Raw genomic sequence first — 72,089 nt, 5'->3', positions numbered from 1 at the left:
CCGAAAATCGCAAAGGAGTTATGAGTCGTGAGCCATGCGTACTTGTTAAAAGGTAGCGAAGTATTCTGCATGACATAGTTCCAACTTCACAATAAATACATGACTAACTCACTTCGACCTCATTCACCGCAAAGTCGAGAGCGCAATTGGAGAGAATAACTAGCAGAGATGGCATTGTAGCTCATAAATTGCAAGTTTCGTGATGCGCTGAATAAAAGTCTGCAGAGTTTCACTATAGTAAGCATAAGTTCGCAGTTGCCACGGGTGAATCACAGCTATATGGAATGTCTCATGAAAGGTGATGGCGGATTTGACAATTTGGACTGGGTATGAAAGGAGGCGCAAGATTGACTACCTTGGGAAATGCAGAGGTTGGAGTGATCCTGCAGCGAGTGCACTTGGGTTGAAACCCACTAGCCCCTGCTGCAGGACACGCAAAGCAATACAATCCGGAAGCACATGCGGAGTCTGAAAAACAGGGAGTTCCTAGCCCCCCCTCGCCACGAAGTTTTAGCATATTGTCTGGGTTGTCTGTCGGCGACAAAATCGCTAAATTCTGTACATTGAGTCAATTGAATAGAAAGACTGACACAGGTGAGTTTTGATAGTACTCACGTGTAGGCAAAATAACACCATCTTTGTACTCCCAGTTATTCAAATTTATGATGGCTATCATTTACAGTTGTCAGTATTCCAGCTCATCTCAAATAAATTGTTCACCGACATATTGCACTTCCCGTCAGAGTCAGAGATGGGTAATACGAATTGTTCTCCAGTTTTACAAGGGAACACTTCCAGACATGCTCAAGAATTGGGGATTTCACACGATGAATCCCATCAGTCTGGACTTTTTGAACCGTTGGAACTTCGACAGAAACATGCACGAAGGGAGCAGATTCATGTAACCTACACTGAAATCTTCATCACTAGCAGCGTGCCCGTTGTTGAAGAACGTCAGGAAAACAAGCAACAACGCTGTTCTCCTCACCATTGTTGATGGAGCTAACATACACTGTGATTAAAATCAGCCTTGGGGTGCGGGTCTAAGGTTTGAGAGGGACACTAGATCAGGCATTCGGAGCGAGTGGATAAAGAAGTCGAATTCATCTCACCCACAGACTGTTCGGATCATGAGGACGAAACATCAACAATAAACATTACTCAATACCTTGGCCTGCTTCGTCTATATCAAAATATCATATACTTAGCAGATTTTACTAACAGCAGCGGAATCACACCAATCCATATTCGTCGAAAGGGTTTCTAAAATACAAATTGGCAGCAGACATGTTATGACTCTGAAGTAACCCACATCTGCAGCTACCGTAATTGTTTTCTCTCAAGATCTTGAATTGGTATGAAAGCATCTCCCTAGAGTGCGTTTCCAGTCTCAACCTCGGCAGCATGCACGTGAAACTGCATTAGAATATAACATGAGCTTGTTGCTCTTGTGGGCAACCTCTGCGATGAGACGGATATCCCTCTTTGCAGATTCCATGATTCGATGAGCATTGGCTCGCATGGGGATTGCAGGGAGTTGCAGAAATGAGAACTCGAAGAACGTTGTGCAACAACAACTTCCAACATTATAGCAGGAACTTGGCCCCACTCACCACAAAGCAGCTATCCAAGGATTGGCATCCAGATCGACACCTTGTTCATAAATCATTTGACGTAATTGATTCGGCATATATGAAATAATTAGAGTAATAGAAAATTATACTCTAAATAGGGAAAGAAGGGGAAGGCTTGCGGGAATCAGTAGAAGTCTTCCCAGGAAAGTCACAATTAGCTGGTTGCGTGTGAATACCAGCAAGACATGCACCCTGGTGACTTCTGGTTCACTTAATGTTTAGGGTTAAGTGTGTCTCAGAAGAACCTCATGACCTCAGGTCAATCCTGTGAATACTTTTTGATCGAAATGAACATTGCAAACCTGATTCTCTGCGACGACAATCTTATGTCTGCAATAATCGTTTGCCGAAATTAAAATCATCTCCTTAGTGTGTGTTGTAAAGTACAAGCAATGCCTGGGTTGTTGCATGATGCGTGAGAAGTGAGCTCACTACCTGGCCACGGAGTTAATAGAAACCTTGAAGTATAGGGATGGTCCTGGTTGAATAGCTCCTGCATGAGCTCAACACTTCCTTCAGAGAGAAGCAATTTGGACTGATGAAGATTATCGATATCTCTACGTGTCTGTCCGGAACGCCGCTACCTTTGCCAGAAGCATACAGTAATGGCGATCTGATCTATCCACATCACTTTAGCCACTGAAACTTGGAACTGTGCAGATTGATGATGCACAGTTCGGAAGGGCAGCGAAGGATGTCTGCCACCTGTCCGGGAAAGAGGTCGCAACCTTGCCAAGCTCATTGTGGAAACAAGGACAGAGATGCAACTGATCTGATATTCGAATGTGAAAGTTCACGCGTACACGTGAAAGAGCCTGTAGATGTCATATTCATATCAAGATCCTCTTCATGTGCAGAAGGGTACCAAAATTGTCTCAGTCAAGGCCTTGCACAAAATACGCTAGACAAACCTGGTATATCGATATTTGATGTGGATTCATGAAACCGAGCGATTACGTGCACTTGGGTTTGTGGGCGTTAAACCAGATCTTCTGAGAAAGTTAGTGAGGGCTCTAAACGTCGGTGTTACGTGCTATAGATCGAAAACAAGCGTTCATGTCGACGAATATGCGTGCACCCAGATGAAGATTCTGCGGAATCGAAGATGAACGGATTATTGGAGATACATCAGAATTGTAGGGTGTGGACTCGCAGATTTTCATGATCGTAGATGATGACTCGGAACCATCTACCGAATCAGAGACTTTACCTGGTGACATCAAGGGAATGTGATTCACTTCTCCGTCATAGACTGCAATAATCAACGAGGTTGCTATCAAGCACATGGCCAAGCTGACCCAGATACCATTTGGTCGAAACCTTGTGATACTCCACCATACATCCGTTCGACAGCATCATCTCCAACTCGCGAGGCTGGGATCATGTGAGAAATGCTTGTACAGACAAGTACCCATCGACTGAAAGAAAGGCAATATCGTGCCCAATCTGAGCCCCACGTCGTATTGCCTCGGCAGATGGAATGTGGAGCTATGAACCTCAGCAATCAAAACCAGGTACAGCGATGGATATGGTGACGGTTGGAGCTGTTTTTTGAAAATTTCGTGAAGCCGTTGGGTTCATGAAGGGTGACAACAATAATTCCCCGTGCTGGTAACATCGTTCTCACCCGCATTTGCCTGTCGATCCATCGGTGCCGAAACGGCTCCGAGGATTTGTCCCAATCCCCACGTGCTTCGGTTCCGATGTATCACGGCCTCCACTGGTGACCACGCCCGATTGGCAAGCCACCTTATTTTCAGAAAAGGTTGCAAAAAAACAAAGAAAATATAGTCTAATTTTCATCCAAAAATGAGAGTACGTTGAAAAAACGTAGTTATCTTCACCATTTTCATCTTTCATTTACATTCTTTTTTATTTTTTATCTTTATCTTTTTAATTTTTGTTATCTAATACTATATTATATGGATTTTTCTTTTCTTTGGTAGTACATTTTATTGCCATTTTGTGTGTTCTTAGTGAAAATGTGACATTTTGTGTAATTGATCAAATGATTGGTTTATAAAGAGTATAACTTTACTAGCCTATGCCATTTAATTTAGACAAATCTTAACACCATGCCTTCTTAAATAGCAAAATAAAAAAGAGAATTTATGATTTTGTGTCTTTGTTCTTGTATCTTTGCTATTTGTTGTACAAACATCATTTTGCAAGATAATTACCTTGAATATAATAAATAAATCAAAGATGTTGCTACAAAAATATAACACATTACTTTGCTTAGAATCATTCAAATTTAATGCAATATATATTAGCTAGATTTGGTCATGTAATGCTCTTTTATTAATGCTCAAGACAAGTAATTCTTAAATAACTTGATTATTTAAATTGAATATTTTAGTAGTTGCAACTTTTTGTCTTTCAAATAAAATTATATATCTAAATGTGGCTACGACTTGATGATTATCTATGGAAGTAGTTACTAAATAGTTTAAGCTTTATTAGGTTGTCATGAAAGAATATCTAAAATAAATAAATAAATAACATGCATGTGCATAATTATTGATGTAGTGGATCTTTTTATTTTGAAATTAAAGCTATCTACAAGAATCAAATATTATTCTTTATACTTTTTAAGGATTAAATAAGTTCTTAGTACAAAAATACAAGCAAATGAAACTTTTGATTACAATGTATTCTTAAATAGCCAATATAAAGGGATCTTTGGAATTGCATGAACTTACATTGCTATTATTTAATAATTTTATTATTGATGCCAAATATGTATTCTTTAAATAATATATAAAATTATATGAAAGAAATTTGATATCTACATATATAATAGATAGTCATATTCACTAATATATTCATTTGGATAAGTAGAACTAGATAAAAGTAAGTAGTAGCATCTAAAATTATTGTTATCTTATTAAAAAGCTTTTTAGAAACTTTATAGATTTTTTATGTCTTTAGAAGTGATTGTTAGTTGAACAATTTGGTCAGCAAGTTAGCCATATAGTATATACATTGGAAACTTGCTCCACAAATTAGATACATGTCTCATAAGTTTGACATGTAATTTATGGCCAATATGATATTTTCATATAGTTATCTCAAAAATAGTATATATAGAGACAAGAATGATATCTTCTTTATTCTTAATATATTTCTTAAGATCTATCTTAATTCAAGACTTTGTAGTCTTTTTGCATTTAATAATAGTATTTCTACTTTTAATTTTATTTCTATCTTTTAGTTATCTTTTTTTTTTTTCTTTTGATAATGTAAGAATATATTATAATTTTTAGAATTTTATTGCAATTTATGTAGTTGATAGTATATCAAAAGTCTTAATTTGCTATATTATTTTTGTTTCAAAAGTGAGTAGATTATTCCATTTTTTTTTTGTATTTTGTATTTTAAAGATTGTAGACTGTTTAATTTTATACTAAAGTATTTTTTTTTCTAACATTAATTTTTTTTATAAATAAAGTAGATTATTTTTCTTTGTAGATATTTGCATTTAATATTGGAGGTTGTGGATTACCTTCTTTTAATTTGATTTATAAATATTTTAAATTTGGTTATTTTAGAGATAGAAGGAAAATAAATTATAAATGTTGTACTTAATAGAAGTGAAAATAGATTTGTAGTTATTGTAGATCCCTACAAAATTTGTAACATTCTAAGAAAAAATATTTTACATATTATCAATGTCAATCATAGAAGTACTATTCTTATACCTATAGAGGATTTCAACAATAAAATCTAATTTTTATGCTAAAAAGGTATGAAGTTAATAGAAGCAAGTAGACCAATTTCATAAGTAAATCCAAAATTTCTTATTACTATGATTATATAGGAGACAAAGATTAGTATGTCAAAGAAGTTTGATGGAACAAAAATAAAATTTTATAGATTTTTACAATAAGTCAAGTTCTATTAAGATTACATTCTTCTAAATATTTTAATAGATTTATTTGAATTAGATTTTTAGAAGTAGACTTATTTATAATTATTTTTTTGTTGATATCTTTAATGTTAAAGGATTCATAATTCTTATATGATCTAAATTAATTCTTAGAAGTGTTTATGGCCATATTTAGAAAAATAAATTGAAATATGATAACAAAAACAAAACTCCAATTTTTACAAAAAGGGTCACAATTCACTACTATTTATGTTGCCAAATTTCAAAACCTTGCTTGCAACATGGATTGGAATTAAAAAAAAAAATCTTTATTAATCAATGTAGATATGAGATAAAAGATGATATCAAAGATTCATTATCATTAATTAAAAAAAAAAACTTATTAGAACAATTTATTCTTATAAGCCATTGCAAGAGAGAATCAATTCTTTAAAAGGCACCAAGAACAAAGATTTATTTGAAGAAGGATAAATCAAGTCATGAAAACCAGTCCAAATTTTCAAAAACTTATTCAACGAGGCCAAAATCTATACAAATTGATACAATTTAATTCATATAATATAATTGATATATATATATATATATATATATATATATACATAATATATTATTGAAATTTGTATTTATATTGTAAAAAAATAAGTCATTAGATATGAGACTATTGCATGAAATCAACTAGATCCAACAAGCTCCAATAGAAGTAATTGATGGACAACCACTTGTATCTAAAAACATCATAAAAAAAATCAAACTATTGAAAGTAATATTAACAAATTAAGTATCTAACATTGTCTTCAATGCCATTCAATATCCTTCAAATCTAGTAGTAGGTGGTCTCCTTTGGTTTAAATTACATAATCCTAATATTAATTAAAAATTACTAAAAGGGACTTGAAGATCTAATTCTAATGATAATATATCATTTCAATCTTCATTTATGGAAGCTAAGACATTTATGTAAGCTACAAAAGATAGAAACATATTTATTATTTTTGCAGCATTAAGTCTTTATTTAAATAAGAATTGCAATAGAATCTTGAATCAGTATAAAAATTACCAATATATATTTTTTAAAAAAATGCTAGCATATTGCCAAAACATCAACTATATGATTTTTAAGAAAGAGGTTAACCACTATTTGAACCAATTTACAATTTATTGTAGAATAAATTAGTTATTTTGAAGAAATATATAGATGAAATTTTACAAAGAATGTTATAAAAAATTCAAACTTTCTTGCAAATGCACCAATTTTTTTTGTAAAGAAAAAAGATAAATCTTTGTGAATAAATGTAGATTATTGGGGACTTAATAAATTGACTATCAATAATCAATATCCTTTGTCAATGATGTTAAGCTTCTTTGATGAAATAAATAAAATTAAGATCTATGTCAAAATAGATCTACCAAGAGCCTATAATTTGGTACGTATAAAAAAAGATATAAATATAAGATTTTATTTTGGATTTAATATGGCTATTTTGAATACAATATTATGATTTTTTAAACTTAAAAATGCTTCAATTTCATTTTAGTATTTGATGAACAATGTATATTGTGAATATTTACATAATTTTATTTTATATTATTTAAATAAATTACTTAATTATTCTAGAAATATTGAAGAGCAAAAACTATATGTTTGCCTTTGACTACAAAAATTAAAAATTTAAGATTATATGCAAAGATTTTAAAAAATAAAAATACAAAATACAAAATGTGACTTTTATATAACTCAAGTAGAATTTTTAGAGTACAAAATTTCAAATTATGATTAATAAACAGATTCTAAAAAATTACAAATTATTTTAGATTGTGAAACTCCAAAATTTTATGTGATGTATAATGTTTTTTATAATTTGCAAATTATTTTTTAATATTTATTAAGAACTTCTTTGAAGTTGTTGCTCCACTTATTTGATTAACTTCTAAAAACAATAGAATAAAGCAAAGATGCAAAAGCAACATTTTACAATTTAAAAATGGCTTTTGTTTCAATTCATATTTTATGTTGCCTAGATTTTTTATTATTTTTTGAAAAATGGCTTTGAAAAATTTGGATGACATAAAACATTATCAAAGCCAATTTTTGAAAATAATCTTTATAGAAACTTTCAAAAACATTATTTCAAAAAATCATCTTCTTTATTATAATTTTTTTATATTTTTTTTTAATAATAAAGTATAATATGACTTTCCAACGGCATGTCATTTTAGATATAATATAGACATTAAAAACTTATTTCAAGAGATTTTTGGTGGCATCAAATGTAAAAAGAAATAAAAGCATTTCTTCAATTATTTAACACTTGTTCTAGAGAAAAGACTCCACATCATCAATATTATAGACTTTTTCAATCCTTATCAATTTTTAAAGCAACTATAGTTATTTGTTTCAATGATTTCATTGCAGATCCTCCGATTTCAAATTCTCATGGCTCTATCTTTGTAATAATAGATTATTTTACCAAAATGGTATATTTTGTACCATGTTTAAAAACAACCATTAGTAATAAAACATCTAAATTCTTATTAGATAACTTTTATCAATATTATGGACTTCAAAGTGACATTACGTTTGATTGTAGGTCTCAATTTATATAAAGTTTTCAGATGATATTTTTTAACATATTACAAATTAATATTAAGTTATCTTTAGTTTTCTATCCTTAAATTAATAGAAAAATGGAACATGTAAATCAAGTATTGGAAAAAACTTTGCAATGCACCATCAACAATCATTAAGACAATTGAATAATTTTTTTTCCATCAGCCAACTTTATATACAATAATATGATATATTCTTTTGTTTAACAAAATTTATTTTTTACCAATTATAATTTTCATCTATAATTTGATCCTTTTAATTTTTTTAAACCTAAAAATCCAATGATAAAAGATTTAGCATGTAGAATATAAAAGTTCCATTCAACAATATAGATATAGTTAAAAGAGGCTCAAGAACAACAAAAAAAATCATGTGGATGTTGTTAAGAAAAAAGAACAAACTTCATTCAAAGTTGGTAATAAGATATAGTTACTTTGTCATAATATTACAAGTAATTGATCTTGCAACAAGTTGGATTTTCAAAGACTTTGTCTCTTTATTCTCAATACACAAATAAATTTAGTGGCACAACAATTGCAATTACTACTATCAATAAAGATTCATCTTATATTTCACATGTTTTTTAAAATCTTATATAATAATCAATATGTTTAAAAAAAAAAAAAGTAGTTGCTACTACCTCTTATTGAAATAGATAATAGTTAAGAATTTAAAGTAAAAGAGGTCTTGGATTTAAGGTAGCACCAAAATAAATTGGAATATTTCATACATTTTTACAAATATGACATTAGTAAACATACGTGAGAGTCATGTGAAAATCTATCAAATGCATCAAAACTTGTATTTGTTTTTTATTGACAATACATATCAAAATTAAATATTGATCATTGACAATAAGATGGTATAAATCAAGGAAAAATAATTTTAAAAAAATAATTTATAGGATTCTTTTGCAAACATTTAAAATTGACTATTAGCATATTCATCTCAAGAGTTGTCACTTATAAGATTACTAGATAAAGCTTTTAAAATGATCTCAATCTACACAACATTAAAATCATGATAAAGTTCCTTAAAAGACATGTGTTCTTCCTTGAATAGATGGCAAGATACAACATGTTTGCTACCAGGATTTTAGAATAGACTCTTAATGCTTAGTAATGTTATTAGAGGTAGATACTACACATGATGGAATATAGAGTGTATTATTTGAAGATAGATATGAATGCTTCAATAATAATCAAATAACTAGGTGGTCTTCTTGTCTTGGTATAGGACATTATTAATGTTTTAAAGAACTTATAAATCACCTTTTGTGTAGAACAAAGATCAAAGCTTGTTGGTAACACCATTCAACAAAATTTTGACTTCAACTTATGAAGCAATGACACAATTCTTTATGAAACTCTTGGCCTAGAAAGAGAAGTAATATAATTAATAACTATATTCACTAATATATTTATTAATTAGATGAGTTAGAATTTATTAGAAGTAAATAGAAATAGGCTAAATTGTTGATATCTTACAAGAAAGATTTATAGAAGCTTTGTAACTTTACATATATTTATCAATGATTGGTAGATTGATATCTTGATTAATAAATTAGCTATATATTACAAATTTAGCCACTTATATTACATGTTGGACTTATATATACACATATATACACATTTATTCATGATTTTAATTAATATTGTTCTATATATTTAGATTGCTATTATTTGGATTGGTATAATTTTAAATTGGAACATTGTTTATACATGTATATGTATATGTTTATTTTGTATTTCTTATGTTTGATAATTGTCTATTGAAAATCAATCTCTAAACTTATAACTGATCCATTAATAATTTTACATTCATTTTTATATTGGCAATATATATATATATATATATATAAAACAATGATTCAGATATTTGTATTAAGGAATGGTTTTTAGTTTTTGCTTGATTGATATTAGAATGATTTTTTTTGAAAATACAGTATCTGAACAAAACAAAACAAATAAAAAATAAAAATAAATAAAAATACAACATGTAATTCCATACACTCATCCGCTACAATTTCTCTTCATGATCGAGCACTCTATGTCTACCAAAATAGGCCAAACACAATCGCCACTCAAAATACTAGGGAAGTCTAGTTTTTAAGGTTTCCACAGGTTTAGGATCTGCCCTGACGCTCCCCTGTGCAGGGATGCCCAACCAGCATTCACGCCCACGAAGCCCTAAAACTGGAGCTGAAGAAGAACGCCGTTTTGAACCAGCCGCGGAGGAGGGTAGAGGCTGGACGGGAGTGCGGAGAAGCAGGCGCTTCATGGATTTAAACTCGGCAGCAACCCTGTGCGGTGAATCGAGTCATTGTGGTTCCCTCAGGAGTTGGATCTCCCGCCTGATTCTCCATTTGTCCAGGCGCAGTCTCTCTCTCGTCTGCTCCGGTGCATTTTCTATCGCTCTTACTACTGATACCGTTTGAAAACTAGGTTTGCAGGTTCAAACCCATCATGAATCCCAACTCCCGCCACCATGACGACGTTGCTCCCCGTGGAATTTTACTCGGAGGATGTTGCGCCTTTCACAATTGCAGCAAGGACGGGTTCTTGGTTTGGGTGTAGCGAGCAATGCTCGGGGTATGCTGAAACTCCAACTGTCAGGTGTGCATTTTAAAGTAGCAGCATCCGGAGGATTCACGGACGCGGCATCTTGAGCAAGAAGATGCAGTGTGGGATCTGAGCTTCTAGTGATGGAGATGCAGCACAGTGTGCTGCTGCACATTACTCTGGCTTCAGGGAATCCATGTTTATGAGGAGGTAGCGTCTTCGTTACAGTGATTGAAAACTGTTCACCAAATTTCTTGCACTGATTGTAGGCTAGTTGTGCAGAGGTCACCATTTTCAGTCTCTAAAGGACATATTTATCTTTGCCATGCATTTCTCATCTTCACCATAGTACGCAGTAACAGATGCTTACAACAAAAAGCTTTTAAAATTATAATAAATATGTTCATTTTTTTCAAACGTAATAGAATACAAGTAGGTCATATGTTTGTTTTGTTCTACAAACCAATGTAAGATTAGGTTTACAACAATATTGAGTGCTAGACAACGTTAATTCCAAGAGTGAGCATCTTTTGCATTACCTAGTGCTCAAATTGAATATATCTATTCAATAATAAATAAATAAATAAAACTGAATATTATGTTTTTTATTTTTAAAAAATTGCATATAAAAAATATTTAAAAAATAATAAATACTCAAGTCACATGACAAAATTAGAATTGTGTGAACCAAGATATGTTATTTGCAAAAAATACAAAATTCAGAAGCAATACTCTCATTCAGGAGGCTCATACTTTTACTTTGGTTAAAGTCGCTTTCACTCATTCAGCTTCTTTAAAAGTTCATGAAATTTTGCTCTTGTAAAAATAATAATGATAATAAATATAATTAATAAATAAATAATGCACAATTTTTTTCAAATAAAATAATTAAAATTTAATCAGATAACATTTTCTAAGTTATGTTAAGAAAGATAAATACTACTGTAAAAAAACCAATTTGAAATCTGAAACAAATTGACAGCTTGATGTTTAAAATATGACTTATGTTGACAGGAATCAAGGGTCTATATTTATTTATTTATCTATATACTTTTCAATTAAGAATATCTTATCTTCATTCTATTAACACAACTTTCTTATAGAGGTTTCTTAAATTGTTGTAGTTCCAAATAACAATTTCAATTGTAATCCATAATTTAAACAAAGTTTTTGCAAGTATTGTTTATATTTTAAAGGATGATCTTTAAAATTGAATAGAATTTTTGAAGTATAAATTTACTATATGTAGTTTTAAAAAAAGCAGCTGTGTGTGTACTGTGTGAATATATATATATATATATATATACTTTTACAAAAAATCGATAATGTTTTCGGTATAATATTTAAAGTTAAATTTTTAATCAAACTTTTGTGTTTCATATTATTTAATTACGAGAAGATTTGCAAAAAAACAAGTCTGAAAGGCATGTAATGTTTACATAATAAGTGCCCTTTTTCCATGGAGCTTTTGGATGAATTATATTGTGTTTCGTCATGTGAAACATGCATTACAGTACCCTCTTCCACCCCACAAATGCTAGCAATGTAGGAAATGCTTTGACTTTTACTTTTTGAGAACTTTACATCATAGGTTTGTTGTTGGACAACGCTGACTTGTGTGAAAACACTGAGAATTGGGGTTTGAGTTTTGTGTGAATAGATGTTTTCATCATTTTCTGTGGGTTGATTAACATTTAGTATGTTTATTTATAGTGAACATGTTAAAATAGCTACTAGTAAATAACAATAATGAGATGATTACAGCAAGATTTTGTAAAAAAAAGGTATTTTAGTTTTATATACTAATTATTTGTTTATTTATTGATACAAGTGTCCTTTTTTATTCTAAAAAAAACCAAACAAAAAACAAACTTAGAGAGTGAATTCTACCAAACTTCTACGTCTATAGAATTTGGTATTTTATGTATTTTTTGCGGCAGAACTACTTCAAACAAGTCCTGTTGCAATTTCTATTCCTGTTTTATATTTATCATTAAGTAAAAAAATGTGACTAAATATGTTGGTAGAAACACAATCATGTAGATCTTAAAATTGTTCTTTAAGCATATATATATATATATATATATATACATACATACATAAGGCTAGTTCAATTATCACTGAGAAAAGGAACACGAAAGTTTAAGGAGATTGTTGAATCAAAAGTAATTTAACAATGTGATTTAAGTTTCTGCAAAGCTGGCTTTTCAGAGCGTTTCCTAATATTAAACAACAAAGATCTTGTCATTTTTGAATCACTGAATATTCCAGAATTGTTAATAAAAACCCACTCGCAGCAAATTTGTGCTAATTAAAAACTAAAGTGAGCTGAGATCCCCCAGTTTCAGCCAATAGAAGTTAGTTGTGTGAAGACAATTTGTGAGTGGGTTGGCTTATCGTTTTTTTCATTCTGTAAAGACTGTCCTTCCCTAAAATTACGTGCAGTCCATGATTGTAACAGTTAAAGGACAGAATCCGATGGACGTAGGCAACAATCCTCATTTACAAAACAATGGATGATTTGGAAACTGAACCCACTTGCAAATCACCTAAAGGGCCCAACGAGAAGATGAAGGTAGAGGGGGGGAAAAAAAAACTATAAATAATGTGCCAGCTCCGTTCAATAAGGTTGTGACACATGCTATCATTGTTAAATCAGATTCTACAGTGGATTAGGAAGAAATAATAATTCCAGCAATCCAGCCCATGCATTTACCTAACTCACGTGTGATTATTTACAATTTGGCACTACAATCCCAAACATAAAATAAGACTGCATCTGTCTGACTTGTGGGTTCATGTCGGCCGTACTTATCATGCCCATATATATATATTTGTTTTTGTTATTTTTGTTTTTGTTATTTGTATTTGTTATTTTAAAAACTAATTGTGTCTTGCATTTTATCATTGTTGAAACAAAAAAAACACATGTATGTAGATATTTTCACACACACACACAATTTGTATGTGTCATTCAAATACTTCTTCGTATTTTTGTGGCAAGCACAATGCAATTCGTGCTGGAAGTAGTAAAGTGTAGATTTTGCAACAAAACAGTTGTGTTGACACCAACTGATAGATTGCAATGATTAACACTGCTATTGAAACATATAAAATTATGAGTAGAAAAATATACTGAACAATACAAATAACACAAGCATATTGAAACTACTCTATTCACTCAACAACACAGATCGTCATCATCAAAATAAATTTTAAGTAGTAGAAGCATGTTTTATGTTTATGCTGTGCTAGATTAACCACAAGATGATTTTATTTATTTATTTATTTTTCATTGGATGCAAAAATAGGTGTAAACATCCTGAATACATAAATATTTAGAAAACTGTTGTATATGAATATTTGAATTTTTTAAAACAAAATAATGCACAGAAATTTCAAAAGCATGACAGAATAATTTCAATCAACTTTATTTTCTAAATACAATTCAAAACTGATGGAATTAATACCAAAAAATTACAATATCAATCTTATTAACATGGTGTTGTTTTTTTTTAAATTTTATTATATATATATATATATATATATATATATATATTTTGTTTTTCTTAAACTCTTAGTTGCAATCCTATAAATTTAGTTTTAATCTTCTACCAACTTGCCATTCTGATTTCTAGAAGTTAAAAACAATTATTTAAGTAATGTTGTGAAACAGAATAATCAATATTTCATTGAAAATAAAATAAGACTTGTTCTTCAGTATATTGTTTTTTACTCTCTAAAGTATATTGAAAAATAATTCGAATGCCTTTTAAAAAAGTTAAAACATTTTGATGTGTTTAATTATTCAGTAACCATGAATTTATTGTATATTAATATCCATCAGTAACTTGCTTTATCATATCATTCATGTAACAAAGTGGAGCACCCAATTCCAATAAGTAGTTGTGTGTATAGAACATATTCTTTAATTTGGTAAGAATCTAAATAATACCACAGAGTATATTATATGATTTTGTGATATAACTATGGCATTTGAACTGTTTCAATGTTGTAGCTAATACCTTTTTGAAAACAATTTTCAGTATTCAAAATCAACATACTTAATCGAAAGATCATGTATATATATATGATAGTATGGCCAAATTACAGAAAACATGATTTGATGCTCTACACAAATTAGTGCCCAAAGGCACTCTTCAAACCGACCACTTCAAGTGAATCAGTGTTGGGTGGCACAGTGTTTGTGGTGGAAAGTGACCCAAATGCAAAGAGAGACTAAATTAGGAAACACAGACGACAGACAATCATTGAATAGGGTGGTGATAAACTGGCTACACTGGGTCACAGTAACTTTTGAACATGTCCCTGCTGAAACCAGGGGAAGATCTGGTATTATTATTCTAGCCTACTTCGTCTTCTCCTTCTTCTCCTTCTCCTTCTTACATTCGCTTTATCAAAAGTGAGAAGGCAACAGCCGAAAGTGCACTCACTTGTCAACCCAGCTTAGAATAGTAATTGGCCATGGGTGAGTAAGTGAGTGTGTGTGTGTGGAGAGCGGAATACTGGCTGCATCCCCATAGCTCGAAAGGACCGGGCGCCGAAGGGGAGCACCGGCCGGGTACGATAGAATGTGGGCACCAGGGATATCGCCAGCCACCCGGGCTCGGCGTCATCACCAGGCGCGAAACTTCCCTTCCCTTCCCGTCCTGCCCGTGCCCGTGCTCGTGCCCCCGCCCCGCCCTGCGGTGTCGCAAATTGCCATCGATGTCCGATTGCCTCGTTTCTCTTTTCTTTGTGCCTGGGCTCTGGCCCTCGTCGCTCCCGTTTCACCTCCCCGCTGCTGCTGATCCGCATTGAATGCTGCTACCACTGGCACTGGATTGCATGCGCAGTGGCGAGTTCGCTGTGCGTGTGGCTTCGGGGACTTGGATTCTCCCACAGCCGCCTTTTCTCGGAGGAAACAAAACGTGCTTTCTCGCCGTGTGGGTTGGAATGCTTAAGAGGAGAATTTTCGGCGCTTTGTGGCCTCACGACGATTTTGTAGGACGTGCTATATTGGAGATGGATGATTTGAAGCCTGGATCTTGTGATGTCGTGGTGTTCATTGCTGAGCGACAGTAAGCGGAGCCTGTTTCGATACGTAGTATTTGAAGTCGTGATGACGGTGTGGATGAGTTCCGTTGAGTGTGGACCGGGGTGGGAGATGCTGAAGTGGTGGATTCTTTTGCAATTGACCTTGGTTGCCAAGGGTGGTTTATGTGCTTTCAGATGTTGAGATGCTGGACTTTGAGGTCGGTTGTTGGAAAGAGCTTTGGCCGAAGCATAGGTTTGGCGGTGAAGCTATCACTCCATCCTCTTGTTTCAGAGCCATTCCCTCATGGACGTAATGCTGATAGCCTGCAACCTTTCCAGATTAGAGCGTTTCTTGGTCCCTCTTCATCTTTAGTAGATGCTGAAGCAGTGCCTTCACTGGCGCATCAAGCTTGGTGACTATCGAAGCTGTGGATCTAATTGTCGGATAGCTATAGTTTTGATAGCAGGGGATTAGTATGGACTGTTTTCAGGTTATTACCGTACCGATTGTGGAGTTAGGGAACTAGCTGTGCTTCTCCAGGAGTACAATCGGCAAGGTAAACAGCACAGGTTGATGCAGGAAAATGCACTTAAAATTCTCTTCTATCTAAGGCGGAGGGTTTACTTGATTTTAGTGTGCACATTTGAGCGAGCGAAGGATTTCAGCGTTTGAAGAATCGAATCCACTACCATGATTCAGGTTTCAAAAGGTGCATGAACCTGCGACTGGTTGGAGGCCTTTCAACTGGGGCGTAAATTTGATTTCGATGTCCAGTTTCCCGATCCTTGGGTCCAGAAGAAAGGCTTGGCTGTAACATACAAGTTGAAAACATTCAAAAATTTCTTCATTCACTCACTTTTTACGGTTGAGGATTAAAACAGTCTTGTCGATATACCACTAAATGAGGCTCCATCATCTTCTACACTTGGACCTTCATCGCTCTGGTGGCATCTGCAATCAGAGTGCGACTGTCTGGCCGTAATGCCAAACCTGCAAGCAATGTTAACGGAAATGAAGTTTTTGTCGTTAGCTATGACGGTGCGAAAAATGTGTACCATGGAGATATTTTTGGCGGCTGCAGTTTCTATCATCGTGGCTTCGATGTAATTCACCGTCGCTCGGAGAAGGAAGCAGCGAACAGGAAGAATTTTCTTTCATCTCAGGTAGTTTGAATGGCATTCGTTCCTTTCGTGACTTCTTCTTGTGTGTATCGATCGATCATTGAATCAATTCACAGTATCGGGAGATAGTATGTGATCGTTTCGAGCTTGGTTATGAATTCTCCTAATCATTTGGTGCTCGGGAGAACCTAGAATACGCGCTTCAGATGAACTCCTTGCCAGTGTCCGGTTCTTTGGATAGAATCCTCGTGTATGCGCAATGCTTTGATCGATAACTTTACGAACTACAAATAGTACCAGGCTTTTGGTTTCTGAACACTTTTCCCAAAATAAGGGTTCGTTTTAATCTGACACTGAAGTACGTAAAAGAAGAGGAGAATAACCTCACTGTAATATCCGCTGATGTAAGGTCGTGTTTGCATTCCTTTTATCCTCGCTTCATGCTTCAGGGTGTGCTATTTTATGAACATTGCGTATCTGATTGTTTGCTGGTACTGCAGACCCAAACGGATGTACAATTCTCTGGTGCGACCTACGCAGAGTAGAACATAGTATGGACTTAGTTTAGAAACGAGATCATTGATTGCTAAAGATCACAGGGCCGTTTACGCATCAAATCGGACTTGAAGTCCATGCCAGCAGTTGTATCCCTTGAGTTGACATATCCAGAGTGAAGCCATGACAGGACTGTTTCAAATTTTTGACCGCTACAGAGCCTTGGCTAGAAGTAAGAATGTTCCAAAGAAAGCAGGTCCAGTCAGTCATGGTGAGAGCTGGCCTTTCGATCAGAAAATTTTGATTTCGAATTTCCATTATCTGGCTTGCCTTCTCTTTTGCTGCCAGTGCAGTACCTTGGAGAAATGTCAAATTGCTATTGGAATTAATTATGATTGCTGTTGCTCAGGTCAAGCGCAACCAGGAGGTGAGCGTGACCCTAGCTGTATCAATCTTGCATATCACATGGTATGTTTCTTAACAATGTCATTATTATCATTATTGTATGGAATACGTCATTATTTTGATACGAGTTTGTTGATATGGGACGTAACTTATAGAACACAGGCCAATAGTCTTAGCATGCCCTCTACGAATGTATCGTAGATTGTGGCGTTGTAGACGGGCCAACATGCATGCCGCATCATTGTGCTCGGGGGCTTTCACAACTCGAATTGCACCCAACCCATGTTCACCTGAATGGATGATCGTATGTTCAAATCTGTTTACCTTTCGCATTCTGATCCGAGAGCGACAGTTTATTACGGAGGACATTCAGCACCTGTCAATGAAGTGATTGGATATTTTGATTCGCATGGCAGTTCCAAGATGAAACAGGACAAAGAAGAGTTACGCTGGCAGGTAACCATCACTTACCCCAATTGGAAGCGTCTCGAGATCCTCGAAGGTCATCCATTGACAACAGTGAAGTTATAGTGGCAAAGACTCTGGACACCCCCAAGGATATTCAACTTGCATCTGAACCTAAACCCCACCCACCTCGCACTTCATTAGACTCGAGACCCAAACCAAGGCTTTCATTGTACTTAAAGGACGAAGCTTCTGTTAATGATACTTCAGCACCATCATCTGCTAAGGATATATCCGTTTCTATTGAAACTCCTGGAGATCCTCTCAGCAGGGTACATTATCCGAGGTCTCATTCAACAGCAGCAACTCCCAGATCGTCGGTTGATGGTAAAGTGACAGGGAATGATGACAGGGAGAGGAAATTCAGAGACCTCAAGGGCATGCTTAAAGGGCCATTCAAGAGAAAAGTAACCAAGGTGAATAACCAGGAATCTCCTGGAACTTCGTTTGATTCGAAAGAATCGGATCAGGTTAAAACTGTACGAGAATTGCAGCCAGAGAACAAGGAGGATTTGAACGGTTTGCCTAAGTCCGGTCAAATTGCTCCGGGAGGGAATGAGTATAAAGATTGTGGCATATTTCCAGGGATCCATACTGGATGGTTTGAAGGTAGAGAGGCTTCTACACCTCGATTGACTGTGGAACTGAAAGATGGTCCAAAACTAACCCGAAAAGATGATCAGCGTGTGCTCAATGATGATAGGCTCAGGGTTTCTGAACAGAAAGGTTCTTCCGTATCCCTCAGATTCGAAGAAGCCCCCGATGTCGAAGGTTCTAAAGACTTGCGGAAGATGGGTTTGGGTCGGAATTCCATTGATGGCAGAGAGTCGTCTAGACCTCCGTTTGATGGTAAAACAGTGGGATCAAGACTATCTGTTGATGGGTCTCGTGGCTCTCATCAGCCTTCAGGTATGCCTCGTTTGTCATTGATATCTGTCGTCGGTAGAGAAGCCCATGGTCAAGTAACCGCAAACAATTGGTTTGCGCAAAATATCCACACGTCTTTGGAGGCATCTACACCCGTCTTTCGTAGAGAAGAGAACGCTTGGTGTGATTCACCTGGAAGATGGATTGCTAGTACCTGGGATGGCGACTTTGACGATTCCAAGTGGAAGGCATCAAGTGTGGTTGCTAGGTTGATGGGCCTTGAAGATCTGCCAAACTTTGATGTGGTGAGCAATGCCGAATCAGCGACAGAAATGTCTCCCGAGGAGCAGTGCTCCTCACCTCAAACAGGGCCCTATTATATGGAACCCGACGAATCGCCAAGTCGAGATGATGAAGACTCTTATCAGGTCTTCGGTACCGATGAGGTTGTTACTCCTCTTAGGAAGGATACGCCTAGTAAATTCATGCCTGGTGTCCCCTTAGTGCTGCCAGCACGGCAGCTAGCTATATCAGTATCAACCGCCCCTAGGTTGCAGCTTGGATATTGCAAGTCACCTGACAGCAGAGGTCAGCAAACTCCTGCTTCTCCGAAATACTCAGCTGTATCACCAAAGCACCACATGATTGAAAGTCTGCCTCAAGTTCTTAAGCATCAAGTTGAGCTAAAAATTTCCAGTGAAGGATTACTGTACAGCGACATGGATCAACGCTTGCGGCAACTGGGTCTCAAAAACACTATCCAGGAGCGTAAAACTCTGAAGCAGATTTTGGAAGCCATGCATCAGAAAGGTCTCTTACAGCCTCCCCCTCACGTGAACCCTGAGTGGAAGCGCAATCTTCCAAGACATAGTTCAAACAGTGGTGCTGCAAAATCTTCATTTCTCAACAGAAAGGATCGTTCTTCATCTCAAGCCCTTGATTCTTTCAACGACGACCTTTTCGGGTTGGATTACAAAGACATTCCAATGTACGTATCCGCTAAAATGGCCAAAGGTCCGGCAGAAGGTGGTCATGTCTCTGACAGTTGTAAGTCCCCCTTGAGGGGTAGGACTGGTGAGGCTTCGATAGTGGTGATGAAGCCTCTGAATTCAAATTCTGCCTCCAAGCTCATTCTTGCAAAACCTTCTCTAGAGGTGGATCTAGAAAAGGAACAAGAAACAGTTATCGCACGTGTGACAAATGCACCCACATCGTTGTCTACATTAGCTACTCCAGTTGCCACCCTTACAAAGGATGGTAGTTCAGTCATGAACATCAGGTGCTTTTCCAATCGTCAATACCATTATGAATGGACTTCTGAGTTTTCAGAGAGCTTTTCTTGTTCACGACTTTCTTGGTTTTTTTCAAGGATGTCCGAGTCTGCCAATAGATCCCGAATTTATTCTTTGTTAGTGTGAAGCAAGTATTCTGTGTTGGTTGTCATATTCTTTAAGAACAGTTTTATTTATTTATTTATTTAATTTTTTTGGTTGTTTTTGCATTTTTCCGAGTTGGAGTTACATTAAGTAAGGTGTTACATTGAATAAATCTGCAGAAAAGTTTCTTTGTTACATTGATGTAACAGTTTGCTTATTTGTTCAGATAGTTGTTGCTCGACACAAGTGTAGATTCTGCCGTACAACTCGTAAGCATTTTTCTAAACATGAATGTTTATTTTTCTTGCAGACACTCTTCCAAAAATGAGACATCTGCTGCTTCCAGAAAATTAAAGCTGAGCTCTAAATCAGATGACTCGAGGAGTCAAAGTGCTATGGAAGAGGTTTCAATCTCTGTGAAGCATCGGAGAGAACGCATTGCTGCTCAAACTGCAAAATTCAAATCCGAGAGTGGAGATCTTCAGCAGCATGACAGCCCCAAGTCGACAAGATCTTTATCCCCTAGTGGTAGGAAGTCTGCTAAGACGGGTTCTTCAATTCGAAGCGCATTCGGCTCTAGTTTAAGTCAATCAGGTAAAGCTAAGTCTCGAGCAAGACCTGTAGAAAAAAAGGATGTTAAAAGTACCACCCAGACAACAAGGAGGGCCAAGCATAGTCAGGAACAGTTGAAAGAGGGTTCTACAACTAAGCAAGAGCATCGAAGGGCACCCAGACGCATCACATCAGATCGGAAATGGGTTGCGGGTAATAATACCGAAAACATTCCAGCATTAGAGCAATTTCGCAATTCCAAGAGTGCAGGAGAAGTTGCAGTACTTCGTAGTAAGAGGACTGAGACCGGCGGTTCCAATGATCAATTCAGTTCAGCAACGCCTGCTGATGTGGATACGAAAGGACGCAGAGTAATGAACTTTGATAAATACCAGCTTGCACAGCTTTGCAGTGAATTTGTGGAGTCAACAGCTGATTCTTGTAGCGAAAGCCAAGATATTACGTTGGAGAGGTCACTGAATGGATCGCCCATTAATGTTACGTCACCTACTTTAACAGTTTTTGAAAGCCGTAGACTAAGTAGTAGAAGACATAGCTTAGAAAAGCTTCCGGATGACTTCTATGATGCGAAAGAAAGATATGAATCCAAATTGGAAGACTCCGAGCTGGAGACATACAGTGATGTGGCGCTTTACACAGATCTGGACAGCTCCGATGTGCCGATGAGTCGGGAAGCTCAAATACAAGAGGTAAGAAGCACACTAGTTTTTGCTGTATGTTTTCCTTCATTTTTTTTCGATTTGTTATCTCTTGATTGTACAATTTCAGCACGCAGGTGCTGCTTCCGAGGCAGTGCAATTTAAATTAACCTTCAGAATAAGATTTGAATCTATCGTTCAATAACTTCGGCTGTCTTCGTTGGACATTTTTGATATAATTGTTGACGCATGGCCTGACGCTTGCAATATCCACAATTTTCCCACAGCCTGAATCAAGTGCATTGGACTCTTTGGAACCATCATCACCTGGTTTTCAGGAGTGGAGAGAGGGTCGTGAGGGTGGAAATGGGCAGATGGCTAAATACATTGAGCAACCAAGCCCCATTTCCGTTCTGAAAAACATAAATTTTCAGAAAGAAGAATTTACGCCAAGTCCAAAATTTGAGAAATCGGGTTTTATTAGCGCTCGAGGTAATATTCTGTAATGAACATGATGTAAATGCTATATGGGGTTCGGCTTGTTTAGTAGTACCTTAGCATGGGTCTGACATTCTATAAGCGCAATGGTTTCCTATCATGCTTGAATTACGTTAGAAATCTTGGTTCAGATACGCGAACACTACTGCTATTGATTGTTAAGCTACTCTTATGCAGATTGCTGTGCGTTCGAGTCAGGAGAGGAGCAGGAGGACTTGAAGAAACCAATATGGCAACCCACGGATCTATCCACCCCAGCACACCAAATACCAGTATTCTCGGGTGATCCTTTGAAGGATTTGATGCATAAAGTTGCTCGGTCACTTAATCTTGATGATCAGAACTCGTTTCTTAACAAACCTACCCTAGAGATTCAGGTGCCCTATGTCTCTGACCTATTTTCACCTTCATCTCTGAACTCTGTCCCCCCATCATTCTTTTCAAAAGAAGATGAGAAGGCATATGTGAAACATATAATGGTGGCGTCTGGAGTTACGGAGGAATGTACCGCTCCAAAAGAGTGGTCTAAATACGGGTCTCTGATGAAGGCAGACTTATTTGACCAACTTGAAGAGCATCTTGAGCTTAGAGAGTCTGCTCGTAAGCAGAACGCCTATCTGTCAGGAGAAGAGAGAACGGAATATCTCAAGCAAGCTCTTGATAGGCGCCTCCTTTTCGACTGTGTTAATAGCATATTGGAGAGGAAATGGCATTCATACTTCCACCCCCATCCGTGGGGTGCACAAACTTTTCGTAAGAAACCTATCGGAGTGAAACTTGTGGAAGAGATTTGGGAGGAATTGGAATCGCTTCGTTCCTGTGCTTTGGATGATGACTCTTTATACGGCATTCTACAGATGGATTTTACCCAGCGAGCTGAAAAGTGGGTGGATTTTTCATTAGAAGTTGGAGAGATTAGTACAGAAATACAGGAAATGATATTAGATGAATTGGTGAATGCAGCTGTGCAGGAATGGTCTGACGAAAGCAAATTCCATTAGTCACTACCAGTAGCAATATAGTTGCATGTGCCCTTTCAAGCCCTACCGGCTTGGGTTGTAATATATGAACAAAGATTAGGTTGATAGATGATGCTTAAATTCAGATAATTGTGATATGTTCACTATGTTTTTACCAATGTGACGATCCATTGAATTTCTTGCGTCCCTTCGAAGACTTCAGTCTTTATATTCAACAAGACTTAGGGATTACGCATTCTTAGTTACTGTGAAACAACCTTACAGAACTCTTGCATTACAGAAACTACATTTGTACTTGTGAGGACAGGGATTCTCTCTTGTGACACTTCAAACTCTGGTCTAAGCTCACTGTGCGGTCACAGGCAGGACGCTTTCCAAACAACGTGCTAGGTCAAAGCTTGTAACTTATGCAAATTGTAAACCCTCAGTCTGTGCTGATCACTGAGTTCTGATTTTACGTGGTCTGCTAGATATCTTTGTCTAATCACTTTCATTGTACACAACTTCTACAGGAATAACTCTAAGTAGTGACTCTCTTTCATATTTTATGTAATAATTTTACTTACAAAGGTTTTCAATGAATGTCCCATTATCACATCTAAATAAAATACATAAAAAATTCTATTTCAATCTAACATTCCAATAATTTATGAATGTCAATTTAATTTTTAGAGTAAATAGCCATTTTTTTTTTTTTTTTTCTTTTTATAATTATTATTGATGTGCAACGGATTTGCAATCAATATACTTTTCACATTGACCCTCAAAAGGCAAATGAAAGGAAAACAAACGTGTGTAAAATGAACATTTTATTTAAAACTCTAAAAGACATGTACTACATTTTATCTACCTATATGCTTCCAAAACTATCAACTTATCAAGGATTATTTTTAATTATTTTTAATTTCTTAACAGTTAAAATATTTTCTATTTATTCTTTAAAGAATAAATAAACAATCATGGGATTGTGTAAGCTACACATGTATAATATAAACAGAAGTGTAAATATTTGATATATATATATATATATATATATATTTGCCTATGTTAGGATAAATATAGTGTACAAGTTAAATACTATTAAATATACATGTATTAAATGAGTGTGAATCTTTAGTACATTATTTTCTTCTATAAAAAGTAAAATTACTATAAATAATTAGAATATATATATATTCTAATTATTACATATATATATATATATATATATATATATGTAAATATTTTAAAATTCTTTTCATATGAAATTAGAAAATTTTAAAATATTTATATATATATATATATATATATAATCATAGATTACAATCTATTGTTAAATAAGATTTTTTGGCAATAATTTAATTTTAAAATAATAAGAACTTTTAATTTTATATATGTGTTATTAAATCCTACAATTTACAATCTGTGATTATTGATTTTTAATACACAATAATCACAGATTGTAACTTATAGATTGTAGTAATTAGATCAAATTCTGTACTTGTAGCATTGATTGCAACAAAGGTTGTTGCAAATCTTCTAGCACCTCCTATTAAAGACATAGATAGTGTGTATAATTAATTAAATAAATAATAATTGTATTAAACCATATTTTTGGATTTTGTTGATAATAATATTATTGTATATTCACAATTATATCAAATTTCTAATCAAACATAGGTTAAATCAGCAAAATTTATTGAAGCATGTGATTTTGTCACTAAAATTATGAAAATTATATACAATGATTAATTATATATATAATAAGAGTATTTAATTAATTTATTATAATTTTATATCCTAATTGAAGAAAATTTTGATTGTATAAGTTTATATTGTAAGAATTATATATAAAAAATAAATCAAAATAAAATAATAAAAATAAATAAAAGTATTGAATATCTTTTTGAAAATTTTAATATTTTTATGCCAAATAATGCCTACAATATGAAATAAGAATAACATGTATTTTAAAGCAAACTATAGTTGCTAAAAGAAAAAAAATCTGACAATATTATGAATAGTATTTACAATTCTTTTCTTTTGAAAACTATCAATAATATATATATATATATATATATATATATATATATATATTTTTATATTATATTATATTATATTATATATATTAGAAAAAGTTATTAAAAAAAAATTATCTTTATATAAAAGTCTAAAAATTCTAAATCCAAGAATAAAATGCCTTATTAATAGATATGTAATAGAATCTTAAAATTTCTTATATAAAAATATTTAAATTTCAGATCTATATTTTATTTTTTTTAAAAATAGAAATAAATTAACTTCTTGTGCTATTAAAGTTTTTTTTTCTTGAATACAATGAAAAAACCAATATATACAATTTCATTCAATTTCTAAAGCAAGTCCATTATTAAATATTTTGTTGTAAGAATAATATGTTTAACCACACCTTTTGTCAAAGGCATGAATTACAAAGTACCAAAGATTCAATACACTCTTGTATTATTAAAAAAGAATAGATAATCATTCAAATTTTGTATAATAATAAACAATAATGGCTATTGTCAAAGACAAGAAAACTATAGGCTCTTGGAATAAAACTAATGACAAAAAAAGTATTGACTTAAGTGAAGAAGGCTTCAATCTTATCTCCACATATACTATCTAACTATGAAGTATATGGCGACATTCTAAAGAACCTACAACACTTGTTCAACTTATGGAGACACATGTCTAATTTACAAGACAAGTTTTGTACATGTGTACCACATGGCCTACTTATACTAGAAGTTGCCAACATTTGCAACACATGACCAACTTATTGGCTAAGTTTCTAATCTACCAATTACCTACAAATAAGTGAAATTTGCATCTAAAATGCTTTTAAAGTACTATTCTATAAGATATTATCAAATCTATCTTGTTGTACTTATTACCTATTTCTTATTATCGAAGTAATTATATATCCATGAAATTACTCTCTATTTTTGAAACAAGTATCAAAAAGAAGAGTTATCACACTCTGATTTTTTATTTTAGTTTTGATGGATGTCTTTGATAGAAAAAATTAACCTTCTTCGCTATATTTATAAGGTTTTAAACTAGCTTTTGTGTGCATTTACTACAATCATATTCATGCCAATGTAAAAAATATTCGAATCTATTTCTACATTGTCTTAAATCTAAGACTTCTTCTATCTCAAATTCTTCATTATTGTTCATTTTTATAGGAGGTGGTGGTATTTATCTTCTTTCTAAAATATTCATAGTCTTCTATGGCTTAAAAAGAGATACATAGAATATGTCATAAATCATCATAGATTTTGGTAGTTGTAATTGATGAATAACTTGATTGAATTTTTTGCAAATAGGAAATGGTCAAAGTCTACAGTAATACAATTTGTCATAAGGACAATTAATCATAATATTACAAAAAATATCTATATCTTACAACTAATATAGAATTGTAGTTGTTTTTTGCATAAGGCATCTACATTGAACTTTTGTCATTCTTGAACTTTCTTTAATTATGCCTTCATTATTATATGTGCCATTAATAAACCATATGCCAAATCTTTTTTTGCAATATTATCAACTTTAAAAAAGTTAAAAATATCAAATTATTAATGATAATTATAAATAAAAAATAAATTTATTGAATAGAAGAACATATCATGTTATTGTAGGAAAATTTTGCCAATTGTAAAAGAATTGTCTAACCATTTTGATGGTAATTGATAGTATGTCTAAAATATAATTCTAAATCGTGATTCATTCTTATGTTTGTCCATCAATTTGAATATAAAAAATCAAAATAGTTTTATGTCTACCTTCAATTTTTTAAAAAGAGTTCTTTAAAGCTTTGATACAAATTGAGTCCTTCAATCTAACAATATCTCATAATAATCCATGATAGGAATAAATATTGTCAAGAAAAAATTTAACTCTTTCTTCAATTGAGATATTTTTTATACATAGTATAAAATTTGTGATCTTAGTAAAATAATCTAATATTGTAAATATAGACTCAGAAAAACTTGAAATTAAAAAATCTATGATTAAATCCATAGAAACAAAAGACCACAATTATTTTGATATATATATATATATATATATATATAATGGCTGAGAAAATCTATAAAATCAATGATGATAAGTTTTTGATTTTCAATAAATATCACATGATTTTATAAAGTTTTTAATTGCCTTATACATTTAAAGCCACCAAATATCTCTTAATATTAACTCAAAGGTCTTATTGTATCTAAAATATCCTAGAGTTAGAAAATTGTAATGAGCTTATAAAACATGTAGTTGTGCTTCACTTTTTGAAATATTTAAGAAACCACAAAAATAGAGTATTTTATTTTTTAATACGAATTTAGAAATATTATAAAATTAAAAATAATATATTATAAATAAGAAGATTTAAAGACATGCTTAATTAATTAAAAAATAATAATAAATTAATAGTTAATGTTTATTTCATTGCTTAAAGATGAAATTGATTTAATTTTGAAATATTTTTTTTTAATTAAAGAATATATTTCTTTCACTTTATTAAAGATAGAATTATCTTAAAATAGCATATATTAAACTTTATTATTATTTTAATTAGTAGATATTCTTGAATTTAAATCTTGACAAAGACATGATCTAATGGATTTGATAATAATTCAAAACATGTATTGACATAAAATAATTGATTTTCTTGTGGTTTATATAAATAGAAATCAGACTAAAAGTACCTTCTAAATTATAGTATTATTTGAGAAATAAATGCACAATTACAAGAAGCTCTTTGTCTTAGATCTTATAGTTGATCTTTATTATTGAAATTATTTTTGAATAAAAAATTATAAAATAAAGTTTATGATTTACTTTTGTTTGTAATTAAATTACATTCAAAGAAAATTCCAATATATTTTTTTCTATAAAAAATTATTATAAAAAATTCAACACAATATAAGATTGATAGAAAAATAAAAATTATCTTGAAAGCTTTAAATTCTACTTTAACTTCTTCATTCTATTCAAGATTGGCTTTATAAGTCAAATGTGTAAACAAAGGTGTGATTTTAGAATATTTTTTTACAAAAATTTAATAGTTATAAGTAAATTCTAAAAAATATTGAATATTTTTTAAATTATTTTTGAAATATTTTAATCTATGATAATTTAAATTTTCTTAGGATCCATTATAAAATCATCATTTAAAATGATGTATCTTAAGAAATCAACCTGAGTTGTATAAAATATGCACTTTTTTTTTAACTTGATGTGTTGTCTTATATCTCTAAATTTTTGTAATAAAAAATAAATATAAATTTCATATTTTTTTATATTTTTAGAATAGATTAAAATATTATCTAATAATAAAAAGGTATCTAAAAAATCTTAAAAAAATCATTTATTAGATGTTGAAAAGCATTTGGTACATTTATGAGTCCAAAAGGATGATATTATTCAGGTTGAAAATATAAACTGTATTTCCAAAAGGATGATAAAATTAAGGTTATAAAAAAATTAATTTATTTAATAATTATATATTTTTAGTTATAATAAATTTAAAATAACTAAATTAGAAGAAGATCTAATAACATTAATTGTAAAAAAGCTATTTCAATCTTTAGTTTTTAAATCTAAAGAAAATATTTTATAGATATCATCTCTTAAAGATAATAAATGATCATCTATGACTTCTACATGTATGTGCTTAGTTTTCTTGTTTTTCAACAAAGTCTTTATCTATAAAACAAGTTGAGACTCTTCAATTTAACAAGACAAAGGCATTTTAATTTTTTGGTTCTAAACAAACATCTATTTTAAAATAAGATGAAGGATCCGAGGAGAAAATATGATCTTTATAAGATGTTGTTTAAGATTTTAGTCACATAATTTCTATTGTAGTGTGATAAACGTTTTTTTCAATACATTATCATCTTTGGCAATCATACTCCTCAAATTTTAGTTGTGTTGCTACTTTGGACAATGTTGAGTATTATACTTAAATTCTCTACAATATAAATACACTTTTTTTTTTTTTATAATGTCATGTCTTTTCTTCATCAATGAGAAGGTTTAAAATATATTATATCAATTTACATAGGTTTTGGCTTAGTTAAATAAGTTTTTGAAAATCCAAAAAATGTGGTCAGGACTTTACTTATTCATCTCTAACTATTTTTTTTTAAAACAAAAGTTTATTTTTTAATCCTTATTGAAATTTATTGATAAAGGCTTTATCATTAAAATCCACAACATGAGCAAGGATTTGGAATTCATTAGCATGTATGGTGGCTAATTATGATTTTTGTTGTAAAAATAGGAATTTTGTCTCTATTACCTTTTAAAAATTATTTTCTATAAATGAAGCCATAAATATTTTAAAGAATGAATTTAAATCATATAAAAGTTGTAAATCATTTTTTTCTCAAAGGTGCAAACTAGAAGACAACACTTCTAAATAGAAGTGCATCTATGAATCCAATCTCAGTAAATCCATCATGATATTGTAAAAAGATGCAATCTAAGATAAAGTTTGACTTATTATAGTGTTGTATTGTAATATGGCTATTAGATAAAAGAAAAAGTGAAGGATTATATTATAGAAGAACTTAATTAAAAATACTATAATCATTTATCTTAAAGTATAAATAATAGTTAAGGAGGTAATAAAACTAATAAGTGCTAATAGTGCCTCTTATCAAAATGAACTTCTATTTACTTTATATGGCCATAAATAAAACAAAACAAAGTAAATAAGAAACATAACTAATATAGATATGTTTAAAAAGAAATTAAGAATAATTTGTAGAAAAAATTATCTTTGTAGTGTAGAATTCTATTTGTATTCTTTGAATATTTAGATCTAGTTTAAGCATAATTTTTACAAACTTCTTAAAAAATTTATTTAAAATAAGATCCGTGTTTATTAATCTATTTTTTTTTAACTCTAATCTTTTTTCTTTCAATCTTTCGTTCTTAATATGAAACTAAAATATTCTCGTGAAATTTTAATTTATTCTAAAATAAAATGCTGCATAAATATGATAAAAAATTGATACAATTCTTTTTCAAAATTTTCTTTTAATTTTTTTTAATTTTTTTTAAATACCTTTATATTCTATTTATAATATTGTATGGCTTTTTAATTTTTTTATGAAAAAGAAGCATTGTCATTTCTATCTACTATGTATTGTATTATTAATTTCATTATATTCCTTTCTTAGAACTTTAAGTTTAATTAATAGCTAGCTAAAGGTTATAAGAAAAGAGTGTCTTGAATGAATAAGTTCATTAGAAGATGATCAAAGAAGGTGATTATTTTTAATACAATATTCTAAAGTATTTTCAATATAAATAAATCTTGAGATTTCTTAGGCAATGTAATATATATATATATAAATCTTTTTTTATTATTTCATAAAAAATTAAATTAGATTTTGTGAAATGATCCTATGAGTCAAAATGGCATTTAAAATTATCCTTAGAATTTCGTTTCAAAAACAATATTGTCTAATTTTAGAAAGAATATTTATAATTTGGATTTTCTATTATATTTCAATTGCCTCCTATAATACAACCATTATTATTTTGAAAATATTATTGAATAATTTTTTATAAAATATATCTTTTAAAATATATATATATATATATATATATATATATATATATATATATAAAATAGATCTGTTAAAATAGAATATTTTTAATAGAAGTATTTTCAAGAATTTTCCATAGCACCATGTTATCAAAAAGAGAATCTATTAAAGAAGCTATGCACTTGAAAAAATAATGGATTATTATATATATCCTTCTTTTGCTACTTCCATCTTTTTCTTGTATGTATTTAAAGAGAACTTTAAAATATAATAATTCTCTTCTTTATATAATTTTTGACTAAATTCTTTGGTATTGATGCCATTTAGTTTGTATTCTAGAAAAAATAAAGCATAATATGGAGATTGTGGATCTTTCATATATATATTTTTTGAGCCCTCTTATATTAAAAAAATCAATTTAAAATAAAATTTCTAAAAAAAGAATAAATTTTACTTTATATACAATAAAAAAAAATTAGTGTATGAATTGAAATCAATGCTCTAATGTTGATGAAGGGAGCCTCTTGGAATAAGTTTTTATAAGCTCTATAACACCAAAAATATTTATTATACTAAAAACTATGATCTATACTATAATTCTTTTCATAAGAATTATAATAGAAAGGTGCAACTTGAAATAACAAGAATCCAACATTTAATAAGACCTTTACAAGAGGTGAATTTGAAACCTATTTCCTTGTGAAGTTTAACTTGCACTTTTCTAAAGAATTGAAGTATTTGACATTTTTGCTTAAGAGTTGAAAGAAGAACCTCATAAAGTTATGTATTATAAGAGATAATTGAAAGATGGGTAGAATTTTATTATTTATAGATTTTATAAATTAAATAATTTAGTCAAATAGTAGATGTTTTTATTGATGTTGCATTTGTAATAAGTTGGAGTTCATCCTGTGTTCTAAAGAAGTATAATTATGTAGTGAGGATCTACAAATATTTGTTATAAGTCTTGATATTGAACATGAAGTTGCTAAAGAGAGGCATGGATGAAAAAAACAATGTATTGTTGATCTTGTTATTAATTGGAGAAGTATAAGATGAAACTAATATTGATTTGTATTATAGTTTCTAACTTATGGTGCTAAAAGATATAAGTAAAAAATATCCTAGATTATTGGCATAGAAACTTGTTTTTGGTATAAGTGATGTTGAAGATTAATTTAATAATTTCAAATCTATTAGAATACTAATTTTGATTTTTTTAGTTATCTTAATTATAAAAAAGAAATTAGGCAAGGTCCAACCTCATTTTTAGAGGGTGCTCCATACTGCTTTGTAATTTTACAAATTATTGCTTAAAAATTGAATCTACAAATTTATTATCTATAAAACCAATAATTATTATAAATTATTTTAAATATTTTATTTCTTCTTTGATAACCTCTTTATTAAATTTATAAATGTGGTCAAAGTTACAAAATAACAAACCTCTAAAGATTTGAAAAAAATTAAAGAATACGTTTTTATTAAAATTGCAACTATAGGAATCCATGTTGAGGTCATTATGTTATGACATCTTGACTAAGTTATATCTTACATCTTTGATGTCATATATATGGTCATCTTTATAGATTTTTTGTACCTTTCTATTACTTTATTAGCACAAGAGACAACTTTTGTACATAAAATGATAATTATACAAGACAACATTATATTAATAAATTTAGAAACTTTGGTGCATTGGATGTAGCAAGTAGTATTGAGTGTTCAATAAATACTTCTATTAACTAATATAATTATATATAAAAAAACTTACAAAAACCTTATTAATTCACTAATATCATTGAATTTTTTTTTGTAGAAATCTGAGTGACTAAAAACCCTAATTTTTATCAAAATTAAATTTGTCTCATTTTTTGAGCCCAATGACTTCAATGATAAATTCCTAAAAATTTCCAACCAAAAAAACGTAGCTTAAAAAAGTAATCTAAGGTGATGAGAGTGCACATATAGAGAATTGTATTAAATCCTAAATTATGACAGCCATAGGTATTGGACCTCCATTCTACCTCCACCAAGTTGACCTTAAACATCTACCATCAATTCCAACTAGAATTTCCCCAAACTTTTTTTTTTTTTCCCCAAGCATTCTCTGAGTTTGGCACCTTACGTATAGTCTCTGTGAATGTATAGATTTTTTGTCGCACGGTTAGTGGAATCAAATAGTTCCGAGCTGTTTAAGATATTTTTCTAAGGTTTATTCGAGTTGAATGTTCAAATAATCATGTCCTGATCTCTATCAGGGTTGACGTCATTTAGGTTAAACTAAATATACCACATGAGACTCCTCAGAGCACCAATCATCTGTATGAGATTCCACATGGTAACACCAAGAGCTTCTGGTATTACTGAATCAATACAATACCATTTCAACATGGTATCAGAGCTATCTCTTGTGGGCCTCTACCTCTCCGAGCATCTCTCGGCATCAGGCCAGACTCAGAAGTCCCAGAGCCAGCCTTGCTCATCACCACCACAATCATTCCACCACCCGAGTCGACATTGCAAGATCCACTACATGTAATAGTCTACCCTCACTCATCCTTTCATTGCACCATGGCCAGCAATGCTAATCTTATCCCTGCTGAGCATAGACTCATAGGAGAAGAAAACTACAACATCTGGAGCTTTATCATAGAGTAGGTCCTGAGGAGGAAGGGCCTGTGGCATTACGTCAAAGAAGAACCACCTCCTGCCGAAAGGCAATCATCGGAAGAGAAGAGCAACCGACAAAATACTCTGGTAATTCTTACCCTTTCCTTGCATCTGAGCTTGTTTACCGAAATAAAATTGGAACAGGATCTCCACTCCCTGTGGAAAATGCTGCAATCACTCATAGTTTCTACTAACCAATTCTGTAAGACCGATCTTCTAAATCGACTATTCAATACATGATTATCTCCGAAGGGCAGCATGAAAGAGTTTCTTCGAAGCATCAAAGACCTGGTTGACAAGCTTACACAAGCCGAAGTGGACTGGACCGATTGCGTAGTAACCCTAGTTCTCAACGCACAACCACAGCAATACTCTAGGTACGTACGGTCGCTCATGACTCAAAAAAGACCTCTCATCCTCCGCGAGCTTGAACCCTTTCTCCTAGGCAAAGAATCTCGCCTCTGCATGGCACAATTTAATTGACACTCCGAGATTGTTCTTGCTATTTGCAGCAACCAATTCTTGCACGGATTCCAATGACGACCTCAACCTCTCTATCATCCTTGTACTCAATTGTCATTCCCATCCACTCAATGGTGAATCGACCCAAGTCATAGGATTATGGTAATCTGGACAGCAAAAATTGACTAATTTTAATCGCCATCGATCGGGTGACAACTGCCATCACTAAGGCGCCCACAACCATTGGACAGGAGAATGTCCGATCTACAAAACTAAACTAGGTTTATATGGAGCAGCCACCAGGGTTTTTACAAACTCTACAAAGCTTTAAGTAAATATGTATGTCCGGAACATTATTCCTTCTTTTAGGAACAAGTTCTACAAAGAGCTGTGATCACATATTCATGGAGTCTAAGATATTACAAATTGTACTGCAATGAAGGATAGAAAATAGAATGCAAACTCCATTGAATATTTTTTGTTTTATAGTAGGGAATTGCTTGATTCTTCATCTTAGTTTTGATAGATGTTGTTGATAAAAAGTTTTAACATTCTCTACTCTATTTATATGATTCTTTGCTAGCTCCCATGTACGTTCATTAATATCGTGTCTATGCCAATGAAGAAGACATTCCAACCTATTTCGACACTGCCTTCAATTTAAGTCTTATTCCACTTTAAACTTTTGATTATTATCTACTTTTATAAAAAGTGATCACATTTATCTTTTTCTTGAGATATTTATTGTCTTATATGGCTCAAGAAAAGACACATGAAATATAAGTTGGATCTTCATAGACTCTAATAGATATAATTGATAAAAAATTAGATTGATTTGTTTATATATTAAAAATTGTCGAAATCTATGATAATCCAATTTGTTACAAAGACAAATAGCCTTAATATTATGACAAAATAAATGTATCTTATTACCAATATAAAATTAAGATTGTTACTTGCAATATGCATCTATGTTGATCTTTTGTCGTTCTTGAGCTTCTTTTATAAGTGTTTTTATTGTTGTATATAGTTGAGATAAATGATTTGTTAAATCTTCAACTGCAAAATTATCAACTTTTGAAAGGTCAAAAGTATCAAGTTATAGATGGTAATCATAATTAACAAAGTAAGATGTTTATTGAGTAGAAGAATGTGCCATATTATTATAAGCAAACTCTACCAATGGCAAAATGATTGTTCAATCATCTTATTGATAGTTAATAGTATACCTCAAATATTGCTTTATATGCTTTATTTTTCCATTAATTTGATGATAGAAAGTCAAAGATAATTTTATGTTTACCTTTAGAATCTTAACAAAAAAATCTAAAATTTTGATACAAATTGAGTCTCCTTATTCAATCTAATATCTTTAAGTAATTTAAGATAGCTATAGATATTATTAAGGAAAAACTTAGCTATTTTTTTTACTTGTGATAGATTTTGTATATGGTGCAAAATATGCCATTTTGGTAAAATGATCTACTATCTCAAGTATAAAGTCATGAGAATTTGAAATTAGAGAATTTGTCATAAAATCCATAGAAACAGAAGATCATAATAATTATAAAATAGATAATGGTTGAAAAAGTTTATAAAGTTGATGACAAGGAATTTTTGATCTTAAGCAAACGTCATATGATTGTACGAAATCTTTGATTATCTTCCACATTCAAAACCATCAAAAAGCTTTAGATATTAATTGCAAAGTCTTATATCCAAAATATCTTATCATTAGAAAATTGTCACAAGCTTAGAAAATATGTATTTGTACTTAATTTTTTAGAACATATAAATGAACGTCAAAATGATATAGATTATTCTTAAATTCAAACTTGGAAGTGTCACAAGATTTTGAAGAATTTTCCTTAATATTACAAATAAGAAGATTAGAAGACATACTTGATTGAACTTGCTTAAAAAAAATTGAATCAACAATTAGTATTGATTTCATTATTCAAAGATGAAATTGCTATGAATTTAAGAAAATTGTCTATTTTTTATCAAAATTTGCACATTCACTCTTTTGGTATAAGATAAGATTGTTTAAAAAGAGCATCTAATAAATCTTATTATTTTTGGCTAAGAAGTGATCTTGAATTCAGATCTTGACAAAGATATGTTCTAATAAGCTTGATAATAATTGAAAATACATACTAACATTAAAAATTCAAGGTTCTTATAATTTGTATATACAATGATTGGACTAAAAGTACCTTCTAGATAATGGTACTATTTTTGAAATAAAGTCATAATTGCAAAAAGTTCTTTGTCATAGATCTTATAATTTATCTTGACTGCTCAATTTTTTTTTGAATGAAAAGCTAGTAGATGAAGTTTATTATCTGCTCCCATTTGTAATAAATAATATCTAAAACAAAGTTCAATGTATCTATTTCTATAAGAAATAACTTGAAAAAATTAATATAATATATCATTGATGCAAAAAAAAAGGTTATTTTCAAATATTTAGATGTTGCTTCTACTTCATGATTCTACTAAAGTTTGTCTTTACAAGTTAAATGTATGAGTAGAGTTACAACTTAAAAAAAGTTCTTGATGAAGATTCAATAGTAATTATCAAATCTCAAAAAACATTGAATATCTCTTATTTTTTTTGAAATCTTCCAATCTATAACAGTTTAAAATTTTTTGGGATCTATTGTGAGTCTATCATTTGAAATGATATATCTTAAGAAGTTAACTTGAGTATTTTGAAATATATATTTTTTTATCTTGGTATTTATTCCTACATCTTTTAATTTTTTAATACACAATAAAAATAAAATTCATATTTTTTGTATTTGTAGAATAGATTAAGTTGTTATTTAGACAATAAATAATATTATTAAAAAAAAATCTCAAATAATAACATTTATTAGATATTGAAAAGCTATTGGTATATTTATGAATCTAAAAGGCATGATATTGTATTTAAAATGTCCATATCTAGTTCGAAACATAGTCTTTTATTTATCTCTTTCTTTTATGCATATTAGATTGTACATTCATTGTAGATCTATTTTTTTTTTTATAGATCTAAGCTTGATTCAATAAATCAAAAAGTTCAAATATCAAAGGTAAAAGGTACATATTCTTGATGGTGATCTTATTAAGTCCTCAATAATTGACACACATTTAAAATGATTTATCTTTTTTCTTTACAAACAAGATTGGAGCTCCTATTAGAGATTTGGAATGGCATATGAAATATTTAGCTAGATTCTTTTGAATATACTTCTTAAATTCAGCCAATTCATTTTGTGATAAACTATAGATTGGTCCAAATGGCAATTGAGTTCTTCCTTGAAGGTCAATTGAGTAATCATAGGGACAATGTTTTGAAAGAATGTTTATATTTTTCTTCTCAAAAACATTTTATAAATCTTGATATTGACTTAAAATGCTACTTGAAGTCTTTTCATCATTAGAAACAGATGTGGTATAAATAACATAAGGTTATTCTTCTTTTACAACATACAAGTAAGCTCTTCCATCTACAAATATAAATTTTGTTGTATTAGAGTTATGACTTTTTATTTAATTAGCAATATTCTTAGTTATATTCTTAAAAAAATCAAGACTATGAAAATCTAATCTATGTAAGGATTATACTTTTTCAGCCATGATATACTAAAAATGATTAGATTAAAAGAAGATTTAACAATATTAAATATTACAAAGCTACTAGAACCATTAATTGTTACTTTTATAATAAATATTTCACAAATAATATGTCTAAAAGATAATGAATGACCATCTATGATTTTTACATGAATAAATTTAGTTTTCTTCACTAATGATATGCTATGTCTTTTAATAATTCTTTTATTTAAAAAACAAGCTAAGGCTCCTAAATCTAATAAGGTAGAGACTTTGTGATGTTTAGATCCTAAACTAACATCTATTATAAAACAAAGAGAGGATTCTAAAGAGAGAATAAGACTTGTACTATGTATTGTACAAGATTCTAGCTACATGATCTTTATTATAATTAAATAAACTTGTTTTATGACATAGTAGCTTCTTTAACAACCATACTCCTCATTTTGTGGTTGCGTTGCTTATTTGAACAATGTTGAAAAGTGTACTTAGATTCTCTACAATATAATGACATGTTTGAAATACATTGCATCAATTTGCATATCTTCTACTTTCAAATGTATGTATTAAAAAGATGTTGATAGTTTTATTAAATCAAAATAATATTGAATCTACTTATATAATTCTTAGATCAAATTTCAAAAAATTGATTGTTATACTTCTCTATAAAGTTAATTGCTTGAATTAATGTTTGAAGGTCATGTAAGTTAATCATCAATTTTTTTATTTCACATTGTAATTTTTAAAAAAATTGGCTAATGAGTGCATCATCATTTTGCTTGATATTAGTTATAAATTATTGAAACTAAGAAAAATATAATGTTACAAATCAATAACCTTGTCATAAAATATAAATTACATTATATTTTTTATATATGAAAAAAAAAAACTTCTAAATTATCTAATATTGAATCACATCATTCAAAAAAAGATGAAAACCATGATAATGCAGAACCTGAACGAAGTGTACCAATAAACTTAACTTGTGATTCTAGAATTAGATAGCTTTAAGATTGAAGTTCAATTGCCACTTATACTTCATTGATGAATCTTCAAAATTTTCATCTTGTGCCATTAAATTTCTTAAACAAGCAAATTTTTGGTTCTCTAATACTTGAAAGATGCTCTACTATAGAAAGAGTAGAATGATTTAGAGTAGATATTGAAGCAGCTTTAATCATCTCTATATCTTCACTATCTACTAATCTTATTGCTTTTTGTGGTCGTAAATTGAGTTGATTCATAGCAAGCATCAACCCCTTCAATTGTTCTTGTCTTTATGCCATTGCACTCTTCATTTTAGCAAGCTCTGCCATGATGATACAATAAAAAAGAAGATGACTAATATCTCTTAAAATAAGTAGAAGAGAGAACTAAGAAATAAAAGAAATTCTAAAAACAATAACAATTTAGAAGTGAATAATTCACAACTTCTAATACACTTATGTCTTATGATAAAAAAAAGGTAATCAATTCTTAATTAAGAAGAGAAAAAATTCTAATATTGTATATATATTCTTTTTAATTTATCAATGATGAGAACTCAATGAAGGCAAATAAACAAGTGAGACTTTTTTCAAAAAAAAGATGAAAAAATAAAAAATAAAAAATAGAATGGCTATTACTAAAAGACAAAAAAACTAGAGATCCTTGAAACTAGACTAGAAGTAAGAAAAGAGTTAACTAGAATGAAGAAGGCTTCACTCTTGCCTCTATATATATTATCTACCTAAGAACTATGTGGCGACATTCTATAAAACTTCTAATACATGTCCAATTTGCAAGACACATATCTTAACTTGTAAGGCAAATTTCCTATATGTATATTACATTGTTAGCTTGTACCACAAGCTACCAATACAAGCATTATATAGCTAACTTGTTGGCCAAGTTTTTGACTCACTAATCACCTATAGACATATACAAAGGTGAAACTACATCTATGGAGCTTCTAAGAAGCCTCTTTAAAAGATATTATGAAATTAAACTACTTTTACCTATTTCTATCTATTCATATTATTTAAATAATTATTAGAGTAAAAATGTATGTCTATAACAATTATCCAGTATGCACATCCTCAACAAAATCTAAATCCAGATCCCTAATGAAATGCATAAAAGAAGCAATCTAGCTATAGCAATTACTCACAGAATTGAGAATAATTAGCAATCTTTCTACTCTACTTCAGGTTGATAACATCAGCTGTCTCAAATGGAAGAGGAAATATCTGCTAAAGCAGAAGAAAGTGCTGACGGAAACAATGAGGTCGAGCTTGGTGGGCTTGGCAACGAGATGCTATTGGCCACACAGACCCTAGATGCAATGGCGACTCTACATCCAACAAAAAAGCTCCATGCCAACAGCTTTTCCTGCAATTGAAAGGTCAATCTAAATCCCTGCCAACCTGAGCGTGCTTGCTGAAAGAAAGAATTAAAACTTTTTCAACTGTAGATATGTCACCTGGTGCACATTAGAGCACACCCTGGGGAATTTAGACTGGATTAACCTAAGATCACATTAGACAATGTCATTGCGATGCTAATATGATCTTTATTCAAAACAGAATCTTTCGCAGTTGCTTGTCGTATTCCGAGTATCGAATCGTTTTGGAAGGGGCTCCAGTTTCGTCACGCGGAATACTCTTCGTGATCGGGGAAACAAGGAACCTTTTGCTTTGTTTGTCACCTTCTTCTTAACTGCCGTATTCAATCCATCTTTTATTCTCCTCCTCCCTCCGCTTGCAATTGTGTCAATCTGTTATCCCCCACATTAGCTTATCACATCCTTTGTACTGTTTGAGTTTCGTACTATGTTTGCCGGTTCTCGCTTCGATTGTGGGCAGGAACAGCAATGGCAGCTGCGATGCATGTTCAAACTGCAGGCGTGGCTGCTGAGTTCGTGGAGCTGAGGAAGAATGTGGCATCGTCTCCCAGCTCCCTGGCTGGTGTCCGGATGGTTGCGGCTCCTAAGGACCGTTTGAGGCAAACTCGAGCGTGGACCGTAAGTGCATCACTCTACTCCGATGCCAAGCATGACTCGAACAACTTCAAGTTCGACCCCATCAAGGAGTCCATTGTGGCCCGCTTGATGACCCGGCGCTAAATGACCGACATGATCACCGAAGCCGCCACCGACGTGGTGGTGGTTGACGCTGGCTCTGCCGGATTGCCTTGCTCGTACGAATTATCAAAGAACCCGAATGTGAAAGTGTCCATCGTCGAGCAGTCTGTCGTCCGGAGGAGGAGCATGGTTGGGAGGGCAATTGTTCTCAGCCATGGTTGTGCTCAAGTCATCGCACCAGTTTTTGGACGAGATTGAGATGCCCAATGAGCAGATGGAGAATTACGTGGCAATAAAGCACGCGGCTCTGTTCACGTCGACCATCATGAGCAAGCTGCTGGCTCGACCAATAGTGAAGCTGTTTAATGCTGTAGAACCGGAGGACCTAACCATTAAGGGCGACGGCGTGTTGGGTGTGGTGACGAACTGGGCTCTTGTGGCGCAGAACTACAACACACAGTCGTGTATTGACCCGATTGTGATGAAGGCGAAGGTGGTTGTGTCGTCATGCGGCCACGACGGGCCATTCGACGCCACGGGTGTGAAGAGTCTGTGAAGCATCGCCATGATTGAGAGCGTGCCGGGGATGAAGTGCTTGGACATGAATGCTGCAGAGGACGCGATCGTGTAGCACACTCGGGAGGTGGTGCCAGGTATGATCGTGACAGGAATGGAGGTGGCTGAAATTGACGGTTCACCTAGAATGGAACGTTTCTTCTTCTCCCGAATTTGTGCAGAGGTTGAATTGCCTTAAATCATGCAGACTAACTGCATTTCCCGTAGTGAAACGTATTGTTGTAGCTGGTCTCAAACTCTATTCTCCATGGTACTCCTCGCTCAATGTTTTCCAAGACCAATTCCTGGTATGCCGCTACGTATTTATGGTTCAGTTGTGGCTCGGGTACAATGCAGGGGCCGATATTTGGAGCCACAATGATCTCAGGGCAAAAGGCCGCCCACTTAGCTCTCAAGGCACTGGGACTTCCCAACGAGGTGGACGGATACTACAAGCCCAACGTTCACCCCGAGCTCATCCTGGCCTCCACGGATGAAAAGACCGCATCTGCCCAAGATCTTCTATAACCATCAATCCGTCGACTCACTCAGAGTTTGCCTTTTACTGAAAGACGAGATAAGATGTTGTGGTTGTTCTGTTGGGGGGACAACAGTAGATATTCGTAGAGTCGTGTACACTAATACTGTGCGAAAGAATTGGAAATGTGAAGGACGGTCACAAGCAGACGCTGTGTGCAGCAAGTGTGCCAGAGCCAGGATTTTCCTCACTCTCATCGTAGCATGTGTGAACTTGTGGAAACCTCATGGAAATGGTTAATGAAATGGCCATTACGACTCGAGGCTTTTCTCGACTAAAGAGCAGTTTGTATGAACATCCTAAGCACGAAGGGCGTGGCACTCAAGGCACACTTGGCCCTCCATGTTCACGTCAATGCAGAAAAGTGTTCCTAGAACATGGAACTGGTGTGTCTTACTCAGTCTGAGAGCATCATCTTTCCCTCCTGTGCAGCCGCTCTTTGTTGGATCCGAGCTTCTCACATGACTTTGCACAGTACTCTGCGATCTAGAAGCAGATTATGCTACACGCTGGTCAACATTGCTCTTGAGTTAGTTGTAATGCACAATCTCCATCAAACTCTGAGGCACTTACAAATCCTTCACACGCGCCTCGTCCAGTGGACTTAATTCCATTTGAAGCTAGAGCCCTCTCTACACATAATCATATGAAATACACACACACAGACATGCGGTTATGTAGAGCAGATTTCTGTGCAATGCCACTTGAAGCGCGACCAAGGCTTGCAGGTCTAGCAATGTAACAATGGCCACATGCTCACTCTATTCCGATATCTCCTTGGTTGATGTGACCTGCTATTTCCTTGCAGATTTCTAACATTCATGGCGATTCTTCATTCAAAGAAGAGATATGTGTGTATGGGTTAAAAGTTGGAGAAGTTGGTAGAATATTCATCTATGAACAAGTAAACAAATTCCATCTAAGTGTAGCAATAATTTTATAGGTTTTAATTAAATTTCTTTTTTTTTAAAAAAAAAATTGTTTTGTTTGTTGTTGTGTGGTTATTAATTAAATAAATTAGATAATAATTATTCATATATTTAGTCCAAATATTTACATTGATGTTAATAGATTTAAATGTGTATAATTTCGTAATGTAGATATATCTTGATTGTTTGATGTTTTTTAATTAATATTTTTTGCTTCTTTGATAATATTTGCTTAAATGGAGGTTGTTTCTATGTCATAAACTTATAACCTTTTTTTTTTTTTTTTTTTTTTTTTTTTTACATAATTAGTAAAAAAATTGAAAATTTTGGCAACCATGTCTTTATTTTGCACATGTAAAATTACTTCCTATAAGACTTCTCAATGAGGTTTTAATTGTAAAATTTAAATTGGTTATTTTTTTCTTATTTTTTAAATTGACCACTGTTTCAATTCTTATATCATTGATCCATTTTTGTTTATATTTAAGGTTGTTGTTTAATTAATTCTTAGAGATTAGTTTAATAAGACTCTTGATTCTTTTTTGAACCTTGATTATTCAAATGTATAAAATTACTAAAAATGTAAATCATTTCTTGAAGTTTCAAGAAAAAAAAGTTCTATGGATTCATTCTATATAGGCTGTAGTTAAAATTTGTCATTTTAGCATTTGATTTTGATTTTAATGAATATTTTTTAAGATTTACTTAGTGACTCTTTTGATTTATTTTGAGATAGAAATCCTCTATTAAGTATTATTTGGCTTCAAGTTAAATCAAATTCTAGATAGTAGTTTGATGCTAGTTATATTATACAAAAGTATTAATTAATAATTGAATTTTTAAGCAACTTGTTGTATTTTACACAAATCCAATCTTGTACTTTGCACATATTGGTATGTTTGCAAGTTGATGTTTATATCAATATTATTGTTCTAGAGTTCTTAGAGTGTCACTTATAATATAATAAGTTGTTTCTTGCATGGTTTCAACTTTCTTACTTAAAGATCAATAATTTCTAAATTGTTGTTGGATTCATCTATTTTGACATCACCAAGAGCATGGGAATTGTTAAATTTCTAACATACCACATCATTTTTGTAAGGCGTGTTAAGTAAAAACTCCAATATCTTCTTGATGTTCAAACTTTGTATTGTTTCTTCAATTTCTTTTTTTAATTATTTCTATGCTATTATCAAGTTCTCTATTCTCATATTCTTGAGTTGTAATATTGAGTAGCCTTATATGTTTCAAATAATTTGTAATTATCTCAAAAGATATTTTATCCCATTTATGTTTTGTCCAGCATATTGCTTACAATACAATGATCTTATAAAGATTATTGGTTCCATTTTCAATTTTGTTAAGAATAAAATTTATTAAGAGGTAATGATATTTTTATTTGAATGTGGTAATAATTTTAGCATCCATTAGTTGAAAAATAGATGTTTTATTAGGAAAAAAGGAGTGACGAGTAATATTTTGGATTTTGACATCATTTAAGTTATGAGCTGCTTAATTGCCAAAAAAATGATTATTTAATTCTAGTATCTTAATTTGCAATGAAAGTATTTGAACCATTCAACAAACAATACAAACTTCATCCACGTTATTTTATTTCAATAGAAATAGAATTTAAGTTACTTATAATTATTTTTTTTGAATGAGTATGGTTTTTAGACTCTCTCAATTATAAATAAATGGAGTAGCTTTGTTATCAAAGTGATAGCCATAAATATAATAAAGATGTGGTCTATAGCTTTTTTTGTACCTTTAATGCACTAACTAGCAATTGTTTTATTTGAAGACATACAATTGAATAGTCTAAATTTATTCTTATTGAAATTATTATCTCAATTATGTTGTACAATTAATTCTTTTAATTCAAGAAATTGAGATATTTTTTAAAGCATTTGCACGTTTCTTTATTTTTTATAAAAAAAAAATTAAATTAAAATCTACCATTCAATTATTTAAAAACTTAGATCTTTTTTCTTTTGGAATGTTGAGCAATTTTGCAAAGTTTCTCTCTTATCTAGCACACAAGAGTTAAGTTGATGTTCATCCACTCCATCTTTATAGAAGCATATCCAATTTGAAAGTTTAATATCTATTGCTAAAAAATATAGCATACATTTGTGACAATTGATTAGCTCTTTGGTACTTGTTTCTTTATATTTTTATAGCACAATAAGATGATTAAAATTGATAAATTATTGATAAATTGACAAGTTGATAAATTTGATAAATTTCTTGTGGAGTGGACAAATTTTTTGTGGAAGAAAAATTTATCCTTTGCCTACTCTACAAGAATTACTTGCATTATAAGTATAATTTTTATTTTATTTTATTTTATTTTATCTTTTTGTAAATTTGAAGGCATCGTGCATTTTTTAAATTTCAACACAACAAAGAGTGTAGAAATTTTTGGATTGTAATTCCACTTTTTCATTGTAGTTGCTACTATTTTCAATTCAAGGTGCTTCTTTCTCCTTTTGGCTTATCATTGTACATAAGCACTCTATTTAAGAGAATTTTTTTTAGAAGTTTCACACAAATTGTCATGATTATTATAAATTTTGAATATATTAATTTTATTCTTCAATTGAATTATATATATTTGTTGCAGCAAGAAAATTGAAAATTAAATATAATATGAGCATATTGTAGACATGAATTAGTATACAAAACATACCTAATGTGTTGGTTTTCTCTTTTTTTGTGAATTGACTAGCTAATAGGCATAGTTGCATATGGCACAAAATCTTCTAACTAAAAATTCTTTTTATTAGCAATTTTTTTTTACAAAAGAAATGAAGTACCTTATTGCACAACAAAAAATATAAATGTCATTCAAGTATATTTTACAACCAATAAAGAAAGTGATATCATAAACATGATATATATATATATATATATATATATATACAAGACCAAAAACAAGAGCTCATGATAGAAGATGATGATAAACTGGTCATCGTTTGTATTAATTGGAATATCATTGATATGCATGTTACTACAAAATAAATTGCTCCTTGTCTATTCTTCTACTACTGCCATAGATCTATCTTCTTGTTATTTCCTTCTTTTATCAAAACTTAGTCTAAGCTTAAAAGTAAAAATAAATACATACATGAAACAATACTTTATTCATTTTTGTACTTTTATAAGTATTGGAAATCATGATATAAAAGAATCAAAAAAAGACAAAAAAAAAAAATCTTCTACCACTATAATATATATCTTATGCATCTATCACAGTTATAAATCACAAAAAATAAAAAATAAAAAATATATATATATATATATATATATATAATCTTTTAACATTATAAAAAAATAGATAATCACTCAAAGATGGTATAACATTAAGACTAGAATGATTATTGCCAAAGACAAGAAGAATAGAGATTCTTGAAATAAGACTAAAAATATAAAAAAAAAAACTCTGATAAGAGTCAAAAAGACCTTATTCTTATCTCTGTATATACTATTTAACTAGGAGCTACGTTGTAATATTTTATTAGACTTTTAACATGTATCCAACTTGCAAAGTACATGTCTAACTTGCAAAATAAGTTTCCTACATGTATACCATGTGGCCAACTCAAATTACAAGTCATCAACATGTGCAACACATGGCCAACTTTTTGGCCAACTTTTCAACCTACCAATCATTTACAAACATGTATAAAATCAAATCAACAAGATATTATCAAATCTATTTACTTCTACTCATTTTTTATATAAATCTTTTAATATAAATAAATATACATGTCTATGATATTACTCTTCTTTTCAAAAATAAGTTCCACAAAAAATATTTATCACATATTGAAGAAGTCTTAGTTGCAATAAATTATATTTTTTATATACTCTAATCTTTATTTTTTTTAATGATAGTTGATAGATATTCTCAATTATACATAGTATTTCATACTTAGAAGACAAGACCACATTTGATTATTATTAAGGATTTCATAACTCTATTCAAATAAAATAATTATAAGACAATCAAAGGTGGTTTCCATCTCCAAAAATATCACCAAATATTGAAAATCTCTTTTAAGATTGTGATACCAAACATGTTATATTTTACTATCTATTCAAGAAAGATCATGTCATTTTAAGGGCTCCTCATTTCTACTATGTTATTTTAAAAGTTGTGACAATCTCAATGCTTCCTTTGATAACTTATCAAAGAACAACTTTTAAGTTGAAACTAAAAATTACTGATTTTTTATCTTTTTAGTACCAAAATTTTATAAAAATTACAAAACAAGATAGAAGATAGATTGTAATCTTTTTAAATCTTCATTTCTTTTATAATAAAAAATTATTTGATTATTCATCTTTATTTTGATGGATATTATTAATAAAAAAATATCATTATTTTTTGATATATTTACAAATTTTTTAATTAGCTCCTATATATAATTAATAATATTATATCTATACCAAAATGCAAGATTTTTTAACCTATTTTGGCATTTCCTTAAATTTAAAACTACTTCTATCTCAAACACTTGATTAATACTTTTTTTTATAGAAAGTAGTAGTATTTAGCTTCTTTTTAAGATATTTGCTATCTTATATGGCTGAAGAAGAGATATATAGAATATATCATAGATCATCTTAGACTCTAATAAGTATAATCAATAATCAACTACATTGATCTATTTACAAATAGGAAATGTTCCAACTCTATGATAAGTCAACTTTTCACAAAAGTGACTAATCTTGATATTGTAAAGAAGTATCCATACTTTATTTTCAATGTAAAATTGAGATTATTCTTTGCAATAAGTATTTGCAGTGATCTTTTGTAGAAATTAAGCTTTTTTAATTATACTTTCATTATTGCATAAAGCTCTAATAAATGACTTGTTTAAATGTTTTGTTACAAGATTATCAACTTTTGATAAATTTAAAGTATGAAGTTATATATGATAATTGTAATTGGAAGAAAAAAATTTAAGTAAAAAAATATATTATATTGTTATAAATAAACTTTACTAATGGCGAAAAATTTGTCCAATTATCTTGATAGTAATTAATAGTATATCTCAAATATAATTTCAAAACTTGATTTACCCCTTTTTTTTCCATTAGTTTGAAGATGGAAAGCCAAAGATAGTTTTATGTCTACCTTCAATATCTTAAAATTAATTCTCTAAACCTTAATACAAATTGAATCTTTCTATTTGATATAATATTCTTTAAAAATTTATGATAGCAATAAATATTTTTAATAAAAAATTTACTTCTTTCTTCACTTGAGATAGTTTTTGTACATAATACAAAATATACCATCTTGATGAAACAATCTAATATCTCAAATATAGAATCATAAGAATTTGAAATTAAAAGATTTGTAATAAAATTTATAGAAATAAAAGATCATGGTTTTTTTAATACAAATAATGATTGAAGAAATATATAAGGTCAAAGATGAGTTTTTTTTTTTTTAACTTGAACAAACATCACATGATTATAAAAAATATTTAACTTCCTTCCATATTTGAGACTATCAAATATCTTTTGATATTAATTCAAAGGTCTTATTGTATCCAAAATATCTTGTAATTATAAAATTATGATGAACTGAAAGAGCATGTAGTTGTGATTTATCTTCTACAATATATACGCATCCATAAAAATAGAATAGATTGTTTTTTAATTCAAACTTAGAAGTATCATGAGATTTAGAAGAATTATTCTTAATATTATAAATAAGAAGGCTTGAAAACATATTTAATTAATCTTACTTAAAAAATGATGAATCAATAATCAATATTAATTTCATTGCTTCAAAATAAAAATATAATTTTTAAAGTTTTTATTTTTTATTTTTTTATTTTTTTATTTTTTTATTAATAAAAGGTTACATTTTTTTTCTTTTTGTGTAGGATAAATTTATCTAAAATTGGTATATAAAAACCTTATTGTTTTTTTGAATAATAAGTGATCTTAAATTTAAATCTTAACAAAGACATCTCTAATATGCTTAGAAACAATTCAAAACACGTGTTGACATTAAATACTTGAAATTCTTATGATTTGTAGAAATAGTCATTAAACTAGAAGTGCCTTCTAGATTATAACGCTATTCTTGAAATAAATATATAATTACTAGAGGATTTTTATCATAGATCTTATAGTTGATCCTTCTTATTGGAAATATTTTTGAATGAAAAGCTATTAGATGAAGTTTGGAATTTACTCCTATTTGTAATTAAACTGTATCTAAGGCGAATTCCAATGCATTTGTTTCTATAAATTTAATGTGATATAAGATTAGTGAAAAAATAAAATTCATCTTTAAAGTTTTAAATGTCACTTCAATTTTTTTATTCCACTCAAGATTTTCTTCAAAATCAAACATGTAAATGGATCTGCAATTAAAAAAAAAAAATCTTGATAAAAATTTAATAATAATTGATAAAATTTAAAAAATATTAAATATTTTTCATTGTTTTTAGAAGCTTTTAATCTATGAAAATTTAAACTTTATTAAGATCTATAATAAAAACATCATTTGAAATGATGTATCATAAGAAATCAACTTGAATTGTATAAAATACATACTTCTCTATCTTGGCATCTTTGATTTTTTATAATACAAAACAAACATAACTTTCATATTTCTTATATTCTTAAAAAAGATTAAAATTTTATTTTAAATAATAAATTATAAAATTATCTAAAATATTTTTAAAAATATTATTTATTAGATATTAAAAAGCAATTGGTGCATTTGTGAGTCCAAAAGATATGATATTATATTAAAAAAGTCCATACTTGATTTGATATATAGCATTTAAGTCATTTCTTTCTTTACTGTGTATTAAAAAGAATCTATTTTTTGAATAGAGCCAATTTGTTCTTTGATAAATTATAAATAAATCCAAATGATTATTAAACTTGTTTTTAAATATCAATTGAGCAATGATTAGGACAATGCTTCTAGAAGCATATCTATATTCTTCTTCTAAAAAAATATCTTGATATTCTTATTATTAGCTTAGAATATCACTTCAAGTCTTTTCATCATCAAAAATGGATGTAGCATAAATAGCAAAAGATGATATTTCTTTCAAAATATACATAAATTTTATTGTGCCTATTAATAAAGGTTTAGACTTATAACTTTTTATTTAAATAACAAAATTTTAGATTACACTATGGAAAAAATTAATGTTATAAGAAATCTAATTTACTTAAAGATTATAATTCTTTAGTTATAATAAACCTAAAATTATTAGATTGAATGGAAATCTAATAATATTAAATATTACAAAGCTATTATGACCTTTATTTTTTATATCTAAAAGATTAATATTATGTATAATATTTCTAAAAGACAACAAACAACCATCTATTACTTCTACATGCATGAACTTGGTTTATTTGAGTAAAAGTATTTCTTATATTTTATTAAGCTCTTTGTTTATAAAAAAATTGAGGTTCATGAATTTAATAAAACAAAGGCATTGTAATTTTTTGGTCTTAAACAAATACCTATTATAAACTAAGACGAAGGATATGAAGAAAAAATATGATATTCTTACCATATGTTGATCAAGATTGCAACTACATGATTTCTATTTTAATTTCACAAACTTGTATTTTGACATATTGTCTTCTTTTGCAACCATATTCCTCAAATTTTGATTTTATTATTTATTTTGATAATCTTGAGCACTATGCTTAAATTCTTCAAAATATAAATAAAATCCTTTTTGATAATGTTGTTATATTATAACACAACTATATGGTAAAAATATAATTAAAAATTAAAATATAATTAATATTTTATCATCTTGATTCAATAATAATTGAAGATATTTATACATGGTTTTTATAAAAGCATCTTATTTTATTTTCTTGTCTTAATAGTTATTAGATTAAAGGTTGGTTAATAATTTTACCTTTTAGATTGTAGAAACTCTTTTATTACTTTAGAGAGGCCATAAATTAGTAAAAATAGAATAGAAGAAATAAATAATTGATATGATTGATACTAAGATTAAATTGAGGATAGGGTCGGGCTAAAAAATCCCTAAGATAGATTAGATTGATACCTAGAGATTGACCATTTTTAGGAGAGGGTCGAAATTAGAGCTTGAGCTAGTAAAATGGCTACATAAGAAAAAATATAGAAGCATTTGGAGTTTGGTTATTAAAATTGAAGAGCTAGATTTAAGCTCATTTCAAAAGCATGAAACATATTTTTATAGGATTTGAAATAACTTTGTAATTATTATTCAAAATCAAGGTTTGTATTGGTAACTTTGGATTTATATATTACAATTAGGGCTAGCACTATTGATTATTTTGTACAATTTATATCACATCTATAATTAAAAATTTAAAAATACTTAATTAATTGAGTTTACTAAGTGTGTAAATTTTTTTATTAATATAATAATAAAATTAAAAGATATATGGTTTTTGGTACAAGAAGGTATCAAAAGTTGATAGTTTGAGATTAAATAGGATTTCTACAATATTTGAAGATCTACTAGTTGGAACAAGATAAAATTTGGCATAATATTAGAAGACTTGAAGATTAAATTAAATACTAATTTTGAACTAAATTAATAGTTGAAGAAGGAGAAATTGCTACTAGAATATCTATATCAACTTTCGAGTTGGTAGCCAAGTGACATTAGTGTGGTTATTTAAATGTTTGCTTACAATCTGTAAGTTGGATTGGATTAAATTTTTTTGAACATGTAGAAGACTTATAGTGGCATTTGAATGCAAAATTTTGCACCAAGTGGATGATAAGATTAATAGTTATAGCTTCCTAAAGCTTATTAGTTAGAATTAGGACTTACAAAGAAAAATAAAAATTGCTTAGTTATAAAAATAATAAAGCAATTGGAGTTTATATATAGTTGAGGTTATTAAAAAAAGTATTTTTAAATACTTTGTATTAGCTTTAAGTACTATTGAATTGAAATTTGAATTACATTCTTTTTATATGAGTGAAACCTATTAGGATTTCTTGGATACTTGTAAAATACAACTTCACCTTCCACAACCAAGTGCTCGATGCATTTCCAAACAAAATAATATGTAATACAATATAATCAATTTTTTTTTGCTTAATAAGAGGTTTAAAATGTAACATGTAAATTTACATAGGTTTTGATTTAAATGAATAAGTTTCTAAAAACTTAAGAATTATTATTATCATTTTATTTGTTCTTCTTTAACTAAATCTTTATTTTTGGTAACTTTTAAAAAGTCAATTATTGCATACAATGGCTTGAAAATTAAGTTTTTTTAATCAATTTGCTTTTAGTATTATCAATAGCAAAACTTTGACATTATTTTTTAATTTATATCAAAATTAATTGATAAGAGCTATATCATTTGAATCTATGGCACTTGCAAGGTTTTGGAAATCAAGAGCATATATGGAATTTGATCATGATTCATATTATAAAAATGGGAATTTTATCTTTACTATTTTTTCTATCACTTTTTCTAAATAAAGCCATAAAAATATTTTTAAGAATAAATTTATATTATAAAATAAATAAAAATTATTTTTTATTATAAGTGTAACCAGAAGAAAGTACTTTTAGATAAGAATGCATCTGTAAATTCAACATGAATAAATCTATCATGGCATTTAGAAGGATGTAATCTAAAATAGAGCTTAACTTTTTTTAGAACCCTTCAAAATTTTGATCTTATTTTATCAAATTTTTTTAACATATTAATTTTTACATTCTTCATACTAGTAGTAGCAAGATTTTTTAGATTTAATTGTGAGATTGATTTGCTTATTTCTTTTAACTAAACAACTTCTTAGCTTAGACATTGAACTTCATTATTTATTTTTTATATAGCCATTGGCATAAGAATAATACCTCTATGATTGATATTTGTAATCCATGAGATTTCTATCTTGAGAGTATTGCAAATCTTTTTAAGATTTGCAATAGTTGCAAATCTATTATCACTTTCAGGAAGTATAGCATCTAATTTTTTTTCTTTTATCTCAATAATAGACAACTTTAACAAATCCACAAGTCAAATTAAAAGAAGGTGTGAATCATCAAATCAGCTTACAAATTTTTTTAGAATAAAAAAAATATAATTAGAATGCCAAGTATAATTATTAAGTGAAGAATTAGGTGAGAAAATATTAGATATAAGCAAAATAAGGTTAATAGAAAAAATACAATTAATATAAAAAACTCTAGTAGAAATTAACATATAAAAGGCATCTTGAGAAATATCAAAGTAACATCTTTTTAATATCATAGGAGCATCTAAAAAAATCTAAAATATTTAAGATTCTAATATTAGAATCTATATATATATATATATATATATATAGATATAATATATATACGACCATTCTTGACTTGAGCTAATATGTATGAAATATAATATATATGCAAAATAATCATGATCTAATGTATACAAGATATGATATTCTAGAATAGATAAATAAACTTTGTCGTAAGTTACTGATTGGTTATTGATAATCTTGAGAATTAGACTGATGGTTAGGCAGTTTAGTTGATAACAATAGGTTGTTAGTGGAATAAATGGTTAAGAATTCAAAGGGTCATAACCTTTGAATTCTGCTAGCCGACGGTCCATCTTTTAGTAGGATAAAGAGGTTGAGGAAAGGGAGATCGGGGCTAGATTGTGAAAGTCATAAGTCAAGGGGCCAGACTATGAAAGTCGTAAGCCAGGGGACCAATCTATGATAGTCGTAAGTCGGAGCAAGCTTGGTGCTACTTCTTTTTGTTTCTTTATTGTTGACGAGTAATGGATAGTTTCTAAATACTGAGAAGTTAGTCTAGAGTGCTAGATTGTGAGAGTCATAAGCCGAGATATTAAATTCTGTGTGATGAATTAAAAAACTGAATACAATAGGTAAGCTGGAGATTAATAATTGAATCTATATAAACTACAAAGAGAGTAAGTGAGAAATGAACGGATAAGAATATTGAAGTATTGTTGAATTGATAGTTGTAGAATGAATTATGGGTTGAATTAAGACAAAAGTAGTAAGCTTTGGTATTTTCTAATTTGATAATTGATTCCAAATAGCTCGAGTATAGTTAATTGTGACACTAATAGATCCAATTCATATAACCAGTCTTTTCCCGTGTTCGAATCCATCTCTATTAGTTCAATTATTTTGGTATATTGAAGCTTGAACACAACGAGAAAAATATTTTGGTGTCGCCACCAGGGAAATGATAACAATATGAAATATTAGAAATTAATTGTATAGAAGATGGAATTATATGTTGAATGAGAATGTGAGAAGAACGAATTTTATGGTTACAAATATGTGAGTTATAATTCAAGGCAGTATTGATTTTGTAAAGAAGAATGAAAGATTATGAGTGATAATCATAAAGAGGAGGTTTATCAAAGAATTAATCGACAAGCAAAAGAAAGACACAAGCGATTATCCCTAAGAAATCTCATACGGGAACGACAAAAAAGAATTGTAGATCTAAGTAAAACCAAAGAAAGAAAAATTCAAATTCAAATAGCAAGGAGACTAGTGATAACACCAATGGCCGCGGAAGTGCCAGAAGTACCAATTGGAGTATAAATGGAAGCAGTAGGAGACCAAACTACATGTGTGGCACCATTACCTACTTTTAGTGGTTGGTCGGGCTCTGATCCCGATCACTATATATCTCAATTTTTGACAGCCTACGTGGCTAATAATTGTAGAACTGAAGACATTTGGTTGAGATGGTTGCTAGCAACTTTAAAAGATACAGCTTTTGAATGGTATAATTGGCAACCAGTGGATAGATTTCTCAATTGGAAGGCCTTGAGGAATGCCTTCTTAAGCCATTTTAGACCAATTGGATTTGAAGATCTGCTTCGAGAAAGTTTTATGAATAGTAGGATGTTTGGGAAGAATCAGTAGAGCCCTATTATGGCCGGGTCGTGGATATACTTCATAAATGGTTAAATAATGAAATGCCAAATGCATTTATATTATCGATATAAATCAATGGTTTGTATCCACTAGAATTAAAAATGTTTGTAAAAGAGACTCGACTAGCTATGATAGAGGCATCATTGGTACGAACAAAGGTATTGGAAGAATGTCATTATGACCAATTGTTAATAGTGGGGGCCACGATGATTCCAAGTTCAAGAAGCCAACAAATACAACCGGAAAATGTGTCGATGGATAATTATCCACAAATGGCTGCATCCAACCTAAAGAATGTTATGTTGCAAAAACCAATTAATGCTACCCTACTCTAAGTAATAGCACCAATAACAATGATACCTTATTTTACATCACCAATCTATCAACAATTGGAGTTGTTTACAAATGCAACTGTTAAAGATCCAAATAAAGCCTTGTTATTAAATCTAACAAAGAAGATGGAAGAATTGGTCATGATTTGGCTAAAGATAAGGAGAAATGATATAAGCCTTCTAATACGAGACCTAATATATGGTATAATAATTGTAAGGGACAAGGTCATTTTGATACAAAATGTCCATCACCCAAACAAACGGGTGTTCAATGTACATTTTGTGGAGGAAAGCACCCTACCCAAAACTGCTCGCATTTACAAAGGCAACAACAGTTCAATAACCAAACGATACAACCGACTCAATGGAATGTTAATCAAGTACAGACTGGAAATATCGGTGGTTGGAATAGTAATCACTCAAATCGATCTAATCAAGGCTTTGGAAATTTTTAAAATACTAATTATAATCCAGTTTAGAGAACAAAGATACAAAACGATGGAAATAATCAAGGAGGTAATCTCCAATCTATACCAATTTACCAGTCTAATTCTCGACCAGTAGCAACTGGTCAGCTAGGATCATTTACTATGACTACTTAGAATCGGCCTATTAGATATATTCCAGTAGAGATTCCAAGTGTACCTGATAATATGGGTCAAAAACCACTATGTTGCTACTGGTATCGACAAATTGGTCATTATGCCGGTGAATGCCCTAATCTAAGATTTATAGACGAATATGCTCCAGTATGTAGAAATTGCAAGCAATCGAGTCATTTTTATTATCAATGCAATGTTCCATTTAATCCTAATAATCATGATCAGAAGATACAATCGACTATGCAATTTATAGAGGAAAAAAATAATGGGATATAGGAATCACCAGTTCATCGGATAGAAGTAGTCCAAGCTATCCATACAAGAAGTCAGCAAAAGAAAAAAGGATCAATTCAACATTTGGGTGATCCTGAAGCGAAGGGCCAATTGGACCTAATTATGGGGCCATCCAATCTAGGTCCTGACATGGGCCCCTTACTCAGTATAAGACCTGAATTGGTTGTGCATCTCAATGAGGTACCGATTACGGAGGCTTCAGTTCCGTTTCAAGATATTCTATTCTCTACACAATTTTGAGAAACATCCTTTCTGTTGAAAGATCTTCTAAGAAGCGTGAATTCCAATGAACCAATATCAGCCCAATTGGGAGAACAATTTTACTTGTTGAAAGAACCAATTTTACAAGCTCTGTCAAATTCAATTCCAGTAGCTTTACCAATTTTCAATGTAGAGAAAACCAATTTACTTGCATTGGTGTCTAGGATTGGAAAGAAGAAACGGACATTGGGAATTACGACTTATACAGAACCATATGATATTCTAAAGGATTTGGGCACCATACAACCTATGATCTCTATGAAGCAACTATTGGCGGTAGCACCTGAGTGTCGAACTACCTTGAATTCCTCATTAATTTGTCACAAATCTCGAAATAAAGAAATCCGAGAAGTAAGTTTGAATCCTGATTCAAGTGTACCAACAATTGATGTCTCAATTGATGGAGTGTTATTATTGGGAGTGTAAGTAGACAGAGGATCTAATGTAAATCTTATGAATGCCGCTACAATGGAGGAGTTGGGTTTGGATCACTTATTGCCTACTACAATAGTTTTGAGAAAGGCTGACTCCAATCGAGTTAAACCTATGGGTATTTTACAAAGTATTGATACATTAATTGCGAGGATTACCTACAAAATTGATTATATTATTTTTTGATTGCGAAGCTCAGTATTATCATATCCAATTTTATAAGGGCGTTTGTGGCTGTATCAAACTAAAGCTCGAAATGATTGGGGCCATAGTACATTGACAACTGAGAAAGGTAATGATAAAATTATGCTTCAAATGTACTATGTCCAATATCATGGACAAATTCAAGTTGCCAGTTCAGAATTCATGTTGGATTGTGAAGGTGAGTCTATAGAAGAAGAAATTGGTGCACCTGATCCAATTTATGCTGATACAAGGCAAATTGTTGAGCACACTAGAATAAAATACCAATGCAGGGGACCGGGAGAGTACTTAGTTCCTCTAGATGTTATTGACAATTCTGATCATATGATTATATATTGGATGAATAGACATGATGTTAATCACATTAGTACTATACAACTAGAGTTGAAAAGTTCTAATTTGTCAGATTTTATGAAAGATTTTGGAATTGATCAGAACATTATTTTAGAGACTCCTAAAATTTCACGATGTCAATCAATTAATTTAGGTATAGGGGAGGCTCTCCAAATCATTCAGATTTACGACGGTGTTGTAGTGTAAATGCTTATAGTATGTAAAAATTAGTTAGAACAAATTAAATGTTAATAAATCTAAATATATGTTAGAGTGGATAATAGATTAAATTAAAAAGAGTTGGTAAAAAAAAAACTTTATTTTGTTTTTCTTACTTAGTTTGATTATAGTATATAAAAGTTATAGAACCTTAATGTTAAGTATGAAGCCTTGAGAGGAGATAGGGGCCTAAAGATGAAGATTTAAACTAATAGGAGGTTAATTGGGAGGGATGAAATCAAGGCATGGTTGGATGAAGGTAGAAATAAGGATCTTCATCCCCATTGGTCGAAATCCATGCTCAATGGGCTTTTAGGAGGCTGCCCACGACCTTGATAAGGGTTTCGGCGACTTCAAAGAGGCCATTAGGAAATCAGAGGCAAGATTTGTAAAGTTTAGGGTTTTGGCTACAATTTTTGTACAAACTTTATAGGATTTGGAGTTAGGGTGAATAAGTTATAGCCGTTTGAAGTTAAGGTGTCAATTTGAGACCTACTGTTACTCTTTTGAGTTTAAGAGAAGTCTTACAGAAGCTTTTGGAGATCGGAAGGTGCGGCTGAAAGGGCAACTTCAAGACACACATCTTTTGCGAAAGAAATTTTGCATTTGGAGTTTATGTAAAGGAATTATAGAGAGTTAAAGACAGCACATTCAAATCAAAGGCAGTAAGTGAACGGTTTTGTTCAAAGTAGTGTTAGGAGCCATAACTTGAGTTTTAGAACGAAATTTTGGCTCAAACTTTAGGAGAATGTAAAAATTTGTGTTAAGAAGCTATCTATACAAGTTTCGTGGCATTTGGACTTATGGTTTGTGAGATATGAAGAAAATTGTGCGCGGGTATATAAAGATTAGGGTTTGAAGCGACTGTTAGGGCTTTGAAGATATCTCAAGATCCGCGACGAATTTGCGGTTGAAATTTGTTGTACAAATTACTAACAACATATCAGTACTTCATGTAAATTTTGATCTTGTTTTGACGGTTGGATCAAGAGTTATGAGGTGTTGAGATTTGGGAGAATTTCCACATAAGGATATACAAGGTTTTAGAGTACTTCTACCATATTTTGGGTGTTGTTGGTTATTTAAGACTTAAGTATTTGGTGTAATTGTCCCAAAAGGAGAAATTATATATATAAAATTAGGATTTCCTTATTTTAAGCTTAATTGAGCAATTAGTGACAGCTAGAAGCCTAGCGCTTTCTTGAAGCAAAACCTCTCTATCCCGACAACGGTATAAAAGACAAGAAGAAAGAAATTTGGGTGGATTACTTTTTAATGCATAAAACTGCTTTTTCATGGTCGTATGCAGATTTGAAAGGAATTCCAACTAAAATTTGTGAGCATCGAATTATATTGGAGGAAAATGCTACACCTGTACGCCAAAGACAACATCGACTTAATTTAAAATATTCACTTATGGTAAAAGAAGAGCTAGATAAACTCTTGGAAGTTGGATTTATCTATCCAGTTCTTTTCAGTGAATGGATTTCACCAATTATTATGGTACCAAAAAAGAATGTAAAAGTTGGCATCTGTCAAGATTTCTACAATTTAAATGTAGCTACTAAGAAGGATTATTTTCCTTTACCATTCATGGATAGTATATTGGATGCTATCGCTGGACATGAATGTTATTCATTTCTTGATGGATTCTCCAGTTATAATCAAGTTAAAATTGCAAAAGAAGATCAGTTAAAAACTACTTTTACTACGGATTGGGGACCTTTGCCTATAAGGTTATGCCGTTTAGGCTTTGTAATGTACTAGCTACATTTCAGAGGATAATGATGCAAGCGTTCTAAGATTATCTACAAATTTCAATGGAAATATTTCTAGATGATTTTTATACATTTAATATGAGAGTCATACATTTAGAATGTCTAGGTCAATGTTTGCATCAATATGCCAAATATGGAATTTCTTTAAATTCAAAAAAATATCAATTTGGTATACTTTCTGGTAAACTGTTGGATCATATAGTTTCAATGGTAGGCATTGCTATAGATCCGGATAAAATAAAGATTATAATAGAATTAAAGTAACCAGACACTATTACTGGTGTTCAAGCATTTGTCAGCTATGTCAGTTATTATCGACGATTTATCTATCTATTCTCAATTCTATGCCTTCTCTTGACAAATTTCTTGAAGAAACCACCAACCGATGGGACCAATCCATTTTGGACAAAAGAATGTACAATTGCATTCGAAACATTGAAACAGAAATTGGTTTCAGCACCAATATTGGTGGCACCTTATTGGACAAAACCATTCCAAGTTTATGTGGATGCATCTCATATCGCGATTAGTTCTGTAGTAAGCTAAAAAGATAACCAGAGTTTTGATCATCCTATTTATTATGCAAGTCGTCAATTCATAGCAACTGAAAGAAATTATACAACAACTGAAAGACAAGCATTGGGGATGATTTATTCCGTACAAAAGTTTCAACATTATCATCTTGGTTATAAATTTGTTTTTCATGTCGACCATGATGCTTTAAAATATATGATTAATAAGCTTCAATTGAGTGGTCGTATTGCACGATGGATTTTACTCTTGCAGGAATTTGACTTTACTATTCAAGTAAGACCAGAAAAATCACATTCCAATGTGGACCATTTATCTCAATTATCTAATATATTGGATAATGAACCTATTAACAATGCACTACCTGATGCGGAACTATTTGCGGTAGATGTAATTACTCCAGAGTATAGTGAAATAATTCAATACTTGACATTTCAAACCTTCCCACCCAATTTCAATGAAAAGCTTAAACAATGCTTAATATTAAAATTTGCATCTTACACGATGATTGGTAAAGCTTTATATAAACAAGAGAAGGATGGAGTTTTGCGACATTGTATTTATCAGACTGAAGTGCATACTATATTGGAAGGTTGTCACTTGGACAATTGTGGTGGATATTTTGCGAGGGACAGCACGGCTCGTAAAGTTTTACGGGCTGGTTATTGGTGGCCAACAATGTTTACAGATGCCCACCAATTCATCCGTCGTTGTGATCCATGTCAGAGAATGGGTCGACCTACTAGAACTTCAGGAATGCTATTGGTACTAATTTTGGCTCAAGCGCCTTTTGAAAAATGGGGAATTGATTTTGTGGGACCAATTACACTAGCCTCAAGAAATGGACAAAAATAGTATATATTAGTAGCAACGGATTACGTAATAAAATGGGCTGAAGCCATAGCTAAGAAAACCGATAGTGCAAGTACAGTAGCAATCTTTTTGTATGAAAATATTATTATACGGTTTGGTTGTCCACGAGAATTGGTTAGTAATCGAGGAACTTATTGTATAAATAGTACAATCAAAGCACTCACGGCTAAATATGAGATAAAATATTGAAAGACTACACCGTATCATCCTAGAGCCAATGGACAAATGGAAAAGACTAATGGAATTTTAAGTAAAATCTTAACAAAAACAGTTTCAAGAGCGGGAACAGATTGGGATACTAAGTTGTTCGTAGCTTTACAGGCATACTGTACTGCATATAAAGTTACTACCAATGCTACCCCTTTCTAATTGGTTTATGGCCAAGAAGCAATATTACCTATTGAATTGGAAGTCCAAAGTTTACAAATTGCTATAGATACTAGATTGGGAGATTAGGATTCATTATGGCACCATTTAGAAGAATTGGAAAAATTGGGTGAAACTAGAGCCACAAAGAGGGAAGAATAAATAATGATGATCATAGGGTATTTCATCATGATGAATTGTAGAAAATAAGGGAAAGTCGATCCAATTGATTGGACCATAGTAAGAAGTAGGAGGGAGGCTCTTGACAAGCATCTTGTTTTCTTTTGTGGTTAAGGAGAAGTGGATGGTGAAAAAGGAGAAGATGGAAAACATGGTGTCTGAGAAAGCAAAGATGGAGACGAATTGGAAGGAACGGCAAGAACGGCTGTAGGTAGAGGTTGTGATATTGCATACTAAATTAGCCGCATTAGTAAAGGAGGCTAATAATTTAGTGCGGACCAATATGTCAGTTTCAGCGATGTCATGTTGTAACACAACTATATGGTGAAATATGATAATATGGATCTTATTATAGAAGAGCCAAGTTAAAAGAAAAGGTAGAAAAATATGGATAAAAGATAGGAAGGTAGTAAAACTTTTAGTAGTAATGCTGTCCTTTTAGAAAAAATAGCTTCTACTTACTTTGTAGGGCCAATAATAAGGCAAACAAGGTAGATTAAAAAAATAAAGGATACAAGCATATTTAGAGAGGAGTTAGGAGTGCAAATTAGTAAAAATTATCTCAAGAAGACGAAAGTTGATACCCAAAGAGGGCCGGTTATGAACCAGGGTCGAAATCAGACCCTGAAGCACAAAACTGAGTCTCGACGACAATTCCGAGACTCTTTGGCAGATCGGAGAGTGGAGTTTGATAGAAGATTGAATAAGGTTTCTATGGGTGTTGATTTAAAGTGAATTGGATCTGTATTGACTTTGTAATAGCTTTGCAAAGCCAAGGTTTGTTTTAGATGACTTGGATTTTATGAAATAAAATAGGGATTATGTTTTGGGTGATTTCAAGAGTTTTGTAATAGATCTATGGATGAAATTTTGTGGATTTATGGTTTTAGTTGTTTTTAATGTTTTTTGTGAATTTGAGCTCGATCTAACGGTTAAATTGAGGAATATTGAGGTTTAAGTGGATCAAGGTCTCAAAAAGTAGAATTTTAGGTCTAGTAGGGGTTTTTAAGATTTCATGCAATCTACTAATTGGATTGGAGTGAAACTTATGTGAGAGGATATTAGACTTGCTTTTCTATGTATATTAGAATTTTGAGATCAATCGAACGATATAAAAGAGAGATATTGGCTCTGGAAGATTGACAACAAGATTGGAGAAGGAGGCCGGCCAATACCCGAGCACATTTTTGAGATTATCGTCAATTTGGTAACTCCGATCCTTTTTAATTTTTTTGTGCTTATTTTAAATTTAGTTTTTAAGAAGTTTATAAAATTTGAATTAAGATCAACGGTTTATTCATTAGTTATTGAGGTTTAAATCTGTTGTAGGAATTACTAGGGTTTGGTTTAAGGTTTGGTTAGGATTTGGTTTAGGATTTGGTTTAAGGTTTGATTAGGGTTTGAATTAGGGTTTGATTTAGGGTTTAGGGTTTAGGTTTTGGATTAGGTTTTGGTTAGGGTTTGATTTAGGGTTTAAGATTTGGATTAGGATTTGATTTAGGGTTTAGGTTTTGATTAGGATTTGGTTTAGGATTTAGGGTTTGGATTAGGATTTGATTAGGATTTATTTAGGATTTAGGGTTTGGTTAGGGTTTGATTTAGGATTTAGTTAGGGTTTTATTTAGGATTTAGGATTTAGTTAGGGTTTTATTTAGGATTTAGGATTTTATTAGGATTTAAGATTCAATTAGTTTTGGCCTAAAGTTTTAATGAAATTCAATAGGATTTTAACTAGAATTAAATTAAGATTGAATTGAGATATATTTGAGTGATATTTGTGATCCTTCTATTATTTCTTTAAGAATTCTTATTATTTTTTTGAAATTTCTTTGAGGTTTTTTTGAATTTGATTAAGCTTGCTTAGCATTATTATGGTCTAATTAGAGCATTGTTAGTATTCTATTAGAATTAGGATTTTATTATTGCAATTTCCATTCTTCCTTCTATAGCTAGGTGCCCGGAGCATTCTCAAGCAAGGCTTCACGTATTACGACAACGACAACACCTATGGAGATACCTTTGAAACCGACAGAAGAATGGCAGAAGATGTTGGAGGAGCGTGACAACCAAATTGTCCAACGTGAATCTCAAGTACGGAAATTGGGTTTATTGAATGAAGATCTGATGGTGCGTTTGGATGCAGAACCATCAAACATCGAGGCAGATGACGAAGATATAAAGAAGAGAAGGTCACCAATTCAAAAAGTGGTAAGTCAATGCCATTGACTGAAGAAGCCAATGCTGCTACGTCTTTAAAAGTTGAGGCTAAATAATGTTTGTGAGGGCGCTGTACAATTAAGAGTGGGGCTATGTAGAATAGCTAAATAAACTTTGTGGTAAGTTACTAGTTGATTATTGATAATCTTGAGAATTAGACTGATGGTTAGACAGTTTAGTTGATAACAATAGGTTGTTAGTAGAATAAATGGTTAAGAATTCAAAGGGTCATAACCTTTGGAATCTCTTGGCCGACGGTCCATCTTTTGGTATGATAAAGAGATTGAAGAAAGGAAGATTGGGGCCAGATTATGAGAGTCATAAGCTGGGGGGCCAAACTATGATAGTCGTAAGCCAGGGAAAGCTTGGTGCTACCTCTTTTTGTTTCTTTGTTGTTGCCGAGTAATGGATAGTTTCTGAATACTGAGAAGTTAATCTGGAGTGCCAGACTATGAGGGTCATAAGCCGAGATATTAAATTCTGTGTGATGAATTGAGAAACTGAATACAATAGGTAAGCTGGAGATCAGTAATTGAATATATATAAACCACAAAGAGAATAAGTGGAAAATGAACAAATAAAAATATGGAAGTATTATTGAATTTTCAGTCGTAGAATGGATTATGGATTGAATTAAGATGGAAGTAATAAGCCTCGGTGTTTTGTAGTTTGATAATTGATTTCAGATAGCTCGAGTATAGTCAATTATGACACTAATAGACCCAATTCATATAACCAGTCTTTCCTTATGTTCGAATCCACCTCTATTAGTTCAATTGCTTTGATATATTGAAGGTTGAATACAACAAGAACAACAAATACTAATACCATATTGTTATGGTGTTAGATACAATGTGTATATAATACTATTACAATATGATACAAAGGAGCTACATAGGCATGAATTATATTGGAATGAGATCCATATGTTATCTAATATATAGTATGTACATGATCATTGAGTATTGGTGGATATAAAGGACAGTTCTTGAATGGCAGATATGTCTGATTTCATCTATTGAGGCAAGCCACTGCAATAGAGGTTTAAACAGACTTTGATTTGTATTCTTTTTTATTTTTATTTTTTGTATTGGGAGGATGGAGTTCCTATGGTCAATTTTTTAGATGCAATTACCAATTTTTTTCTATAATATGAGGTGGCTTATTGTGGAGTAAAACCTATCATCTTTACTATTAGCAATTGTCATTAGAATAATGCTTTTGACCTCATGAATTTTTTTTCTCCATGAGATGGTGATATTAATTAATTGTCTCTTTTTTTCTAAATATAATTATCATCTATGGAGCTAAGCAAAGGATTTTGGTCCAATAGAGGATGCAGTATTATATAGCATAGTCTAATTTCTTTAATTTTCTTTTGTTATTATGTAGTATGTTATGGATTTTCTTACAAGTGTGGCAGTGTTCTTTTCATGTTGAATTTGGTTACTCTATTGTTGTCGCTATGAGCCACCATAGTAATTGTTTTGTAATTTTCTTGTACAATTGCGTTAAGCTACTGCTAAAGGTCCATATTTAAGAAAGACATTGGCTATTCTTCTCTATTGTTCTATGGTAGTCTTACATTGGAAGAACCTTTGTTATTATTTTACTTCTAATTGAGCTTCTATAGTCTACATTTTATGGTGGTATTATTAGAACAATATTTGAAAGTTAGATGGTATTGAGTGGCTAGTAATAAGAAGATCAAGTTTCTTAAAGTCTTATCTTTAGCAGTAATATTTAGATTCTATATGTTACTATTATCCACCTTACTAATGCATTGTTGTATTTTATAAAGTTTGTTTGAGAATGCACCAAGCATTTGATTGTGGAAGGTAAAATAGAACTTGAAAATAAAAGATCCTAATAATTCTAATAGAATCTTAAACGAATTTCAATTAAATTATAATAATTCTAATAAATCTTTAATTAAATTTCCAAAAAAATATAAAAGAATTTACAAAAAAATATAAAGATATCATAAATTAATCTTAAAAAATATTTATATAATAAAAAAATCATAAAAATATTAAAAATAAAAAATTTAATTTGATCTTAATAAAATTTTAATACAATTATAAATCTTAGACTAAATTTCAATAAAATCCTAATCAAATCCTAATCAAATCTTAATAAAAATTTTAACCAATTTTAATTAAATCCTAAACAAATCTTAATCAATTACTTTAGCTGTTTTGAAACCTCAATGAATATTAATTGAACCATTGATGTTGATTAAAATTTCATCTAAACTTCAATCCACAAGTAATTTACAAGCACACAAAATTTGAAAAGAATCAAATTCACAAATTGAAAGAAAAGCTCCCAAAACCTTTCAAATGTTGGCCACTCTTTTTTTTTTCTAATTTAAATTTTGATCTCCCAACAAAGATTTTTCTTTGTTAAATTATTCAATTCTTCCAAAACTTAGCTTATGCATTGGTATTTAAGTTTGAATTTTTCTTACTAATTTTTTCTTCAATCAAAGTAGCAAATGTTGCAAGACCATAGAAACCCTGACTAACCATAAAACTCAATAATTTTAAACCATAATCTATAAAAACTCTCATAAATTTCAATCAAATTGCTCAATTGACATCAAATTTTTTACATAGATTTAAAATAAGCTTAGCAACAAACTAAAAATTTTCTACATATAAATAAGCTATGATACTTAAAAAATCGTCAAATTTGTGAATGTTTTGAAATCCAATTCCACTAAATACACCTTTGTCTTTGAAAAGCTCTCAAAACCTCGATATACCTTCAAATTACATAAAGAATTAATTTTTAATAATTCTTTCACAAGTTTGTTTTCAAAAATCAATTATCAATTAACTAAAGAATCCCATAGTTGTTGTAGGTGCATGGTTTTGTACCTTAGGATTTGATTTCAAACTTGGTTCACAACAAGTCTTTTTTGGATATCAATTCTTTGTCTTTTAAGAAAATTTTGCTAAAACCTATTCTTAACTCCCTTCTAAAGATGCATATATTAATTATTTATCTCATTCATTTTTCTTTGGCTCATTTATGCTCCTATAAAGTAAATCAAAGTCTCTTCTATAAGAATGTAGAATTAGCACTTATTAACTTTTATTTCCTCCTCGTCTATTATCTATATTTTCAAGATAATTTGCTAAAATATTTTCATTTAAGCTCCTTTATAATATTTTTTTTTCTTTCACCTAATAGTTGTTTTAATACACAATAACATAACTTAAATTAGTGTGGATGTTTAGAAGAGATGGGAAAATTTTAAGTGTCGATGGTAGTAGTGGCAGTTCTCTTGCTCTCTTACCCAGCGCAAGGTTTTAATCAATATAAAAATATCTATATAGTATCTTAGTATATACAAGAATAAAGATGCCAAATTTATTTTATAATTTATTATAAAAATTCAAATTAACTTATTATTGCATAAGTATTTACAAATATTAGAGACTTAGAACTCTAGCATATAGGTTGTTGGATATAATACAAAGAGAATTCAGTTCAAATTCAAAGGATATGTGTATTAGGATCATAATTGCAAATTTGGCTTAAATAAAATTTTTATTTATATGATTTAAATTAGTTGAATTAAGTTAGGTCATATAATGGATGAATTAATATTTAAATGGATGAAATATAATGAATGAATGTTGATTAAGAATAGATGAATTTTTATTTATGAATGAAAATTCATTTGTAGATGAGAATTTATCTTTGATAAATTTTAATTTTGGAAGATTTTTATTAATAAAAAAAAAATTAAGAAAATTTTAATAATATAAAATAAAATAACATAAGAAATTATTTTTAAATATAGAGGTTTTTTAGTTGTTTAAGTGGCTTATATTGTTGTAGTAGATTATATGAGTGTGAATTTAACTAGTTTAAGAATTTAAGTTCTTTTTAATAAGAACTAAGAAGAAATTTTATTTAACTGTTTTATAAATTAATTAGTAGTTGTGAACTAGAATAAATCACCTACTGTAGGGATTTATTTAATTTATAATTGAGAAGTTATTGGATTTATTGAATTTTATTTAAATAAAATTGTGAGTTGATAGAATATTTAAGTAATTAATTTGTTGTGGACTGAAATAGATTTCTAACTAGTGGGGGCTTATTTTAATTCATAAAGGATATTCCACAACTTTCAATATTAAATAAAAATTTCCACAAAAAAATACAATTTATTTCTTTTAAGAAAAAAATCAACATAAAAAATAAAAATAAATGTTAGTTTAAAGGTGAGTAGTCTGCAATCTTCAAAATACAATAAAAAATGAAATAATCCACTTACTTCTAAAATAAATAAAAAATAGGTGAATTAATATTTTTTTCAAATTTTTAAGGACAAAAATTATAAATAATCAAATAATCAATATATTCTTCTATCACTAGAAAAGAATATATAAATATTTAAAGATGGTATAATATTAAGACTAGAATGGCTATTGTCAAAAACAATAAGACTAGAGATTCTTGAAACAAGATTAAGAATAAGACAAGTAATGACAAGAATAAGAAAGGTTTTATTCTTGCTTCTATATATATTATCTAACTAGGAGTTATATAGAAATATTCTATAGGACCTCCAATACATGTTCAATCTACAAGATAAGCTTTCTATATGTACACCATATAGTTAACTTGTACCATAAGTCATTAATATGTACATTTTGTGGTCAACTTGTTGCCCAAGTTTTCAACTTATAAATCACCTACAAATATGTATAAAATCAAATCCATGTCTATGAAGCTACAAAAAATCTATTCAACAAGCTATTATCAAATCTACTTAATTTTAGTTACTTCTATCTAATTCCTTTAATTTATATAAATATATATGTCAATGACAACATTATATATTGTCTACATGCTCTTTTATTGATTAAATTACTTTAGAACTATGAAATTTCATCATCCTACATGAATTATAAAATATTTCATAAATTATTAAAATACTATCCACTAAGATTATAAATTAAAAAATATATATTTATATGTCTATAATAACATTTATATATAGAAAATTAATTTTTATATTCAATAATTTGGTTATTTTTTAAATTTTGAATAAAATAACCATGCAAATTTTAAACTAAAATATTTTAGTTATTTAATTAAAAATATATATTATGAAATAAAATTTGAAATTAGCAAAACAATCAAGAATTTTAGATATAATTATTTTGTAATACATGGATAAAAATTTGTGAAAATAATAATTATATATTGTAAAATTTAAATATGAATTAAATATTTTATCAAATTTTATAATTTAATATAAATAAAATACTATAAATAATATGTGTAATTTAGAATTAAATCAAGAATTTAAATTTAAATATTAAATATATTACATATATTAAATTTTAAAAACTTAAAATAAGATTTAAAAGTTTTCATTCAGATTTTATGATATTAAGAGTTTTAAAATAATTTGTCACAAACATAAGAACTGTAGCAACAAATTTTGTATTAAATTTTTAATTAAAAAAAACCATAATACATATTATTAATTCTTGTATAACAACATTTTATTGTATTGAAATAAAAACAAAAGTTATGATTTTGAATACTTATAAATAAAATAGTGAAGTTATCAATTGTATTGAAATAAAATTTATTTGCACCTTTATTTGGTATAAGTTTATTTACATGCTAAATATTAAATAAATTCTTAAATTTCTGTCTTCTAATTATAATCAAATATTCCTTAATTTCACATTAAAGATAAGAAACATTAATCATGTATTGTAATTATTAAAATATGTATTTTCTCTAAGTTTTTAATATGCATTGCTATATAAAATTTTAATAAAATATGTTTTTTTATCAATATAATTTTGTGCATTAAAATATTCTTTATAAACCTTTTTATAGTGAAAAAATTCTTTAGTTAATTGCTTTATATATAAAATATTTAATTTTTACAAATTATTATTGTAAATTATGATAGTTATTAAAAATTATTTTATTTTATTGTAAAAAAATGGTAAATTATATTTTAATTTTTTAAAAAGTATTATTGGATTTCAAATTATTATAAAAAATTATTATTTTAAACTTTTATTTTAATTCAATATATCTCTTACATATATATATATATATATATATATATATACTATGTTTAATTTTTAAATCTTCTTGTCTGGCAAATTTATACCATTTAAAGTCAAATATGTGGCAAGTACGAAATATTTTTATAATATTATATTCATATTTCATATAATTTTATATGATATACTATTTTTATTCGGTGTTTATTTTAGAATTTTTAGCATTGTTAGAGACTTTAGAATCAATTATTATCTCTCAAGTTATACTCATAAATAACCACTTCATATATATATATATATATATATATACATATACATATTTAAACATGTTTAATTGAAATTAATATTTACAATCAGTTTTAGATATTGATTGTTGTTTTGTATGAAACCAATGTTTCACCTTCTATATCCTGTAAGTTCAATTTCGATTTATAAACAAGAAAGGAACATTCTGTCTTAGATTAAATTTTGGGGTTTTGCAAACTATGATTATCGCATGAAAGCTTTAGATCTAAATACATTTGCTCAGATATTTTTTAATGGTTATTGATAATGTAAATGAAGATGTATATGTACACTTAAAATTTATAATTACATTTTCATTTGTCTTGCGACAAGTCAGTTTCTTACGTTTGAATTATCCGCGTTATATTCTCAATTTGGTCATGGAAACAAATCGTGATGTGCAATGAAACGGATATGATGCTATGAATGAAAACAATCTGATAAAAAGACATGGTGGAAGGAGGAAAAGCAAAGTAGAACAATGAAATTAAGAGATGATGTTGTAAATAAATTAACACTGAAATGTAGCTTGTGTGAGTATGCACAGTAGAAGAACACCCTCTGTCTGTGTAGTCATTGAATGTGTGATTCATGTATCAACTTTACCCATATTTTCAGCAATTTTCAATTGCTTCGAAGGCCAACATCCTGAAACCGAGCATTCGTGATGGTGGTAGGCGGATTTCATATTCGTTCCAGTTCAGATCACTTCGTTGCATTGTACCCGCTCAATAGTCAGAAGTTGATTACTCTCGATCTCTACATAAATTTATTTTACCGTATCGAAGGCATTACCACGTTACCCTGTTATCACTGCTGCGATCTGTATGCTAAGGAAAATTATGAAGATGCTACAGTCTTCTTGTGTGGCTCAGACAACAGTAACTGTATATTAAGCAAATATCGTTCCGATGAATCTAGTGCTAAGGGTAAGTCACCAATCTACAGTGTCAAGCATGAAACACGGGGTCTTGATAATACATATCAGCTGTTAGAGTCTTGAATCCAACGAACTGTGAACAAAATCCCGTGTGACCTCTCACAGGTATGATTTGCTACAAAGCAAGATGCAGTGTTCTATTCTTGCTTTAATGTCTGCGACATGACATGCAATTCAAGTACTAAGCCTCGATAGCATGCCGGTCAAGGGAGAGGACGTGCGTCACTGCAACGGTTTGACCAGATGGTGATAGAAGAGTCCTGGAACTCATCGAATTGATTATTGACTAGAAGAGATGGATCGAACCTACAAATACACAGAGACAGGTCCTTGGAAGCTAGCACAAGCACAGTTCCACAATCTCTCGAGTACCTGTGAATTCGATTAAATGTGAGCTGGGCTGGATTCGCGTCACTGTAAAATTTTTTTGGCCGTTGCAGATCCCAAGCCAACCACAACGATGATGCAGCACTGATCAGCGAGACGCAAAACCCTAACAAAGGACGAAATGGCTCCCGCCGAAGCGCGCACCGAACGGGGGTTCCACAGGGTTACAAGAGCGGAGGGAAAATCAATGAATAGCAGGTGCCTCGGGGCAAGTCAGCCCCATTCGGTTGACAACCGGCGATGCCCTCACCTCCGGGTATACTGTGGGCTTTGAGGTGGTCGTGGGGTAGGTCATGGCGCCGAACTTGGCCGCCTGCGGTGCTTATTTGCTCCACATGGTGACGATCGTCGCTTTAACGCTCCAATTATCATCACCATCACATCCATTGCATTGAATCGTCCAGTTGCTGGGGGACTTGTGCATCTTCTTGAACCTGGTTGCTGCTGGAGCTGCTCTGGGAGTGCTCCTTTGCGACGATCTGCGGACGATGTTCCAGGTTTGGCTCCCCTCACCCGAGTTTATACAGTCCCCTGGCTTGTGTTTGAATAACAGAGTGGATGGGCTTGTTGTGCATAAATTTTGCATCTAGATCGTCGGTGAGTTGCCTGGGATTCGATGTTTCTAGGGTGCGAGGTTCTTTTTGAGTGGGGAAATGACGGTGGTTTGAAGTTGTGTGGTTTCGGGTATTATAGTGAGTTGATTTAAGGGGTTTGGCGTGTTGCGGGGCAGATGGATCGAGAGCTGATTAGAGATGCTGAATGTGGGTGACAGAGGTAGTTGTAGCGTGGATTGGGGATCATGGCGGGGAGTTCCGAAAACGAGATCCATGCCGGACATGGGAGAGAAAGCCGTGACGATGACGGGCAGGTGGGCAAGGATGGGGGGGAGGGAAAAGTTGGGCACGAGAGAAAGGATGGGAAGGATGTAAGAGAGTACACGAAAAATGTAGCAGTACCTGAGGAGGGTGGGAGAAACGATCGCAGCAGTGAGAATGTAGTTGTTTGTGATGAGCACCCTGGAGATGTAAAAGCGGGTATTGAAAATAGATTGGAATCTGAAAACTGTGAAATCAATGAGGAGCAATCTGGAGATGTAGCTGCTTCGGGTGTTGCTTGTGTTGTGAATGGCGTTGAAGGTAGCCGTGTGGAGGAATCATTCGATAGAGAGGCGGTAAGTGCAAAGAATTCCTGTAATGAGGAAGCATCAAGTGCTGCTGCACTTGATTCTGATCGAAATGGTGCTACAGATGGCGCTCAAGAGGAAGTTGGAGCAGATGTGAATGCTGTAGTTCACAATGAATCGGATGTAGAAGTTTCGGGTCATGTCCAG

The 72,089-nt window shown here is 30.7% G+C and overlaps 3 protein-coding genes, 1 long non-coding RNA gene and 1 pseudogene across 9 annotated transcripts in view; 4 read left to right on the top strand and 1 right to left on the bottom strand.

Annotated features, from left to right (window-relative positions):
* The window catches only part of LOC112285596 (PI-PLC X domain-containing protein At5g67130), a 3,795-nt gene extending 2,476 nt beyond the window's left edge, over positions 1–1,319 (bottom strand). For both annotated transcript variants that reach the window (XR_012217992.2, XM_024526539.3), the window contains exons 1-3: positions 911–1,319; positions 356–556; positions 1–65 (exon numbers count right to left, since the gene is read on the bottom strand). The exon at positions 1–65 is cut by the window's left edge and continues 73 nt beyond it. Coding sequence is in view for 1 of the 2 variants with exons in the window: in XM_024526539.3 (XP_024382307.1) it covers positions 1–65; positions 356–556; positions 911–1,009 (365 nt within the window). In the remaining variant the exon portion in view is untranslated. The remainder of the gene's footprint in view (positions 66–355; positions 557–910) is intronic.
* A 14,495-nt stretch (positions 1,320–15,814) lies between these two features.
* On the top strand, positions 15,815–23,335 carry LOC112285999 (uncharacterized). The gene is made up of 8 exons (XM_073535655.1): positions 15,815–15,914; positions 16,221–16,286; positions 16,637–16,893; positions 17,756–17,773; positions 18,168–20,362; positions 20,770–21,721; positions 21,958–22,162; positions 22,346–23,335. Exons 1-8 carry the CDS (start codon positions 15,815–15,817, stop codon positions 23,167–23,169), a joined length of 4,617 nt encoding a protein of 1,538 aa, XP_073391756.1. The 3' UTR covers positions 23,170–23,335.
* A 9,841-nt stretch (positions 23,336–33,176) lies between these two features.
* Positions 33,177–34,310, top strand: LOC112285620 (uncharacterized). Its single transcript, XR_002970740.3, has 3 exons — positions 33,177–33,470; positions 33,641–33,760; positions 33,896–34,310. It is a non-coding gene; the product is annotated as an uncharacterized LOC112285620 (long non-coding RNA).
* A 5,848-nt stretch (positions 34,311–40,158) lies between these two features.
* LOC112285573 (thiamine thiazole synthase 4, chloroplastic pseudogene) lies at positions 40,159–41,592 on the top strand (annotated as a pseudogene).
* A 29,524-nt stretch (positions 41,593–71,116) lies between these two features.
* LOC112285942 (BEACH domain-containing protein C2) overlaps positions 71,117–72,089 on the top strand; it is a 19,938-nt gene continuing 18,965 nt past the window's right edge. For 4 of the 5 annotated variants that reach the window (XR_002970897.3, XR_016504441.1, XM_024527356.3 and 1 more), the window contains exons 1-2: positions 71,117–71,256; positions 71,490–72,089. The exon at positions 71,490–72,089 is cut by the window's right edge and continues 2,629 nt beyond it. Coding sequence is in view for 3 of the 5 variants with exons in the window: in XM_024527356.3 (XP_024383124.1) it covers positions 71,559–72,089 (531 nt within the window). In the remaining 2 variants the exon portion in view is untranslated. The remainder of the gene's footprint in view (positions 71,257–71,489) is intronic. The other variant, XM_024527357.3, reaches the window with a different exon arrangement.

The sequence above is a fragment of the Physcomitrium patens genome, chromosome 8 (genome assembly GCF_059467195.1).
Source record: "Physcomitrium patens ecotype Gransden chromosome 8, ASM5946719v1, whole genome shotgun sequence".
NCBI classification, from domain to species: Eukaryota; Viridiplantae; Streptophyta; class Bryopsida; order Funariales; family Funariaceae; genus Physcomitrium; species Physcomitrium patens.
The sequence above is the reverse complement of the archived record's forward strand: the minus strand, read 5'-3'. Positions and strand labels throughout refer to the sequence as shown.

What these genes read in the sequence shown, in the direction of transcription:
- LOC112285999 (XM_073535655.1), top strand. Translation starts at nt 15,815, where the DNA reads ATGACGGTGTGGATGAGTTCCGTTGAGTGTGGACCGGGGTGGGAGATG. An exon ending in GGGAAGCTCAAATACAAGAG is followed by an intron (nt 21,722 to 21,957) that starts GTAAGAAGCACA and finishes ATTTTCCCACAG; the next exon opens with CCTGAATCAAGTGCATTGGA. An exon ending in GGGTTTTATTAGCGCTCGAG is followed by an intron (nt 22,163 to 22,345) that starts GTAATATTCTGT and finishes ACTCTTATGCAG; the next exon opens with ATTGCTGTGCGTTCGAGTCA.